Source organism: Merops nubicus, unplaced genomic scaffold (assembly GCF_000691845.1).
Source record: "Merops nubicus isolate BGI_N331 unplaced genomic scaffold, ASM69184v1 scaffold6164, whole genome shotgun sequence".
In the NCBI taxonomy this organism is placed as follows: Eukaryota; Metazoa; Chordata; class Aves; order Coraciiformes; family Meropidae; genus Merops; species Merops nubicus.
Window position 1 is genome coordinate 293 of NW_008603497.1, and position 68,429 is coordinate 68,721.

General features: G+C 40.3%; 2 protein-coding genes across 3 annotated transcripts; one reads left to right on the forward strand and one right to left on the reverse strand.

Moving 5' to 3' along the window:
• Window positions 1–507: 507 nt before the first annotated feature.
• On the forward strand, window positions 508–17,141 carry LOC103771384 (chromosome unknown open reading frame, human C1orf27). Of its 2 annotated transcripts, XM_008938678.1 has the most exons (14): window positions 536–634; window positions 1,061–1,192; window positions 1,584–1,679; window positions 2,043–2,149; window positions 2,868–2,904; window positions 3,035–3,175; window positions 4,626–4,721; window positions 5,230–5,295; window positions 7,579–7,707; window positions 8,315–8,405; window positions 9,791–9,976; window positions 12,881–12,898; window positions 15,584–15,676; window positions 16,898–16,965. In XM_008938678.1, the coding sequence occupies exons 1-14, from the start codon at window positions 536–538 to the stop codon at window positions 16,963–16,965; spliced, it is 1,359 nt and encodes a 452-aa protein (XP_008936926.1). The 2 variants fall into 2 exon arrangements, with proteins under 2 accessions (XP_008936927.1, XP_008936926.1); XM_008938679.1 differs by lacking the exon at window positions 12,881–12,898 and having other exon boundaries at window positions 508–634; window positions 16,898–17,141.
• Window positions 17,142–19,587: 2,446 nt separating this feature from the next.
• Window positions 19,588–22,986, reverse strand: PDC (phosducin). The gene is made up of 3 exons (XM_008938680.1): window positions 22,898–22,986; window positions 20,768–20,928; window positions 19,588–20,115 (listed from the first exon to the last, which is right to left on the reverse strand). The coding sequence occupies exons 1-3, from the start codon at window positions 22,956–22,958 to the stop codon at window positions 19,588–19,590; spliced, it is 750 nt and encodes a 249-aa protein (XP_008936928.1). The 5' UTR covers window positions 22,959–22,986.
• Window positions 22,987–68,429: the final 45,443 nt, after the last annotated feature.

Here is a 68,429-nt window from a genome sequence, read left to right on the forward strand (position 1 = left end):
TGCCCCGGGTTCATATGGCTGCTGACGCTGTGAAGATGCCTTTTGAATAGTCTGCAGACGCTGTACTTCTAATGCATTCGGAATTGGAATGAAAATTGTGCATGGCATGATTGCAAGTGTAGAATTTAGCAAGACCCTCAAAGAATAACGTAAATGCACAAATGCACACTTTGCATTCTGGCCTCTGAAACATGATGCAGCAAGAAATTGTTGCTTGAAGATGTGTTTTTACTAGCTTTTAGTTGCATAACTTGCCATGTCATTTCAGTGGCAGGTATTTAAAATACTTTTCTTTCAAATAAGGGTCACATACGTCTTTCTCTAGTATAGAGATTTATAGTTTTCATTTATAAAAACAAACCCGTAGATCATAAAGCTTCTTCACTAGCCTGTGTTGCCAGATAAAGTATTAATCTATTCAGGATCTTTGTATGACACTTATTTTCATTTAAAGGGTGTAGTGTATATACTTTCTTTGGCTTTATACATTGTTTTGTAGATTGAAACTACAGTACTTGGCCTGAAACCTGTGACAATGGGTAGGACTTACTTTGTTGAGGAGGCGATTGGGCAGTATCTTTCAGACCTCAGCACAGAATTAAAGCCTTATGTCACTGGGCTGTTAATAGGGCAGGTAAGCATGCAATATCTGAGTTCTCTTCCATCTATGCATGTTCTAAGGGGAAGAACCCTTTGGCCACAATCATCTGGGATAAGTTTATTAACATCACCTTGAGCTTTTTTAATACAGGAGGGTGGTAATAGGGCCAGAAGGGACTTCTGTATAGAGTTTTTTCAGTGTCAACCAGCTACTCGTGTCTTTTAAAATCATTTTTTATAAGACACAGCACACAGAAAAGAAAATTATAGAGATAAAACTCATCACTGTACAAGGCTTAAAGGCAAAAGAAAATCCTGAAGGGATTATTTTTGTAATAAATAACTACAGAGTTTAGCAATAGCGAGTGTAAAGCAGCCATTACAGCCACTATTATGCAGTATATTCTCAGACTTGGTCCCAGCCTCATGGTACATGGGTTTATTTTGTTGGTTTTGGAAGTGCTCCCCACAAAGAGACTACGTCATTCGGGCTGTTCGGACGCCTCCAAAGGAAGAGCAGAAGGAAGAGAGCACCAGGCCTTCCAAGCTGGTGTCCATTGATGAGGAGTGGATAACTACACACGCCAGTCAGGTAGCACGAGATGAGCTGGTGAAGGGGTGGGAGGAACAGAAGGGAAATAAGATTCACAAAACAATCTAATTAATTGTGTCATGCTAAGCTTTTTCCTCAAAGTAAAAGAACCTTCCTAACCAAGCCAGGAACAGATATTTTAAGCCAAAGTATTGATACTGCTTTCCAATGTGATGAAGGAACAGAGGCTTGATAGGCTTTGCCTGAAGCAAAAAAACTTTCAAGAGGTGTTGCTGCCTTTCAGAATAACTTAAAAAAACCCCAACAGTCTTGCTTATTTCATTTCTGCTCTTGATGTATACATGTCTCATTAGAATTTTTTGATATATCAAGTAGTATGGTTGCTGGATCTCAGATTCCTATTAATAAATGTTTGTTTTTATTTTTTAAGGTTTCTAGAATGCTTCCTGGAGGCTTATTAGTTCTTGGTGTGTTCATTATTACAACTCCAGAACTGTCAAAAGAGAGTCAAAATACTTTGCGCAAGGTGAGCAGAGTTCCTGGGGGAAAGGTGGGAATATCTTTAGTTGTGTAGCTGAGGAATTTTCTATCACTGACTTGAGTACCTGTGGTGGTTTTGTTCCTTGATTTCTAAAAGCACAAATGTTCTGGTTTGATGTATGGCTTTGAGACTGAAACCTCAGGAATCATTGTCCTGTGGGACTGTACGAGGTACTGGGGAATTTAGTGCCACAAGCAGTTTCTGTTCTGTAGATGTAAGTTCATTTTATTGTTTTCATGAGGTAAGCGTGACAAGTGTTTTAAAGATGAGCAGGTTTTGAAGCCTGAGGTGCAAGATTCAGTTTTGGCAGAGCAATGCAATCACTTTTTTTTTTTTTTTAATCTTTAGCTGATCTTCTCAGTGGAGAAGTCCTTGACTAAAAGGCGGCTCTGGAAACCTGCTGAGGAGGAGGTCTCAGACAGAGCAGCTCTTCAGATTTGCTCTTCTACAAAAAAGTATCCTTTAGGGGCAAGCTTTATTGCTTGAGATTGCTGCCCCCAACCTCTTCCCTTAGTTATTTCTGCATAAAGGATAATTTGCGAGGAGGAACTTGTTTAACTTCAGATAGGCATGGATTTGTAAGTTGAAATCATGAAGTTTTCTGGTTAACCATGAGTGAGACTATTTACCCTCTTATTCTTGCAAAATTTCCATCGTTTCTTACCATTTTTCCGTGTGGTGGCATCATATTATGCCTTCCCCAGTCAGTTCTGATTTCCATAAATTGAAGAAAACATATGAAATACTAAAGTTGCTTCTTGTCCTTGCTGTTACTAATGAGACTTGAGTGGAAGTGGGGAAGTAGTGGCCATGTGGGACCTCTGCTAGTACTGCAGAAGAACACTAGGTGTGTTGGTAATGAGATAAGAGAAGGAGAGAAAACAAGGTTTTCCTTAGAGTGGGGAAAGAGATGAGGGCAAATTGCAAGTTGGTGCTTTGGTGATTCTCCCTGTGGATACCTATTGATCTTAATGTGTTTGTAAGAGATGGGACAACACCACTATGGTAGTTGGAGTTTACAGTCAAAAGTTTTATCGATTTTTACACTAATGAAAGGTGAGAACTTTCTTCAGAGCATAAGCTAGCTTAGCAAAATTAAAAGGCAAGTTAATTGTGAATTGTTATTAGTCAGTTCCTGGCTTTTGACTGGATCTTTTTCTTTAAGTAGTAAAGAGTAGTTTGCCGAACCTACGATGTGCAAGACCCAAAGGTAAGCTCATCATCCTCTGTGCCGTGCACAGCTTTTAATGCATGACATGTAGTGTTTGAAAACCCCACACCTCTATCTGAGTTACACAATGTTTTATATGAGTGCTGTGTTGCTGTTTTTCTGCTCTCAGAGTTCAGCTAAACCAGCAGACTGGAAGTATCAGAGCGCTCTGTCTGCGTCCTGGCTTGCTTTGGACTGTACTGTAAATGTTAACATTCACATTCCACTTCTTGCTACTTCACCAAACCATGACTTGGAGAAGAACACCAAGGTAACTGACTGGCTGCACCACTTTTGTAGTTGGTCTTTACACAGCTTTTTCTGTTGAAAAAGAGAGAATTGGACAGCGCGAGTAGAGGATTAGGACTAATCGGTGGAGAACGTTTGGTAGTTACCCCTAGTTAAATATAATTTTAAGTTACAATAAAGCATTCTTAGTATAAAAATTGTGGGTAGCTTTTCTTCTTCTGTGCTTAGTGTTGGTGGTTTCCTTTGTTTAAAATTATTTAGAATCACAGAATGGTTTGTGTTGGAAAGGATCCTAAAGGTTGTCTAGTTCCAACCCCCTGCCATGGGCAGGGACACTTCCCACTGGACCATGTTGCTCAAAGCCCTGTCCAAACTGGTCTTGAGTAGCTCCTGTGAGGAGAATCCACCATGTCCCTGGGCAACCTGTGCCAGTGTTGCACCACCCTCAGAGTGAAGAACTTCTTCATGATTTCTGATCTAAAGGTACTCTCTTTTGAAGCCATTCCCCTTACTTTAATTACAATTTAGCCATTGTCATGAAGTCTTTTCTGCTTTACCTAGTGACAGGCTACATCCAGTTAGAACAGGGTGTGGGGTGCATTTAACAGGCACTGACTTTCAGTAGGCTGTATCCCTCTCTCCAAACAGCTTTTTCTGTTGAAAAAGAGAGAATTGGACAGCGCGAGTAGAGGATTAGGACTAATCGGTGGAGAACGTTTGGTAGTTACCCCTAGTTAAATATAATTTTAAGTTACAATAAAGCATTCTTAGTATAAAAATTGTGGGTAGCTTTTCTTCTTCTGTGCTTAGTGTTGGTGGTTTCCTTTGTTTAAAATTATTTAGAATCACAGAATGGTTTGTGTTGGAAAGCATCCTAAAGGTTGTCTAGTTCCAACCCCCTGCCATGGGCAGGGACACTTCCCACTGGACCATGTTGCTCAAAGCCCTGTCCAAACTGGTCTTGAGTAGCTCCTGTGAGGAGAATCCACCATGTCCCTGGGCAACCTGTGCCAGTGTTGCACCACCCTCAGAGTGAAGAACTTCTTCATGATTTCTGATCTAAAGGTACTCTCTTTTGAAGCCATTCCCCTTACTTTAATTACAATTTAGCCATTGTCATGAAGTCTTTTCTGCTTTACCTAGTGACAGGCTACATCCAGTTAGAACAGGGTGTGGGGTGCATTTAACAGGCACTGACTTTCAGTAGGCTGTATCCCTCTCTCCAAAAATCAAATCCCTAGGGAAGCACTTCAGTGTTTTGTAATGCTTATTTCCTAATGGGTATATTCTGAATGTGTTGGTTTTACAATTTAACTTGAGAAAAACATAGATTTTTCAGAGACTTTTAAACTCGTGGAATAACTGTTGAAATATGTATTTCTATAATTTTTCACCTTGATACTGTCCTCCTCTTTTAGTGAAATTCTTTCTTCGAAATTATGAGATTTTTGTGGTTTCACTTTTTTTTAAAGAATGGGTTGACTCGATGGTCAAAACAGATAGAAGACAGTGTGTTTCTGATCAATGGACAAGTTAAAGATGATGATACAGAGCTACTGGAAGGGCAGGTGAGTACCAAACAACAAGGACCTGAGCTCTGATAAATCTGTAATTAGAACCTGCAGGATGGTAAAGCACTGGCTGAGGTGTTCTGTACAGTGTTTGTTGATCTAATTGGCCTATTTCAGGTAACTAATAAGCAGGGCTGATTGTGTTTCCAGCTTAATTGCTGCACATTCTCTGCTTCCCCCCTGGCAGTGTGAACACAATTATATATGAATTCTGAAAATTTTTCTATATGCTGTCTCCACATTAAAGAACATGAGTAAGGTGTTAATGTAGGTGGTGATATTTCCAAGACCTACTTACATCTAAATGTCTAAGAGTGGAAGCACCTCCTTTGGCTGTTACATTCATCTTTCGTTTAGTTTTGCAAATATTCTCATGGCTGTTTTCTAGGTGCTGTTTTTCTCACTTAAAAATCTATAAACTAGGGCACATTTTCTAACATAGTGAAGAGACTTGGATTTTTTTTTCCTGTTTCATGACACAGATCTTTTTTTTTTTTTTCCTCAGAAAAAGTTAAGAGGAAATACTCAGTCCAGCACTCATTTTTCTGATGTCAAGGTTCTGACACAGCTGGTGAGTAGTTAGTGGTTTGTAAAGTATAACTGTGCTGTTACCTTACAAAACAGAATAAAAAGATTGCATTCTGAATTATCTAGAAATCCAGTTTACTTAATCCTAAGACTTTTTTTTCCCCCCATGTATATTGAATATGAAAATTGTGGACAGATCTGCGTATTTTGTCTCTTTAGATACTTGTTTGGTAACCTCCTTAGATAACCACATTCTCTAAGAACTGCACAGTATAGCTGCAAGGAAAATTTGAAAAACTGATTATAGAAATTAAGTCCAGCAAGCTAATTAATTGCACAGTAGGTTACCTGTGTGTACCTGGATGTGCTGATTTCAAGGTGACTCTGTGATTCTGAAGTACAGAATCACCCCTACACTTTGATTTGCCATGGCTAGCTGTGGACATCTACTTGAATGGTTTCATCAGAAGCTCAGTGGGTGAAGGTATGGATCCTTTGAGCTGAATCATAAGCTGGAGCTGTTGGGTCTGTGTCAGCTGTTTCCTGTCTACCAGAGTTTATGCTGACTTGAACCCTGAATTAGGTGCTCAAGTCTAGGTCCTAAAGTCCATATGTGCCCAGGCTTTGTTTTGTAGGCTTCTTGCACAGCACAGGTCATCCTGTGTTGTCAGGTACTCCCTGGATTCTATAAGTTACATTTAGCAAAACTTGTTGAAATATGTGAAATGCCATTTTAAAGACTTGATGAGTATCTCAGCTTATTTTGTTGTTACTTTGTTCCAATGGATAATTGCCTCAGAGAAAGGAAAACTTTTTATTTAGTCTTTTTATTTGGTAGTTTATGCGCTTCCTGTGGAAGCTGCAGATCCTGTGTTTCCAGGTGTTGTCTTCGAGCCCTTCACACAGCACATTCATTGTTTTGGTCATTAGGGCCAATATCTCTAGGCAACAGTTCAATACTGTTCTAAATGTGATCACATTTATAATTTAGTACTGGCTGACAGAATGACTCTCAGGACACTGTAGGTTATGCTGACTACATACTAAACATGCAAACTTCATTGTTTTTTTTAAAAAAAAATATTAAAAATATTCCTAGTTTGCAAAGTTAACCAAAAACCACTTGCCTGGAAAATTTCACAGACATATATTTAATCTGCAAGAAATGGAACATCTGCAATCACAGAATCACAGCACAGTAGGGGTTGGAAGGGACCTCTGGAGATCACCTTGTCCACCCTCCTGCTAAATCAGGGTCACCCAGAGCAGGTTGCACAAGATCACATCTAGACAGGTTTGGAATCTCTCCAGAGGAGACTCCACAACCTCTGGCCGGCCTGCCTCCAGGGCTCTGGCACCCTCACTACAAACAAGTTTTTCCTCACATTTAGATGGAATTTCCCCTGTTCCAGTTTGTGCCTGTTGCCCCTTGTCCTGTCACTGAGCAGCACAGACTAGCATCTGGCTCCATCCTCTTGAGCAGCCCTTTAGATATTGAGAAGTATTAATGAGATCCCTTCTCAGTCTTCTCTTCTCCAGGCTAAACAGCCCCAGGGCTCTCAGCCTTTGCTCATCACACAGATGCTCCAGTCCCCTCAGCATCCTTGGACCCTCTGCTGGATCTCTCCGCTTGAACTGGGGAGCCCAGAACTGAACACAGTAGTCCAGGTGTGACCTCCCTAGGGCAGAACAGAGGGAGAACAACCTCCTTTGACCTGCTGGCCACAGTTGTCTTCATGCACCCCAGGACCCCATTGGCCTTCTTGGTCACAAGGGCACATTGCTCGCTCATGGTGACCTTGATTTCCCCCAGGTCCTTCTCTGTGAGCTGCTTTCAGGCAGGTCAGACCTTCACCTGTACTGGTGCAGGGGGTTGTTCCTCCTCAGGTGCAGGACTGTATGCTTGCCCTTGTTGAACTTCAGGAGGTTCCCTCTGCCCAACTCTGCAGCGTGTCCAGGTCTCACTGATTTGCAGTGCAGCTCTGATACGTCAGCCACTCCTCCAAGTTCTGCACCATCGGCAAACTTGCTGAGGTTCTGCCATGTCCTTTCATCCATGTCATTGATGAATATTTTGAACAAGACTGGAACCAGCCCTGACCCCTGGAGTACTCCTGGAAGAGTAAATATGTTTTCCATAATGGAAAAGGAGAAAGTTTTTCTGTCTCAACTAACACAACAAAAAAAAAAGTTATAAATTATGAGGGAAAACAGGTTAAATGTAAACATCCCTAAGTATGCTATTAATTTCCTAGTTCTGTTTTTTGTTTCTCCTGCTGCAAGTGCCTTGGTAACGAGATAAAACTGAAACATGTTTGTTCTTCAGTCCCAGGGTCCAAGTCGTCGATCAACAGCTACAGTCCAGGTCTGCAGCGGTTCCATAAATCTCAGAGGAGCTGTGAATTGCAGAGCCTACGTACATAACAACAAGCCAAAAGTTAAAGAAGCCATTCAGGTAGTGAAAAGGTGGTTAGTTCATCAGGAACGCCGTCCTGAAATATGTGAAAATTGTCATAGTGGTTTTTCGTTGCCAAAAAGACGTGGTCTGAACTGGGGTTCAGGTGTTCATCCCTTGAACTTGGGGATTGTGTGTGTGTGGTGAATTTGGTTCCTGCTTCACTTCCAGCAGGTGTCTCCAGTTCCTAAGGCTGTTCTCTGGTGAAACTTTGCACTAATTGTCAAGGTGATTAGGCTTTGAAGAATTTTCTTAAGAGAAAAATACAGATTTATTTAGTTGGGTATTATTTTTGTCCCCTCATACTGAATCAGTGCCATGTGATTATTTTGGGGTTTGATGGTAACATCTAGATTTTGTCCATTCTTATTCTAACAATGCTAACATTTTCCTCAGCTTTTCATTTTTGTTTTGTTTTCTTTTTCTGATTTTAATTCTTGTGATATTGGCTTCTCTTTATTGGACTTTTAAAATGTCTTTATTTTCTGGGAAAACTAGTCTTTCAACATGGATTAAACCTGTTGGAGACTTCTTTTCTTCTGTTTTGCTAGTCAGAAGCTTTGCAAATGGCTTTTATATTACTGATGTTTTTGCTTTCTCCTTGCAGGCTTTGAAAAGAGACATAATAAACACATTGAGTGATCGGTGTGAAATACTGTTTGAAGATCTGATTATAAATGAAGGACCTCACAAAAAAAGTAGGAATTGAAAGAATCCAACAGCTTACATTTGCAAGAATTTTGTTTGTTGTAGAAAATGGTGCTGGTGTATTGAAGTTCCACTCTGGATAGAGCAGAATGAAAAGCAAAGGGTGGAGGTTGCTTGCCAGCCATGACTTTTTCTTAAATCCAGAGAATTTTTGTCAAGTTCAGATGTATTCTGTGGCATTGCAGTTTTCACACGAAGCTTGTATTCAGTTCTCATGACTGCAGAATGCAATTTTAGCTCTTCTCACTGATCGGAAATTTTGTAAATTTAAAAAATTCTCCAGTTGCACTCTCCTTTGCAAGTCTGAACTGTAACTTGGATATTTCAAATGTTTATTATTTCTTTTTAAATCACTGTGGTATTCATGTTAATATTTAAGTAGCTGGGAACTTGGTAGGGTTAAAAAAACCAGCTGGACGTGGCCTTCTGTGTTCTGATGCCACCTGTGTTACAAAATCTGCTGGACATGAACTCTGCAGTTCAACAGTTCATGTCCATTGAAGTGCTACCTCCACTATGGCATTGTGTGTGGCGATTATTGTATGAAGAAGTATCCTGATGATTTTTTTAATCTAATTGTACAGATAGATTGTGATTATATTAGGTACTAAGGGGGTGTATGCTGAGACCAGATCCCCTAGATCATGCTGGGTGATTCTTAAGTCAATGGTATCAAGTTATCTTGTGTTCTTGTGGAAGTTTTTTTTAAATCAAATATTGTTAGTTAATTGAAATACCAATTTGAAGGCCTTACATAAAGGAAAGCCTTTCAGAAGATACTATATTTGGTAGTCATTTTAGACAGAAAAGAAATGGAAACAAGATGATTGTGTTAGGAAAAATTATTCATGTTCCAAATTAGCATTTAGTTTCAGATAACGTGCTTTATTTTGGAGTTAGCCAACTTTACCCAGCCTCCAGGATTTAAATTTGTTTTCAAGTGCATGCAGTTTTCAGTTCACTCTTCAGGTGGCACCCGTACTTCATGGCTTTATGGCACAAAGCAGCCCAGGGTTTGCAGTGCTTTGTGGTGCTGAAATCCTGTGCTGTTCTGTGGACACTCTTATCTGCAGTCTTTCCCGGAGTTCTTTTGCTAGTCATTCTAAACATGTAAAAAAGTATGCTTAATGTTGTTATAGTCTGTTTTGGAGGTCACTTGGGTATTTCTGGAGAGACTAATCTAAGGACATAAATCAATATAATAACAGCCAAAACTTTTATAAAACAGCAACAATTTAAACCATGTCTGAAAGAAGGAGTTTTGCATGGAAACCTTGAGCAGTTCTTTTGCAAGAGCCTTATCTTATGGACAGAGATTAATGAGGAATTTTATCATAACTGGCAAGGTTTTTATTTTTCCCCCCTTTTCTTTCAGATTTTGAGAGGGAATATCATGTTTTACCTCAAAGACTGTTTGTCCCTGTTGCTGGATCTAGTGTGATGCTCAGTGATTATAAGTTTGGTGATGAAGGCACTGGAGAAATCCAGGAACGTTTTGTCGAGATGTTGGATCAATCTGTGCAAGCTGAAGATATCCATATAGCAGAGGAAATAAACACAGGTAAATACAGCATCCGAGAGCCAGGACAGACTGCATCATGGGGTGCAAAAATGTTGCCTAATGGCAGAGGTCAGTCTTGCCCAGATATGGATGTGCTTCAGGTTGGCTTACTCCACTTAAGGGTCTCAGGATCTGCATTGATCACATTACAGTGTAAATACATTTGTGCAAAGTTGTAAGAGTTCCTGCAGGTTTTGTATTGAACTTGTAACAGGCCTCTCTCTCTTTTCTCAAGTATTTTGCTCTTGCTGCATTATTTGTGCAACCATGGTTGCAGTTCAGGAGCTACAGCAGACACATAAATATGTGGTTGAACGAGGTTTGCATCCATTACTATGCACGTGAATTAAGGGTGATTCTATATTGGCAAATAAAACATAAGAAACACCTGTAAAGCTTTATATTCTGGTCACTTTTATAGTAGTTCAAGTTCTCTGCAGTAAGAGTGGAGTAGTTCTGATTCTGCTTAGAAATAAGAACTTGAGAGCTTTGGTCAAACATTGGGGTTTTTTTCACTAAGTATTAAATACATATGTAGTCTAATGTGTTTTTCTAAAAGTCCCCTTTGGAGAAATTCCACACCTACCTGGGCTTGATCCTGGGCAACCTGCTCTGGGTGACCCTGCTTTAGCAGGGGGCTTGGATGAGATGATCTACAGAGGTCCCTTCAAACCCCCACCATGCTGGGATTCTGTGATCTCATGCTAAAACCTGACTCTTTCAAAAATATAATTTATGTATCCAAGGCAGCACCCAGAACTGTAGCTGAGTGAAGCACCTGAAATTGAAAGAAAATTTAGAGAGATTTTTATTTTCTATGGAGTGTCTTATAAGTTTATGGTCTGATTATGAGACTGTAAGATTCCTTTTAATACAGCTATTTTGTTATATTTAAGTTACTGACTTTCTTTTTCTGAATATTTCTGGTTTACATAATTTCCTATTGTGTATTTTTTTTTCTTCCATACAACTTTGATTTCAATGTAGGAATCAAATCTGTAGCTCAAATGCATCTAATAATACTTCCTGTGATCTTCTGGAAGAGATGTCTTTACTTCATTTTTTTTTCCCACCATCAATGTGAATGTGAGCTGCAGATTAGAGTTTTATAATATAAATGTAAAAAACAAACAAACCAACCAAACAAACAAAAAAACACACAAAAACCCCCCATCATCACCAAAAAAAACCCTCAAACCATACCCAACAACAAAACCAGACTAATTCTCAAATAAGAACTTTGGTCACTGTTTTATGTTGGGTTTAGGGACAAAAAGTGGAAAAAGTAGCTGTGAGCTTGCTGTGTAGGTTGAACTGTGATTACTGATGCTCTACTTGACTGTTTACCTTGATTTTTTGAGTTTATTAATTTCAGAGCTAACCATAAATTCTTATGTCTTTCTAAATGAAGCAGTTTTCCTAGGTTTTAACTAAACCTATTAGCAGTGAGTCTGACTCATTATTTTGAGGAGTGAAGGATATACACAGCTCAAGAAAAACAGGAAAGCCAGTAAAATTCTCTCTTGCACTATAAGAGTATGTTTAATAACATTAAAGCTAATTATTGCTGAGCTTTATAGAATTAGTATAACTTAGGTAAGCAAATTAATATTGTTGTAGTAGTGGAGATAGGCGTGGGAGGGAGAGAGATGAATCAGTTTAGCTTTACTGTGTATGTAAGGATGTATGATCTGGAGGTAGGAGGAAGGCATGATGAGACTAACAACAATGCATCACAAAGATTTGATACCATTAATTAGTGTAAAATGATGTCCAGGGAGCCCACAAAACGAGTTTGTGTATTCTTGTAGCTTGCTGGTTATAGAATCGGCTGTGTGGGACTTATTTTCTTTTTTAACAAGTAAATTAAAGTAGGTGCATAGCAGCAGAAAGGGAAAAAAAAAAAAAACAAACAAAAAACAAAACCCCATACAAAGGAAAGAGTTCAGAAAAAAAATAAGAGACCGGCCTTGTTCCAGAGAACAATATTATAAAGTCCATAGAATGGGTTCTGTTAATAGGGATGAAAGGAATAATCCTATCAGCACACCACCATTCAGTCCTGATAGTTATTGTTATGGCATTATTAACTTGTGATTGATTTATATGCTTTTATTAACACCAGGGATATGGTTTTAGAAATTAGACTTGTGAAACTGTCCTGTGTTTTAGAGAAGAGTGTTAATTTTGCAATTTGGTTTTTATTGGCCCTTTGGCATGAAGAGTCTGGATAGCGTTGTGAACATGATTTTGTGACACTGAGATTTTGGAGGTTCCTTGTGGAAGGGCTTTTTCAGTGCCTCAGTCCAGTTTGGTAATGTTTGTTGTTTCTCAAAGCCTAGTGCTGTCTCTTTTAGTGATAGTCAATATTCAGTCATCATGGGAGAGCTGGTTTGTAGTGAATTTAGACAGCAGCCTTTCTGTTTGTATCAGGATTCCTGTGGTCTTGGGTACCAACCTTGAATTAATTGGGAATGCTATCCATAGTGAAGTTCTGGGGAAAGTGCTGATAAAATAGTTTGTTTGAAATTCAAGAACATGAGCAGACTTTTGAAGTGATTTTTTTTTGTTGTGGATCTCTAAAATATGTGCTTAAGAAGAAGAGAATCTAATCAGTATATCCAGAAGAATTTTTTTAAGCAGCTTTTAGTCAAAACATATGAAGCAAAGGTATTTTGAGAAGGTCAGTTTTATGTGCTTACTTGATTTGGCCTCTGCTGCTGTCTCCTACAGTTTTATTCTCTTGATTCCTTGTACAGCTCTCCAGTGGGGTCACTTAGTACTGGGTCTTGCTTTAAAATTGTTGCATGGAGAATAGAAAGTAAAAACTGATCTATTTGTCCAGGTATTTGCTTTCTTTTGGTTCTGCAGAAACAGGTGCTGGGGAATAAATCACAACTCCAGCCCCCGTGAGCTCCAACAGCACCAGTTCAGATACAGTGCAAATAACAGAGAAATCAGATGTGATTGGTTATGTGATTTTACATCTTTGTACACATGCCCCATCCATTGCTCATTCATTGTGCTATTATGTAATTCATTCTACTAAGGTGCTCCTACATTTACATTTCAGTTCTCCTCCTAGGGGTGTAGGTTTTAGTATTAAAACCATCACAGGCTATGTTGGGGACACCTTGTATTTTGATCGTTGTCCAAATTTGTTTCTGGTTTGTGTAGAGAAGACAGAATGAGGCATTGTCTACAAGAGTGGACAGAATTTTACTGTCTTTAGAGTAATTCTTGTCTTTTTTTTTGTGGTTGTTTTAGCCTTTAAGATCATTCTGCCCTTTAATGCTAGGGCCCTTCCAGTCTTGTTACCCTGGTTTTAGACCAGTTTATTGTGTGCTTATTCAGCCTAAAAGTTTTTAACTTCATGCTTCTGACATAAATATAATTGGTATTAGAAAGCATCTGCTTTTGAAAACTTTGTGCAATTTATACTACAGCTGCTTCATGTGCAAGTCTTCCATAAGGTAATGGCATAAATGCCTTTGGTAACTAAACAGCTCCAGGGTTTTTATTCTTTCTGTTTTTTTCTTTCCCCCTGAGCCCGCGAGCATTGCTGCCTTGATGTGCAGCTTCAAAAGTTACCTTTGGAAAAGTGCAACAGTTCTTAGGGAGGTGCAAAGAAATATCAAGTTAGAGGGAGCAAACCATCCAACTTGCTCATCAGAACAAAAGCAGTAAGAAACCTCCTGGATCTAGACTTCAAAAGTGACCCAGGAAATGTGGTCTACACCTCTAAAAGTAATGTGTTATTTTAAGGAACTGAAAAATATTGTAGTTCAGAGAGAATGTGGTGTTTTTACTGTGCTAGTTAAGGTACTTTCTTTAAAAGTTATCTTACAACAGCTAATCATTCATTTACTCTAGTTGAAGATTTCTGCTTGTATTTTAGGTGTGTTCTCTGCACAGAAAAAATGATGGAACTCATTGTGGCCTTGCTGTGGACCAGTGGGCCAGAGATATTTGATAACTTCTCTTCAGGAAGGCACCCCTTGCATTGAAATACATCCTTATTTTTGTTTTACATGTGCGTGCAGATTGCAGAGAGCTCTCAAAGCAATGTTTGTCCTTAATGACTGCATAGGGAGGTGCATGTATATATCTTGCTATCCTGGTAATTTTCACGTTGGACAGTTATTAATTGCTGTGCTGTAATACTTACTACAGAAAGTCAGTAGGTTCAGGGATAAAACCAGGAAGAGATGGGTCTTAGATAATCTAGTTTGTGTGCTTTTGACTGACAACAGGTCTCACGCAAGTTTAACTTAAGATTTTGAAGATAATCGTGCACATGACTCATGTTAGATGACAGAGGCAACCTTTCTGATCACAATCTGGATCATGCATTTTCCCCCATCGCTAATGATACGATAGAGAAAGTAGTTTTCCATGAATCATTTTCATATGAATCATACAGCGGATGTGGATAATTACTCAACTATATAACTTGTAATTTATAGGTGATTGAGAACCTCACTGGAAATGCGAGATCTAGTTTTATTTAGATCAGTATTCCATGGAACTGCTAAGATTTGATACCTGGTACTGCTGTGAATTTTCCTTCATCTTCTGAAGAAGAACAACCTGGCTTTTTTCCATATCTCAGTATGCTTATTCTGTTCTTTCTGAAGACATCCAGATTTCTCTGCAATAGCACAACCCTTTTCTCTTACCGCTTATTTGTTCAGAAGACATCTGCAGCTAATGAATTGTAATTAGAGCTTTTGACAAGTGATGACTTTAGGAAATTATTCTGGGGAAAGGAATGCAATTTGACAACTTTTGGCCCACCACCACCAAGTAAGCATATCACTGAACTGCATAGTCCAAAGCATGCTTTGGACAAACAGACAAGTGCAGATGGAGGACTCAAGATTAATCCCCTTCTTTGTCTCCTCCTCTCACAAGCTGGATATAGCCAAGTGATTAGGGAAATCTTTGGGAAGGAAATAGAAATGGATTTGAATCCCATCAGACTGGAAATAGAGTCAAGCTCTCTCGCATCCTGTCTGAGCAGCCTAAGGATTTAATAGTTCTTCCGAAGGGGAATGTGTCCTCCAGGCCTGCTCTGAAAGTGTATTTTTTAGGGGATCTTGAAAAAGGAGTTTCTGTGCTTTGAAAAAAACAAAAGTCTATGGCTGCTGGGTAGGGAAGTGGTGCTGGGCTTGTTCTTTCAGCAGCAGTGGGATTTGCACATAGTCTGAACTCTGGACAACTGACTTTGAAGGGAACACTTGGATCTTGGAAGGTGGTTAATGGCTCATTTTGGTGATTTCCCTCTGAGTAGTCGGATTCTCCCCAGGTTACGAGAAGGAGGTTGGATATTTTACTCTGGAAGCAGGGTGCAGAAAGGGAGTTTCGGAGAAAGAACTTCCCAAATGTGTTTTTATTTTCACTCTTCCAGCCATATAAAATAGTTTAGTTCTATGCTGTTAGTACTGTACCATTTCTGCTGCAATAAACTGTTTTTGTTTTTTTTCTACTCTAAATGTATTTTATAAAGTTGATACAGAGTTCTTGGCCTCTTGTATTAATCCGACTATGAAACAGAATCGTTAACTCTTCACCTGGTATTTACTTCTCCACTTGATTTCCATGCAGTTGATATTTGTCCAGTTACTGACAGCACGGACGACACACAACAGAAACAACTGACAAAAGCAATGTTGCTGTTGAAACTTCGACAAAACATGGGTATGTTACTCCCCTGATGTTTTGCTATTATTATTATTTAGCCATACTGGGCCCTTTTGGTGCTTTTAGCTTCCATGGCTTTATTAATAAACTGGTGAGATTAATACAATACTTTCTTAAATGAGTCCCCATTTCAATAGTGTAGGTGCAGGGTGTTTCTGGGGAAGAAACAACCAGAGCCTGCTGTTGGCACAAAGCAAACATTCACATTTGTTCAGCCTACAAGTCAGTACAAAAGACTCATGTAGCTTTAGTTCTTTTTTGGAGAGCCACTGCTTCTGTAATGCTGTACTTTTTTTTTTTTTTTTTTTAATTTTTAAAACACCACCAAACTAAACAGCTGAATGCCTTTGTCAACCAGGCACCCATAAATTGGCTAGTGACTCACTAATCTTGCTTCCAAAGCTGACAAATACATATGGGCTTGGTTGCTCATTGTAAGCCTCAGTAATTCAGGGAACACCAGCCACGACTCTTCTTTCAAATACAACTTCTTCATGATACTCCTTCGTCCAGCTCTCTGATATCTCTCTGCACTTAGTACAGTTCTCTTTGCTGTGGCTGTCTTTTCAGTATACTTTGGTCAACAAAACAGTAACTTGTGTTTTCTGTTAATTCTTAGAAGTAGAACACAATAGCTGGAAGATTAAAGAGTAGTAGCAGTAAATACATGTTTGCTGTGGATGTAACAATGTTTTCCCTTGAATCATCGCTCTGGTGTTTTGGATTTTTTCTGTCACCTTCTCAACTACATCAGTAACAAGCATATTAATTAATGGGAAAATTATTGTTGTGCTCCAAAAGAGACTTAAAGTAGAGGTAGTACCACACGGAAAAGAAAAAAAACGTCATGGCTTTTGTTTCTTAAAGCTTAAAATTGTTGTTAATTTTCCTAGTCTGTTTACACAGTGATGCAGAATCTGTGTGTTATTTTATGAGCAGGTACATGGCCAAGGTACTACAAAATACAGAGTCAACTGGGTTCCTGGAAGGATCCTGCTCTGGGTCGAAAAGTTATGTGGAACTCTTATAACTAACTTAGTTATCAGGCACGGTGGCTTTAGATTTAGGCTTAGCAGGGGTCTGGGGTTGTTGGGGTGACTCTCTCAGGGTTTCCCCTCCTGTGTGTTGCTCACCTTGCCCCTGCCCTCCACACCCTGGAGCTGCTGGGGACTGGGCTGCCCTTGCCACTGACGGAATGTGTTTCCTTTGTTGCTGTAGGTGTGGTAATAGCAGCTGCTGTCGCGGTGTTCGCATCCATCTTCTCCTTCAATTACTTCAGCGATTAAACTCAAGCGACCGGAGCTTCGTGGAGGTGTTGGCCAGTTACAAGATGGAAACATCTGGGTGTACTATATTATTTATTCAGAACTGTTGCCTAAATACCACCAGTTAGATGTGCAATATAAATTGTAATGATAGGTTCAGTTACCTTGTTCCAGCATGGACTTATTATATCAAGTAGGATCATGCAGTTACAGTGTCAAATAGAAGGTGAATCAAGTTTATGAGAAACTAACCCTGTCGCTCTGTATAAATGAATGGTAGTATTATTTTCCAGAAGGATCTCTCAAACCAATGTAGAACCTTTGTTTTCTTCCTACTTGCTCTTTTAATGCAAACTGCTACTCCTGATGTTTTTCAGACTATGGATAAGACTAGCATAATTACCTGGTATAACAATTCTTGCTTTAAGGGTTCCTTTGCTAAGAGAAATCTCATCTCATTGAAGTTAATTGGGGGAAAAATTAGATTTAATGAAGCCATTGTTTCACCATACACATTTTAGATAATATTGATTAACTAGCATAAGTATACAAAGTAGACTAGTTTCTAATAGTTTCAAGACTAGACCAATTCAGCCTGTAAATACCTCAGATAACTGGAGAACTCAGAAATCTTCAAAATGTGTAGAGCTTTTGAGATGTATCTGCTGCCTTTTACTCAGTGACTTGGGTGAGAATTTCTCTGTCCAGCTCCGATTCAGTCATCGTTCTCTTGGAATATGAACTATGGCAGCAATAGCTGCAGCTAGGCAGCCCCTGTGATACATGCAAATTGCCCAAATTGTTTGCTAATCAGGATTTTTAGATGATAAACAGGTGTCTGTCCAGTGTGAGATACTCTCTTGGGTATGTAAAGTGATAACATTATTGTTCAGTCACTGTGAGGAGAGCGTAAGGATGGAAGAATTCTAGTAAGGTTAATAAAGGTAATTATTATATGAAATCTGATGTTTACCTGAATCTGAGCTACAGTAGAAGAGAATTCCAGATTTTGGGGCATTTTAATACTGCTGCAAATTTCTTCTTTGTATAAGGCACTGGAACACTAAGAGAAAGGGTACAAAGACTTCAGTTCTAAAGCATAACCAAGGGTGTACAGGGATGCTTTTAATAAAAGGCAACAATGAGGAAAGTGTCATAATTACTACTGGCTCATCTGTGTATTCTGTTTTTACATGCTTGGAAAAAGAGCTGATTTTTCTATTGTAACAGTATTTTGGAACAGAGCATTGACCTTTTGTGTTCAGCATTGCACAGGTAGGGCCTCTCAGAGGAAAGAAAATGTGATGGAGGCACTGCGTCCAACTGCTGGGTGTTTTGTGGGTGCATGTTGTTCTGTGCAAGTGGGTGGGATCAGTAGGCAAGGTGGCATTATGCTGGTGCATTTGGTTCCAGGGGAGGTTGAGTGCTATCTAGAAAATGAGATTATTTTTGTAGTGTACTTCAAAGTACTGCACTTTAAGGGGGGGTTGGAGCAGGGGGGAAGGAAGTATATGTGCTTTCAGAGAAAAAATACAAAACTATTCTGTAGTTTGGAAGTTTTGCTTGAAACTCAGCCACAGAAGTACACATTTGAGATGCTAAATGTCTTACACTAGAATCATTGAAATGCTTCTAATGTTTTGTTGTGTTGTACCACAACTGGAGTAGGTAGATTTTTTTTAGACTTAAAGATAGAGGAAGGTTTATAGTGAGCTCACTATAAATGCTGTGTCTTCCTCTCACAGAGATTGCTATCTTGTAGTTCTCAGCAGCATCCCTTTAGCAAAACTTAAAGCTTTGAGTTCAGCAAATGTCTGTGTGCTTACTAATATTTCACATCTTCTCAAGGTTAAGGTTATGTGCTACCAATATATTTCACACTTCCAGTGGCAGGTTTTGGAAGCTATTGAGCTTTATTCAGAGTTATTACATAAGCACAATATCCTTTTTCAGTAACTTGCAGACATTTCAAATATCACTATTTAAAATATGGAGCAACAATGAACTGAAAGTAGCTGATAACCTGTCTGTGTTAGCTGTTGGGATGACAAACGTACAGAAGCGCTGAGCTAACATCTGTATTTTCATGAATATTGAAATTTCAATGCAGAAGCATAAAATGTCCTAGATACCTAAGCCTTTTAGGAATGCAAGGACTTTGGGCTGTTTCTTTGTCCTTAAAACTGCTGGACAGGCTCTTGTTCCTACTGAGTTCAGCAGAAGTGAATCTGGAGAGCCAGGACTCGCTGTAATTCCAGAGCATGGAGATGGCTTTTTGTGTATGCAGAGGGGTAGATCAGTCCTGTTCCTGCTGCAGTTCTTGTGCTTTGTGGAGCCAGATCTGAGCCCCCCATTTTCCATTTTTTTTTTTTTCCTCCTTAGTTTCTTAACGATCACCAGTATTGTCTCATGTTTTTCCTATTACTTGTGGCTGGCATAGAAATAGTTATGTACAAGGCTGCCAGCTGTATATGCTTTAAGTAAAATTCACATACTAGCAGTTAAGCTGTTATTATATATGTGAATCTTACAAATAAGTTAGTAAAGACAATCTTCTCTAAATGAGATGGGTGTTACTGAGGTTGATTTACAACATACTGAAGAAAGAAAGGGAGACAGTGAGGACTATAGCTCTACATCTTATTATTCAACATCTTGCTCATCCGTGTTGCCATTTCCCAGTGCTGGAAGCTCCCTTTCAGGTAGCAGCCCATACTCATTTAGGAAAGACTCCACATCCACAGCAAAAAACTCCTCATTGAATTGTTCAGAAACACTGATGAAATTGCTCAGCAGCTCCCCACCCTTATAGACAAGCAGAGTGGGAAGCACCTCGTTTGAGAAGCGGTCTCCAGCCCCCGTGTCGGAGGCCTTGATCTTGCAGAACTTCACGGTGGCATACTCGGCTGCCAGGCAGGTCAAGCTGTTGTTGAGAGCCTCGCAGCCCTTGATGCCATCTTCATAAATGTGGACAATGACTGTGGTAGTTTTACGTTCTTTCTCGATAGCCTCCAGGAACTGTTCCCCATTCTGCAGCTCACACAAATAACCATATTTTGGCCCAAAACTCAGCCTCTGGTGCATATCCTGCATGCAGCGTTTGCGGTATTTTTGTAGGCAAGTTTCATCTTCTTGCTCATCATGGATTAATTCATACTCTTGCATGCTCATCTGTGAATATTGAGAGAATGTGATATTAATAAGTAACCTGTTGGTATCGAAAACAGGAAGAGTTTAAGTTGTCTAAAGAACATTGCATCAAAAGCTTAGCCTGGAGAGCAGTTGCCCTACAGTGGCTCTGGAAGGGCTCTTCAAGAGATAGGTCAAGATCCTTTCTCAACACTTGCCTATCAACTTGATGGTATTGAAGATGGTTGCTGCATTTGGCAAAAACTTTTGGATCTTCTAGAGTCGGTGGGAATGTTGTCAATGACTGTAGCAGTGTCAAAGTTTAATTCCTGTATTTTTATGGGGTTTGGGTTAGGGCTGGTAAATGGCGATGAGTGAAGTTCAGGCACAGAGCTCTATCCTGACTTTTTAAACATGTCAAAAAACTTTCCATTCCTATAAACCAAATAGAGATTATTGAGGCAGGGGAGGGTGAAAGAAAGGTCAGACCCTGGTGTTTTGTGCTGCATTGTTGTGAAATATACTGCTTATTTTACTTTCCTTGAGAGGCTAGATGGTTGCATGTGCATTTGTTCTCTATATTGTGAGAGCTCTGCTAAGCTGTATAGGAACCGAGTGAAAAATTCAGGATTTTCTAGCTTATAACCAGTATGTTTTATATAGAATCAAAATTAATTTATCTTGCTTTTTTTACCTTGCGGCAGAATCTCTCTCTGGTGTCTTTGTCATCTTTACTGGAACATCTGTGTGGTGATGACATTTGTCTAAGAATTTCTTTCTTGCTCATGGATAAGGAGTCTCTGTCTTCGCTTTCTAATTTAAACTTCCTCCAGTCATTGATCACGCCTTTGGGCCCTAAGAGAAACAGAGTTAGGTGAGAAGCTTGCTGCAACCAGAAGCTATCTTAAGAAGTTTCTGCTCTTTGCTGATTCAACCTGTGCCACAGTTTGTCTGCCCCTTTTCTGTCCAGAGCACTCTGCAGGACTGCTGAGAACCAGAGCTTTGGGACCAATGGGTTATAGTAGTCTACAAAAGATAGAGGTTTTTGTCTAACCTGGATTGATTCAGTGGTCTGGTTCTTATCGGGATCCCATAAGAGAATTTTTGTGAATTACACGAGCAGTTAACAAGGATGAGGATGTTGAAACCTGTTAAAAGTGATATGTTGGCCAAAACTAGTCTTTTGTAGAAGTATATCTACATTTCTCTATAGATACTGTATTTGCATACGGAACATGTGTTAGGACTTACAGTAAAGCTAACAATGCAGGACACTTGAGGGTTTTTGTTGGTTGGTTGGTTTCTTTTGGTTTGGTGGTTTGATTTTTTTTTTTTTTTTAATCCATACCTGTTGTACTGGAAGAGTAACCTGTAAGGCACATGCTCTGCTAGTTCTGATTGTAATGCAGATCTTGGTCTTTGCAGCTGGGTGATTAAAGCAGTTAAACTTTGAAACAGGAGAAAAAAAAAAATTCAAAATTCCAGTGGTGTTTCTCAAAATGCAACATTTTCATCTGCGTCTTAGATTAAAAAGCAAAACCAAGGGATATTTTAGTGTTTTAAAAGGTGAGGTTTATTTCTGTGGAAAATTTACAAAAGGCTTGGTAAGCAGCTCTCCCTGTCGTAAGAGAGATGTGGTGTTGCCTGTTGCCAAGACTCTGTTTTGGATTAAATTTCCACATCTTGAAATGGTGGCTAAAGGGACTGTACACTACTCAGTGGACAGGGAAGATGACCTGATCTTTTTTAAGCAAGATTCCAAAACGGGGATTAGCCTGGACTTCTTGGCATGGTGATAGCAGTACAGTAGCCCGGTTTCCAAAATTACTTTGAAGCCTGGGGTGTGGATGTAGTGCCCTACATTTGGGTCTCTGAAATATATGTATTATATATATAATAATCTGGGCCAACAGGAGCAATGGTGGTTGGGAAAGAACCCCAGGAAGAGTCATTGCAAGAGCTGCATTTATGATAGCACAAAGAAAAAGAAGCCCTCGGAGCACAGGGAGGGAACGATTGCCTGCTGGCAGCGTGGGATGAAGTGATACCTGTCTGCAGAGCTGAATACAATGCCAGGACTCATAAAAATCATGGTGATTGAGTGCTGGATTAAAAAGAATCGTGATTCTAAGCAAGGATGCTTTTAAATGCCATGCTGTTTGCCAAAAGGATTTATAGGTTCACTTATAGCCTTGGATGTTCCTTCTATCCGAAGAAAAAAAAAATCATTCAACCTTTATAGTGAAATCTTATAACCTAATTCTAGCATGTAAGTGTGGGTTTTGCTGCAGTTTTGTTTTCTTTTCCCCAGGAGAAGAAAGCCTATTGTTCATGACTGAAGCAATAAACCAACTAGATCTACGCTGGGCCATGGCTGTTGGTGGCTTCTTCAACTGCCTTCTGTGTTTTGCCATTTGCTTTGGGTATGAGGAGGATTGGCATAAAGATCAGTTTGGTATTACCTGCCCTTCCCTGAGGGGTGTTCATAGAATCATAGAATGTCTGGGCTGGAAGGCACCTCCAAAAGTCATCTAGTCCAACCCCCCTGCCATAAGCAGGGACATCTCCAACTAGATCAAGCTACTTAAAGCTTCATCCAGCCTGATCTTGAATGTCCCCAGAGATAGGGCCTCCACCACCTGTTTGGGCAAAGTGTCTGGGCAAGTGTTGCCTACTCCAAAATATGTTCTCAGTGGCTCTGGAACCCGTGTTTCTGTCTAAGGGTTTTGGCAAACCAATTGGATCTACTTGATTTCTGGGCTTCCCCAGTGATCAGGGACCGTTTAGCTTATTTCCAGAAAAAAAATTCAGATAGTTTTCTTGCCTGTGTGTGTTGCCTGTCCCTCAAAATCTTCTTCAAAGCTGGTGTTGGCATTTTCTTCCATTTCGGTAGCTGGAGTAGGAGATGCTGCAAGTTCAAAGAGGAGAACAGTTAATGCTGGGATAGAAAAGGGATAAGCTTAGAGCAGGTACAGTGCTGTTCAGTATCAGTGGGGGTCAAAATACACTTGATAGTTGTAGAGCTTCTCATCATCTCATGAAAAGTAATTAAGATGTATGTCAGTCTCTTGAAATAGATGTCTGGCCAGGTTCTTACCAAAAGAGTGCCTAGGTGGAGATTTCTTCATTATACTGTTACCTTCTCAGTCACTGGTGAATATTTGGAACAGGGTGTGAAATACTGGCTCCAAGACTTTCTGCAGTGGAATTGTGTACTGAGTACTTTTCTGTTTGTGCCTTTTTTTTTCTTTTCAGTTTTTTTTAAACCCCTTTGCAATCAGGAACCTATTCATTTTCCATGTGCTGTTAAGTACTTATTTTCAGAGGGTTGCCTGAACTAATCATTTCTCATAGAGAAGATGGAGGCAAGTATTTGAACCTGTTGGTTAAGAGACTTCTGAACATCCTGGAGCTAGGCTACTTGTGCTGGTTGGGCTGTGTTTGTTAAAAAACAGAGGAAAAAAAAAAAAAAGTGGGTTATAAATCAGAATCACTTTCTTGTTCCACCCATCCCATAAATAAGGCAACCCAAGGAGCCAAATAGCAATCACAGGACACTGCAATACCACAGAACTCAAGCAACACCCTTTTTTATCTTTTATGGTGAAAATTTTGAGGGGTAAAGTAGAACCACTGCTGTTCAACTTCAGGGGAGGGGGAGAGGAGAGGTTTCCCCTCCTGTGCTCCCACCAGCAAGGTGAGCCCAGTTGGTTGGTGCCAGAACATGTCAGAGCAGCAGTGTTTGGCCAGACCGTCGAGCTCTTGAGGTACGGCTGATGTTCTCCTGGTTCCCAAAAGTTACAGTAAGTGTTCTTATGGGTCCTGCATCTTTCTCAAGGATCTGCTTCAGGAAGATATACCGGGAGGGAAAAGTACCAATTGTTCACATGAGTTTTGACTATACTGCTGGTAGTCATCTACACAGTCCTCTGCACAAGGTCTCCACCACAGAGTGCTGAGTCTCAAGTTCCACATGAGCCCCAAGTTTCAGTTTTGTTGAAAACTGCAGTTCTAATGTGAAAAATGTCAGTGTCCACAGGACATAAGGCAGATGGTGTGTGTGGTCCCATCTTGGAGCAAGTACTAAGATGTTATCCTGCCATGAGTGCTGTGTTTAAAAGCTGCTGGTGTGTTAGACTAGAGTGACATTGGTGTTGAAGCAACTATGCACAGGAGGAAATGCACCTTCATTTTTACATACCAGCACCAAGGGATAAAGTGGAATAACAGCTGAGCAAGATAGAATCTGATTCTTCCACATATTGGGACTCATTAGCAAATGTCCAAATAAATTGTCCCATATGCATACTTGTGGCAAGTCATCAAAATTTGTGGGAAGCATTGCAGATAAATTTGGAAGAAAAGCAAATAATGAATTATACTTTATCAGTATGAATTGTTTCTGTAGATCAGTCTGTAGATGGATTGTTGTCAGTGCATTGACCCACATTACTGGGCCAACTGCTCTTCAATCAATCCTGAAACAGCAGTATGAAGCTAATCCCTCCTCACACAAGCAAAATCAAAAATCTTTGTTGTGTCAGGGATGGAGAGCTATGTGGATAGGCTGGGTCAAAGCCTTGTAAGTCATTCTTGTGACTTACATGGGCATCTACAAAAGCTCTTCTGCCTGCTGATGCTGAGTTTTTTTTGTTCCATGAGGAAAGAGGGTTTGATTCTCTGTATGTATTGCTGTTTCATAGATTTTAGCCCTGAAAGGCACTAAAAATACAGAATGTGAAGCACAAGCATTGTGTTGCAGGCTCAAACCATAAATCTGACCATGTTTTTGGTGAAATATCAGAGATGGGAACTGATTGCTTAACAAATGAGAGCTCTCTGTAAAGTTTCTGATCTGCTGTACCTAATAAATGGGAAAAGATTAGGTGAATCATAACAGCGTGGAAAGCTGCAGCGTTTCACCATCCTGCTGCAGTGTGGCGTGAGGCAACAACCCTGACGAGGCATGGGCTTGGAAGTGGACCTGGGCATGGGGAACTCCTAAGACTTAATCCCAGCCCTGCAACTGAATCAGGCTGTGAGCCTGGAGCATGGAGAGAAAAAAAATTGCTGTATCAGGTCTGTATCAATGTATTGGACTGTATTTTGCAAAGCATATGGTGACTTCACAGACATACTTTAAGAAACTGATGATTCAGTAATGTCTTTACTTTCCTGTCTTTGTCAGACTTTGAGCGAAGAAACATTCGCTGGAGGTATAAATATTTATTGTTCTTATCTTGATGCTGTGACAATTTGGCTGTTCAAGGGAGGAGTTTCCCAAGCAGGCACCTGAGGGTGAGGGCATATGAGCGTGTAGCTGCAAGGTGATCTGTGGGAAGCTCAGCTGGAGGAGGAGCTGGCTCTCCTGCTCTTCCTTTTAAAAAGCACCATGGAAATGGGTTGCATTTAGTGTGTGGGCAAAAACTGGCAATCACCAGGGAAGGAAATTCTCCCACATCCTTGTGAAGGGATGAGGTGGAGAGGGTTTTTGGGTGGTGAGGTGGTGTTCATTTATATGCTGGGAAAGCAGCATTTAAAAAAAAATTCCTAGTATTTAGTGAAATGTGGGTGCTACCTGATCTGGAGCACATTGTGCAAGGGCCTCCAAGAGGAAATCCCACTGCTGTGTAACACTGGGACAGTAGAGCAGGTTGTGTCACAGAGCACTTGGTAATGACCCATCATCAGGTGGCTTAGCTACACGGTTGCTACCTCCCTGGGTTTACAGGTGTGCCCAGGCACAGGGACAGCTAGAGCCACCCTCTGTGCCATGCTACAGCTCTCGTCAGAGCAGCTGCCCTTGGCAGCCCTCACGTTCTCACAGCCAGCTCTGAGTGGGTCCTATCTAGTTGACTGACAGTGCTGTCTTTAGAAATTTGTGAAGGTCATCTGTTTATACCACCCCCTGAAATGTGATGCAACCTGAGTTATCATGGAGGTCAGAGACAGCACTTCACTGCCTGGGGATGGTTACATTCAGCTTGCAAGCTGGAGAATGTACATCCCTGCGCATTGCAACCGGCTCCTACAGAGAGAACAGAAGTTCAGCAGTCTTTGTAGGGGGACGAAACTGCTGATTTACAAGAGTTATGTCATTTTCATTCCCTTTGCTCGTTGGTTTTGACAACTGGAAGTGACTCCTGATGTTTTTATTTGAAAAGTACTAATGGGGAGAGAAAAAAAAATTGCTGTATCAGGTCTGTATCAATGTATTGGACTGTATTTTGCAAAGCATATGGTGACTTCACAGACATACTTTAAGAAACTGATGATTCAGTAATGTCTTTACTTTCCTGTCTTTGTCAGACTTTGAGCGAAGAAGGCAAAAAATTATGGTTTCGCCACAGAGGAGAGTTGAGACCTTTCCCAAAAGTCACTTCATCAAGAAAAAAAACCCAAACCCTAAGAATATGCCTGAAGCTACTTTTAAATGTCTATGAGCTTTGGCTCTGTTGCAGCTCAAGAACAGCAATTCCCGTTACTGATGCACATCCTTCTGTTATCATTAGACCAGGTGGACCAACCTTACTACAGAATAGAAATGACCATTTCATAAAGTATTTCCTTTTTATCCAACACGAAATAATGCTTTCTACTTGGAAACAAATATTTTGTGCCTTTGGCCTTCTCAGAAAGTTTTCTGTCTACCCAGAATTAAAATTTTTATTTTTTTACTATTTTCTGTTATTCTTATTGAATTCCTGATGTACCTCAGGAGGAAAGCACTGTGCTTGTGTATTTGTAATGAAGGCTTATTTAATCCCTGTAATATATTGCAGCTGTAAATACAGAAATAGTGTCTTCTAGTGGTAAATTAGTTACAGAAGAGAGGGAAATAAAAGAAAAAAATCTAAACAAACTGTAAAGGACAAAGCCAATAAATAAAATTTGCTTTCCAAAGTAAGATTTTGCTGCTAGTCCAAGAAGTAAATATGGGAAATATTTTTCTCAAAATAGAAACATGTTCTAGGCACAAATCTGCTGCACTCCATATGTGCAAATCCCACTGAAAATGCTGTTCTGGATGTCTGGGTTTATGGAAGGATATAAATCAGCAGCATGCTGCCAATCCCCAGCAGTTGGTGGGATGTTGCCTATGAATTGGGAAGTAGGGAATTCTGGGGGTTCATGGAAGCAGTGGAATGAAAAGTAAAGGATGTCCATCACTGAGATGTGGTTGCACAGCTGTGTTTTGAGCTACCTGGGGGTGGTTGATCAGCCAGTGCATGTGCCCAGAGCATCCTCTTGGCTCTTGCCTCTTGGGAGAACTGTCTGAATGTCTGCCTCAGTGCTTGGCTAGAGGGACACAATGTTGAATCTCTCTTCTTTGCATTTTTCCCTTGTTTTCTTTTGCAGAATTCCTTCCCTGTTTATTCTTGTCCCCTCTGTCAAATGGTAATGGCCACCAAGCCTATCTGACAGATTGGGCAGCTTCTGAAGTATGCAAGACAAGAGAAGGAGCAGCTGTGGATTTAAATTATCAGGCTGCAGGAGTTTGAGAGAAAAACAACATGGTAAAATAACATGGAACTGGAACAAGGCATCACTCACCCCTACCTAGACAGTGGAAATGTCCCCATGTAGCAGAATCGAGCGAGTCCTCTCTGTGCAAGGCTCTGCACGTCCCTTGGGAGGGTAGGCATCCTCCTGGCCTGGCAGCAGTGACATGTTTCCAAGGACCCTAAACGAGAGCTCACTGATGTCACTGCAGCCTTCTCAGTTACTTCAGTACTCTACAGGGTATGATCTGGAGCACTGAGCAGAAATGGTTCCACGTGGGTTTGCATGATTAGGATGTGTGTGCTTCAGCCTCAGCCATCATCTGTTTCATAGGCACTGTACAAAGTGAGACCTAGGTTGCCCAGAGAGGTGATAAATGCCCCATTCCTGGAACCATTCCAGGTGAGGCTGGACAGGGGTCTGAGCAACCTGCTCTCCTTGCAGATGTCTCTTGAATGGTCCCTTCCAACTATTTTACAGTTCTGTGATTTCCAACAGACTGCTAATTTTTCTTACCATGTATACCATGTTCTGTAATTCTTCCTGTTAGTCAAAATGCATGTTTTCTGAATAATAATAAAGGGTTTCAACTGTCCCCTTTTAAAACAAAAAAAAAAGGGGGGGAGGGGGGTTAGGGGGGGAGAGAGTAGTAGAAGCAAGAGCACTTTTTGTCCTTGGTCATAGAATCAAAGAATTATTTAGGTTGGATATGACCTTTAAGATCATGTCCAACAGTTAATCCAACGCTACCAAGTCCACTCCTAAACCATATCACCAAGTCATGTGTACAGTTAGATTTGCAAGAGGCATTAGCATCGTTACATAAGCAAAACCAGTGTCAAGGTCAGAGGTGGGAATTTCAGACTGTTGTGGAGGGAGCCGAAAGCCGTAAGCATCTTTAGTGATCTGCTCCCCGTGAGGCCTGTCGGGCACTAAGCCAGGGAGCTGCTACTGGAAAACAAGAGTGCCTGCAGCTCCCTTTGTGTTCAGGGACAATCAGGTCCCTTATGTCTAGGTGGGTGAGCAGCAGATTTCACAGCCAGCCTTCAGAGCTGCAGCCACCTGCTTTGACCACTTGCAGTTGTGTTATTCAGCTGTGCAAAGGCAGGCTTGCTGTGTAGACACATGGAAGCTTCCTGGGCTTGCCTAAAAGAAGAACTTGGTGTATCATGTAGTGATTTTGTCACTGTGTTGGGAGGGAAAACGGTCATTTCAAAACATGAGAAAAGACGTTATTTGCTTGAAAAAGAGTTTGTACAATAGGAAGAAAATATAAAGCAAGCTGGGTTGATGCAGAAAGCTGTCAGCTTTGCTGCAGGTCGCTGTGGCTGATGGGAGGGTCATGGGATTGGATTATTTGCTCTATCCGCTTTAGGAGAGTTACTCTGTTCTTTATCTGTGAGCTGGAAGCATCTGAAATAGATGCAGACCAATGCTTCATTTACCCTTAAGGCTTCGCCAGTTCAGAAATTCCCTATGTCACTATCTCTGGCTTCAGCATTGTGTTAGGTTAAAAACCATAGGATTAAAAAAATAGCACTTTCTCTTTTTTTTTTATTTTTCTTTTCAGTCTTTCAAAATTTGGCCTATAGCTATTCACCAGCAATTATTCAGCTTTTACGGCTTGTAAATTTATTTCTGGGCTTCACTCTGAAATGGGAAATTAGCTCAATGTCTTCCACATTAATCAGCTTTGTTCTTACCACAGCACCACTATGGTTTGTATGGAAAGGAGGAATGAAAATATTTAGAAACAGGGACTTGTTTTATTATTTCAGAAAAAAATATTAGCTGACATTAATAATGTCAAATTTCAACTACCATTAGCCAAAACATTTGATTTGAAAAAGCTTAATTTTGTATATTAAATGGTGAATGTCTTTTGGAACTCAGGATTCAAATTTTTGGAGCGTGTTGCAGTTGTTGTAGCGGTTACACAGTTATTACTATTATGATGAATTAATTTTTTTTTTAATTTTTAACAATCGGGAAACCTTCATTTATCTTTTAAAGAAACCCTTGGCTGTATCAAGTGGGATGGAAGAGGGTGTTGGCTGGATGCTGAGAAAATACCTATTTCAAGCCAAAGCAGAACCGACAGCACTTTCAAATGTAGGTATTTAAGGGCACAAACCTCAATCCCTGTTTTACCTCAATGCCTGGCTCGATTTGTTGGGTGGGTTGAGAACTTCACGACAGTACTCTGAAAGTCAGGACAGTGTTCAGCTGATGTTTAAATACATATTTAACTTTTGAGCTCTTAAACACCTGTATGCCTGCTAGAATTGCCATGCCCTTCAGTTTCAGTTGGAATTTATTGCCTTTATTAACAAAGGCATGATGAATAGCAGAGGCCTCGGGGAGAGGTTTTGTACACCTTTCTTTTCCAAACTCAACAGATGTTTGGCAGTGTGTATAATCCCTGTAATTTGTCAAAAATCTCTCATGTCAGAACTGTAACTCTAGCAGTGACGGGAGACAGGCGCTTAAAGAGGTTGATGGACAGCATTTTATGGGAAAAGGAAGAAACTTAAATTTGTTGTGAAGTTAATTATAGGGTCTAGAAGAAGGAGTACCCTGCAGGGACTTTGAACAGACTCTTGCTGCTCCTTTCCATTAAAAAAAAAACCCAACCCAACAAAACAGTGCCTGCAGGAGAGGGCTGAGAGGAATCCAAACTTGTGAAGCTGGGAGAACATCCACTGTTTGTTTTGAGATTGGGCTTGACCAAGGATACCTCCTAAGGCTCTGGATATGCAGAAAAATTGCCCATAGAAAGCAGTCAGCAAAATAATTTTGTTTCAGAAGTGACAATATTACTTCTGGTGTGGGTTGTTTGGTTTGTTTTTTTTTTTTTTCCTTAGATTGGTTGAAGTTGTTTTTTTGTTTTTTTTTTTTTAGATGTGTATTTGTGGCTGTAAAGGTAATTCAGCAGAAATTCTTGCTTTTGCTTTCTTCATATCTACTCTTTGTTATCATTACCTGCAAAAGGCAGGCTTGATCTAGCCAACAGGCTCCATAGAAAGGCAGGGTCTACCTAAGCCATCTTTCTCTCAAATTTGAGAGAATTAAGCAGTTTAAAAGAAGAGGTTGTTCATGACAGTGTTCAAATTCCTGTGTTTGCTTCATTCCTGGCTTTCTCTGAGCATTAACATGCGTTCTCTGAGAAGCGTCAAGATCTTGTTTGCTGCTTTCTAATCCCTTAAAAAGTTGTACCATCATCCAGTTGTGATACTCCAACACTGAATTTGTGCCTTTCTCTGCAGCTGGACTTGTTGAGTACAGAATCTGATGCTTTGGGTGAGGTAGAGCAGTTAACTCATGACAGGGCGTATTTATTAACTTCTTGGCAGTTTAATTAGATTTACCTGTGTCTTGCTGTGATGATTCAAGAGTAAGGTCAGAGCAGACCAAGTAAGACTGTGCTATGGTAAGGAAAGGGACATCAGTGAAGGAAGTATCTTCAGGGGTGTGGGGTGGTGTTGGATCTTTAAAGGTCCCTTCTAAGCCATTCTATGATTCAGCCTGTGCTCCTGGGAATTTCTGGTGGCTCCCAGCCCGCTGCCTTGGAGCTGTTCCTGTAGGACTGGCAGAGCCAGGCAGACAGGGCTCACTTGTGACTGCCAGGCACTTGCTGTTCTTCCATTCTCTTTCTTACCCTTCTGGTAGTCCTGAAGCTCCACCAAGTTCATCTCCATGTTTTAGAAGAGTTGACAGTCAGTTGTTCACCTCATCTTATTACAGTCATTTAACTTAAGGCACCAGCAATGGGAAGCTGTTTTTTCTCAACTTTAATCTAGTCAGTGTGTGGTGTCTTTGCAGAATGTGAGTCTCTGTTGCCTTTTACAGCTGGAGAGACTGGCTTTGTAACATTGATGATTGGGTTAGGCTGGTGTGAATCTCACATCCTCCTGGCTCTCATGCTATCAAATGGATATTCATTTGATATTAACAGAATTGTGGAATTGTTTAGGCTGGAAAAGACCTTTAAGGTCATCAAGTCCCCCTGTTAACCCAGCACTGCCAAATCCACCACTAAATCATGTGGCTTTCAGCCTCTATTAGTGTGGGGAGAGCCACTATCTAAAGGTGGGATGGTTCTACAGTTCTCTGGTCTCTCCTCCAAACCATCCACTGACAGTTCTTATGTGTGCAGAAATATGAATAAAACCAAGTTCTTCTCTCCTGACACACTAATGCAATAGCTACATGTATGGGATGCAAAATGGTTTTCCCTTTTACAGAGCAGAAAGTGAAACTTGCTGGTCTGGGAGATTAGTCTATATTTATCCTAAATGGGAAGAGCCATGTGAAAGAGGCTTATTGGTATTTGTCAAAAGGCAGCAAAGACACTGTGGGTAGGGCAGAGGAAATCCTGTGTTGGGTCAGTATATCCAAATTAGAAGAAAAAGAATTCCTCTGTTCAGCTGAAGCTGTTGCCAGCTGGAAGTGTTACAATTGAATGTTTCAGTTTTTTGCTTGACGATTTACCAAAAAATGCAGTAACTGTTTATAAACTAATTGATTAAATGATGGACGTCCAAGTCCTGTTCCAACCAGCTGCAACTCGATAGGGTGCTACAGGGTTGCCTGGTGGCCCTGTTGTTTGTAATATCAGGAATAATGTCTCCAGTTTATAATCCTGACATCCCTGTGGCAACTATAACTGCATGCGGCCAAAGCAGTAGTAGGAAAGTATTCCTCATGTTACCTTTATTATTATTAGTTACCTTATATTATGATTTATCAGAAGATAGAAGCAAAAGTGAACAATATTTTGTGACCACAGAGAGCCCTGTAACTCCTGCAGAAGTTACATCAGGTCCATGGCTTCTTGCTTTATCTCTTCCCTGCACACATATTTTATAGCATTGGTGTCATTCCAGAGGCCTTATAGTTTTCTTTGGATCCTGTGGTTGACTCCTAATTATAAAAGCTGAACTTTTGCCAGCTAAATTGTAAACAGCTTTACACGTGGCTTGTTGTCCTGGTTCCGTGTAAAAAGGGGTTCAGGGCAGGACCCGCACGGAACAGAACTATGTACTCGCCTCTCCCCCCCCCGAGAGAGAGAGAGAGACACTTTGGAAAAAAAAATGAAGTATATTGTTCAACAAGGAACAGAAAACGAAAAAGGGAGGTAAGGAAAATAATATATATAAAGATTAGGGGAATAATACAAAAGATAAAATATACAAAACCCTCAGAAATGGTTCCAGGGTCCCACGAAGTGAAAGGAGAACTTTCCTCTCCGAGCTCCAAGGCAGGAGTGAAACAAGAAACCACTCCCTGCCTCTTATCAGAGTGTGTGTGGGAAGGGGAGGGAATACAATGGTTTCACCCCCACCCGGGGTCCTCCCAGTTGCTGGAAGGTCACGCCCCCATTCCAAGCCTCAAACCACAACACTTGTAAAACTGCATAAAATTAGAATTAATGTTTTCACTTCCTTTGCAGACCCAAACTAGGCAAACTGGGGCTGCAGTTATGCAGCAACTAAGGCATTTACACAAATTTCTCTGAACAGGTAAATAAATGTCACAGTTTGGAGAAAAGGCTGATGGCTTAAAACATGTGCTTTTCCTATCCTGCCCCAAAACTGAGCTCAGATAAACAGCATAGGAAATCCCTGCTGTTATTTATGTAGAAAACAGAGCACAAATTCTGTGCCAGTTTTTCTGTGTGCATTTAGTTGTTTCTAAGATTCCTTCACAGGGACTGCAATGGCTCTATCCTGAAATTAATCCCAAATATTCCTTCCCCATGGCCAGGCTACGGTTGTATCATCTCATGAGAAGTCTGCCTGGCTGCAGCCATCTAACAATGATCTTTTCTTGAAGGCTTTAGCATCATCATCAGAAGAAAAGGGCTTGTTGGAACAAGCAGCAGAGGTACCAGGAAGCTTGTTGCCTTTGGGGAGAGTGGGGGAAAAGAAAGGAAAGGGAAAAAGAAAAATGAAGAGAACAAAATTATCCTCTTGGAAAAGCTCTTACTTTAAATGCCTCTGAGTCATTTCATCTGCTTCATATGTGCACACCAGCATGATGTGCACACCGATACAGTGCTCAAGTGCCAATTTACCTCCTAGGGACAGAATCTGGAGCAAAGCCCAGGTGAAGCTTTACTATCACCTGCACAAGGTGAAAATACTTATGCAAAACCCAAGAAGTAACAGTATCACAGATACTGAAGCCCTAGCTATGGGCACAGATACCTGAATTCCTTTGGTTTCTCAGTGCTAATCTTCACGGCAAATAGAAAATACACTCAACAGCATGAGTTTCTAGTGAACGAAATAGCACAGGAGTGCCAAGTGTCTGAACACGATGTTCTTCGTGTTGAAAGAAGCTGCTGCAGGATTTAGGTACCTTCTGCAAAGTGCCAGAGCAGCCCTGTCTCATTGCTGTTGTGGCTGACGTGACAAGGTAAGCCAGGTCCTGACCTATTCTGCTTGTGACAGCTGGCCACAGGATCAAGAGAAGTAAGAACAAGGGATACTGAAGGTCTTCTGATGGTGCTTTTTCTCCTCATTTCAATTTGTTTATGCAGCAGAGTGTAACATTTGGCTAAACCTGAGCTGCTGTAGGAACCTGAGCGTTGCTGGGGCATTAGCTGGGGTGGATATGGGAGGTGGACGGAGTAGCAGCCATGTGCAGTGTGCTGTGCTCAGGAAAGCAGAGTAATTCTGTAAGCATTACAAGTAATGAAATATGAATTTTCTAGGATTTTTTTTTAACTAATGATTTTGGTGTCTCAAAGCTTTTTGCTGTGATTTCAGCACTTAAAGGGGCTCTATTTGTGCGTTCTCCAGTGTTAATAAGATGTGAGTGAGTGCTCTTGCATGCTCGCTTTGGGAGAGTTCGAGTCAGATAGAAAACCAGACACTACCATAAATCAGAGGGAAAACATGCTATTTCAGATTACCCTCGTGTCAGTTATTTGGACTTACATGATAAATGACTGTTACAGCATTAACTGTCCCAGTAGAACAGTTCAAATGTGAATCAGTTTGTGAGCACCTCATTTATTGATGTGTTCCAACAAGCTCTTTGAAACAAAATCCAATTCTAATTCATTTAACTATTTAACAGTCAATAAACACTAAGTTGGTCTGTATGAGAGCATGTCTATATTCATCCCTCTACTTTAAATAATGTAGCAGAGTCTTGGATGACACGTTAGTATGCATGCTAAGCAGAAGAGTATACTAAAATTCTGAAGTTTTAAAATGATTGCTACTCTATTTTAAATAGCCTCTTTCTAAAACAACGTATTAAATTATCTAAGTAATATCCGAACAAATAAATTTCTAGTGTGTTATTTACCATAGGTTGTGGTTGTCATCTCTGAGACAACTTGGTTTAGTGGCCTGAAACCATTTTTGGATGAACTACAGAACTTAACTAATCTTGAGAGAATGCAGGTATGGATATTGGGAACAAAAGTTTGCATTCATCAGGAAATACTGATGAATGAAAAACAAAGAATGCCTAGAGGTGGCTGTAGCGTGGGCACCAAGGTAGTCCCCAGGTCTGAAGACACTATAATTGGAGCTCAGACAGTCAATGGTTGGCATATTTCCTCATCTAATAGATCCTGGCTTCTCCTAACCCTTTCTGAGGGTTTACTTCATCCTGTTTGGCTTAAGGCTTAGCAAGGTTACTTTTAGCTACGCTCTATTTTCAAATGTGGCTCCTGTCTGCAACTCAATATAACAAAATAAACCTGAACAGCATCCAACACGTGAGAGCATGAAGGTGAGCACTCGCCAAATGCTGCCTTTTGGAGTCTCTTCTCAAGAGAGAAATGTCTTGCCATGACTGGTTTTTGCCTGTCCTTGAGGGTTAAAAGGCTAACACCACTGAACTTAGTGGTCAAACAGCATTGATAAGCTTGGATTTAACTTAAAATTGTCAGGGAAGGCATTTCATCATTGTGTGCTCTCAGAGAGGTGGGATCCAAAGCTTTACTCATAATGTCTTTCAAAAGAGTCCTGGTTTGCTTTGTTTAAACATTTCAAAGACCAAGGAAAGGAGTAGCTCAAGTCTTTACTGCTTTCAGCGTCGGCAGCATCCCTACTCTAAGGAGGAATGGGAATGTGTGGCTGTCTTTGGGTACTGCTGGAGGCAGCTTTTTAACTGAATTCCAGCAATTATGAGGGAGAGGACTCAGCACCACAATTATTTCATTTGATACTTTGTGTCAAAATGACAAGACTTTATTATAACATGCTTTCATCTCAAATTAAGTATTTAATTCCATGCAAAGCAACTGTCCTTAAGATAGTACCTAAACAGAATAATTTAACTGTATTTTAACTATGATGTTCTATTATGAATGCTGTTATACCTCTGAAATGGCAAGGGTGTGCAAATGGAAACAAATTTAATTTCAAGATGCAATTTGAATTTATTACTCTGTCTTCAAAACAAGAATATTGCTTCTGTGTAAGCTCTCATCAAAACTGAAATGCTATTTTAAAAAAAAAATTAGAAATCAGTGAAATAGTTTTTGTTAAGAACCACTTTGATAAGATTTTCACCTGGCTGTGTGCAAGATCTGCAAGCAGCAGCCTGCATGAGGCTGAGAAAGACCAAGAGCTGACCCACGGCTGGGTTTAGGCTAAAGTCGCTGGTGCTGCTGCAGCTCACAGAGCCTTAGGTGGATGGCTGGCTTAGCTAGCAGCAGTGGCAACTTGGAAATTTCTTCGAGGGGCTTTGACCATGTGGAGTTCTGGACTGCAGCAGGTACTTTGCTGGGAGCAGGTGAGATGGCTCACTGGAGCCCAGCTTGGCTCTCTCTGCAGGAATCCCTGTTTCCACAACGCTGCCGTCGCTTCCCCTGATTGAATGCGGTGAGAGAAACTACATGGCATTTGCTCACTGTGATTTCTTGCATTTTCCTTCTTTCTCTCCTATTATCTGTGCCTGTTAGAGTGGAAAGGGTTCTGAGTCATCAAGAACAGTTTCTTCTTTTGACAAGCAAATATATGGAGTTATTTTTCAAGCTTATCACACTTCCTCTGCTTGTTGCCTTTATCTTGCATGTCTGGCCAGAATGAGAATGCCAATGAAAAACTGAAATGTTTCATTTCAGCTTAAAACAAAAACAAGAGGTGACAGGAATTCACAAAGTCTTTCACTTGAAACCATTGGAAGCATTTTTTTTTTTTGCTTTGTTTTGATTTTTGTTCTTTTACACAGAAAGTGCTATTTCCCTAATATTGGCCAACTCTGCTCATACCTGGTATTGGGTGCACCCCTACTTCTCTCTTTCATTTTATGTTCTTCTACTCGTAGTTCCTGAATATCTTCCTTTCAGTAAGAGGCAGAATAAGATTTGCTCTGTGTTTGGATACTGATTGTGAAATTTACCCTACAGCATTCACTTGAACGCTGTAGGCATTGAACATTAAAGACAAAAACTGTGGTGTATGCTCAATGCAATGTACCAGAGTTCTCTGTTGATTTATAGCATGTTCCAGGCTGCATTTAAATCAATGAGAAACATTTCACTGCATTAGGACCCAGGCTAAACATTTGTGCTCATTCAAGGAGTTCATAATTAAGATTATAATTCAGTCTGTGTCTAGCCACATGCCTTAAAATGAAGCCTGTTTAAGATGGGACAGCACTGAAGGCTAGTTACCAGACTCTCTAGCTGAGTTCCTTGAACGCTTTTGCCATGTTAGACTAAATCATGCAGGCAATCTGATGTTTCTTTCTTCTCCTTGCTTGCCAGTGTCTAACTGGAGAGCTTACAATCTCTGAAAGGTTTGCTGTCCATAGGTGGCTTGTAGAATACGGATTTGTTATTCTGCTTTTCCATCACTGGGTATCTGAAAGTAGTCTAATAAGGCAACAGGCCTAAATCTCCTGGGTGGAAATTTAAGGGTGGTATAGATTTTTCATGAGTTCTTATGTCTTCTGCATTGAAGAGTATTCAGTAGTAGCTCAGCTTTTGCATGTAGTGAGAATCGCAGTCTCCTATAGCTGCAGTTAGTTGCACAACTGAGCTGCCCTGTAATCCAGTCTAATTAAAATTAAAAAATTAAAATATGTTGAAAATTATTTCCCTACTTAGGTGGAACTACTGATTGTATCATTCAGTCCCTTTTTTTTTTTCCCTTTCCTTTGGAGGGCTGGCAAGGGGCAGAGTTGTCCTTTAGTAGTGTAATTCACCCAGGAGAAAACTTTGGAGTTGAAATGAGGAGATGAACAGATGGCATCATGAGTATTTTCAAGATGTAAAATACCTGTAGGATTTTTGCATTTTGTAAATTAGGAATAGGGGAGCCCTGTGATGACTTCAAGATGCATCGCTGCTAGTAATGAATTCCTTTTATCACTGGAAACCAGTAGTTGCATATCCTGGCATACAGCAATCATCTTTAGCTATGCAATTTGCTCTCAAGCTGTATTAATTTCATTATTATCTTTCATTCCGTAATGCATTTCCCCATGATTTTAGCTGTGCTGTAATTAGAATTGCTAGGATTAAAAATTAATATTTATAACAGAGATCAGCTTAAAATCCCATTCTGAAATAGGGTGAAGTGTTCACATGTAATTCTAGCAATCTTCTGTACATCAGCTGCAGAAGAGTGACTTCATGTTCAAACTGTTCCCTTCTGTCAAAAATTAAAATTTTTCCAGTAAACTTGTGCAGCTGTTGATTGTGGAGATATTTGTGTCAGCAGTTTGGAAGCAAGACTCCAAAATGTAATTTTGCTCTGAGGTTTTCTGACTGCTTAGACCTCTACAATTCAGAACATGCTCATCTTCCAGGGACCTCAGCTGTAGAAAGTAATCTCTCAATATCAAAAAAAAAGGAGGTTTAGTGGACTTATATATGCTACCTTTTCCTTTTTTGCTCATGTTATGCTCAGCTTTTAAGGGCTGACATACAGATATAAAAAAATAGCTGCTTTTATGCCCACTGCCAAATCCAAGTCTGAGTGCAAATGGCAAAGATGTGCCGCTGAGAACAGCAAAGTACTGGTGGGGAAGTAAAGCAGTCTCTGCATCTCCACTCAGCTGTGGACCTGGTGATTTTTTTCCATTGCTACCAATAGTAGATTGCCCTCAAAGTAGTTCACCAGCTGGACGGGGACATTTTCTCCATCTCTTCAGGTAACAACACATCATTTATACCTTTAGTTACATATTTGCAACCTGCCTAAAATTAATGCTGTCACACCAGCTACATACAAAATTTCTTGTCTGGTATGGTTTATTATCCTTTCACACCAATATTTTTCCTTACCAAAAATTTCTTTTGCAAGAAAACCATTCTCAGCATGAAATTAGATACGTGGCTAAGAAGGATGTGTTCTAAAGTTAAGATTTAGGGTTTTGTGTAGGGTCTGAAAACAGTGGCCCCAGACATGAAAATTTTCTGGGGATTATCCCAGATATTTGAGCCTTTCACCAGAGCACAGAACGCCACCCCAGTGCAAGCAGAAGAAATGGCACATTTGTGTTGTCTAGCAAACTCTTATAGTATTCAAAGACAGGTTACAAAAGAGCAAGAATCCCATTTTGAATGAAATCAATGACAAAAGTGACTAAAGAGAGAGGGGATTCCATGCAAGGAATACAAAAGCTCTGTTAAGTTGGACATAGGTGTTCTGATAGTCTGGGCACATACTCTCAGCAGCTCAGGGGGAAAGTTTCTGATAGATTTCCTCTTTCCCAAAATGATTCCATCTGCAGTGAAGCACCATTTACTGTCCATTCCAGAGCAAAACCTCTCTGTATTTAAAGCATGAATAATGACAGCTCTCGTAGCTTGTTATTCTCAGCTTAATCAAAACAGCCTGCCAAATTCAGATCTGGCATTAATTTTGATCTCAACAGCTACATTTCAGCCTGATGTCAAAAGTGAGGTTCTCCTCAGAGACCATATCAGTTAAATTTATCTATTAGAACACTTAAGACACCACTAATAAATTTTAGCAGCTGTGACCATCTTTGAAACACCACATTTCATTCCCCTACTACAATAAAACTCGAAAGGCAATGGACATTACAAATGACTCTACCTGAGAGGCTCAGTTGCTCAGCTCTGCGTTGTCCAAGCGCTGACAAATGTCCTTGGCGGTTTCCAGGAGAGAAACTGGATTACAACTGACCACAGATAGACCTGGTCTCAGATTTGCATCTCTGTGTGATGATGACCCTTGCAGAAATAGCTTTTTGCAGGTAATAGGATTATCTTAAGGGAATTAGAAAATTCTGTTCATTAGTTTGAACCAATGAAGTCACAGGCTGAATAGAGGTTTAAAGGATTTAGTGCATAGATATAATTGGGAAGGGAGAAAAACAACTGAGCCTGAAGAAGAGACACAGATGGCACCTTGATGTTGCAGAGTGAGGTTTATTAAAAATGTTGAAGATATATAGCTGGATTATAAGCTTTTCCTATGCACAGGAAATCTACCCTTACAACCCTGCCACAAGCTTTTTTAAATGTTTCTGACTTGTGGTAGAACTGCTGTTTATAAAAAGGATAAAACTATTAATGGAAATGATGCTAGTATTTAAAGAAATCGCTCAGTTACACCTACCTGCTCATTAATCTAAAGACTGAAGTACTTACAGAGTGCCAACGAAAAAAAAGAGAGAGAATTTTATTCTATGGAAAACTATAAGTGTCTTATTTGACATTAAGATTAACATTAAATTCAGAGCAGCTCTAAACGTAAAACTTGTATTTAAACATCTGCAGCTGCAGCCTTTAGACACAGTTGGATGCTTGGCAGCCAAGAACATCCCACCTCTCACCCACACTGTTACTCAGACAAGCTTAAGGAGGGTGGCTCTGTGGAAACACTGACAATGGACGCCAACAGAGGTGAGGAAGTACGAGGACACCAGTTTCCGTGTCTATGCCCACACTTCTTCTGTTAAGGCAGTGTTGAAATGACCCAAATGCAGGAAGGTACCTTAACCCAGAGTCCTCGTTCCCTTGACCTTGTGTCTCAATTTGGTTGTGCAGTGAAGGAGAACTGGGAAATGCTGCCACTAACATCCCATGGGATGGTGGGAACTGCTCTGCTTGAAGCTGTTTGCTCTCTCAGGGCATATTTCTCTTGGAATTCTTCCTCTTTACTCAGACCTTGAATAAGCTGGTGGGTTTATCCCACTATAAATTTCATAATGACTACTGGGATAAAGCTAATAAAAAAAATCAGTGTGAAACTTCATTCCTTTTATGGTCCACACTGTTTCACTCCATCATTGGCTTTCAGCTCATTCAAAGTGCTAATGTAGCAGTAATGGAGATAGAGTCAAAATCAGCAGTTTTGAACCAGTTAAATAAAAACATATGGAGAGGGAGAACATGCTACTTAAGTGCAACGTTAGGGTCACTGCCCCGTGCCTACACTGAGCAAAACCTGCAGGGTACCAAGAGCTTTTGGAAAGCTAGCTCTGAAGGTGTTGCTGGAGAGGCCATCCGGTATCTTAGATTAACCGAGGTCTGATGTGTTTTGTGACTAATGTTAATGATAAAGTAATGACCAGCTTTCAGTCAACTGCTAGTCCTGGTCTTATCCACCCAGCAGTGCCTCTTGAAAGCTCACCAGAGGTCTGAGTCCTCCTTAAGACCAGCCTTTATTACACTCCATCCTCCTGAGCCTAGAAAATCTGTCACAAGGAAGACTACTCCTTCTCAGGGAGGAGGAGAAGGATTGGGTTGGGGAACATTTAGACAAATTGGAGGTAATCAAGTCCCCACAAGCACTGAGGGGAGATGGCCCATGTCATTACAAGGCCACTGGTGCTTATCTCAGCAACAGAGAAGCATGTCTGGAATGCTGTGTCCAGTCATATATTCCCCAGTACAGGAGAGGAGGGTTTACTGGATTGACTCCAGGGACCAGGGAAGGGCCACAAAGATGATTAAGGGATTGGTGCATCTGTTGTAGGAGGAGAGGCCAGAAGAGCTGGACATGCTCAGCTTGGAGAGGAGAAGGCTCAAGGAGGGTATCATCAAGGGGGTTGAACTTGGACCATCTCCAGAGGTGCCTCCAACCTCAGGTATTCTGTGATTAATTATTTAAGTTGTTAACTGTGCAACAGTTGTTAACAGAAATGTTTTCCCCTGTAGCAATAAACTCAATTTCTTATTAAAGGCTGGTTCATCCCTAGAAATAAATGTGTTGGGGACCTGCCAAAATTTTTTACTGAGATTATTGCCATGGAAGACAAAGGTATGTGTTATTGCAGAGTTTTCTATGTCTCAAAATTTAAATTACAGACAGCAGATACAGTGGCTGTGTACCTGGTGCAGATGCCAAGTGGAGAATGCAGGAACATTGCCCAGGAGGGAATGCCCTCATGCTGGGGCTCCTAACCTGGGTATGATGGGACAGCATCCTCGTAACAGCAGCACTGCAAGTAATGGGCACGGCTCTCAAGCACTGTGCTCCAATTTTTAAAAAATAATAATTTTGATAAGCTGAAATGACTCTATTTCCTCTTCAAATTAGACATTCCAGTTCAGTGATGTTTTCTCCCCAGCTTCTAGCATTTCTGTAGAAGTTTATATACAATTGTTGTTTGCTTGTTTCCTTGGCTTTGCTTCCTGCTTGATTATGTCTCTATTTCCTAAGTCTGCCCTGAGCTATTTCCTACCTGACATACACTAGCTGTCATAGATTTCAGAGGTTTCATTCCTTTCATATCCTTATGTAATATTTAAATGTCTTTTATGAGAAAGTTGATAATTTTTGATTCAAGGTCCCATTAAATTGGGAAACTCATTTAGCTCTCTTCCAAAGGGCAAATCAAGACATTTCATACCCTATGAAAACACCTAGCATCACTGTTTTCAGACAGCACCATCTAGGCAGAATTCAATTTTGCAATGAAGTAGCTGATGGGGCTTTTCCAGGGTCCAACAGGAGAAGGACATGTGTGTAAGAAAGAGGGCACACAGGGGCTTCGTAAACATAAACTTGTGAAATTCCAGTTCTTTGGAGACAGGGAAATTTGAGACTGCTTTGTATTTCAGCATGATATTGAATATCACTGTTTTTAAACATTTAACCTTCTACTTTTATCTGTTTCATCCATTTTTATGGAGTTACTGTGGGCATTAATTTCCTTATCTGTAACAGCATTGATTTAATGTGAGGCCCAGATATCACTTAACTCCATCACTCAATCTTAACTCCATCACCCTCTAGCTTTTCCCTACTGCAAGTCGTAGGAACATAAAAAAACACTTAAAAATTCCAAATATGCCTTGGGGAGGTAGCCTTTTAAATCAGCATGGCCAAAAAGCTTGCTGAGATCTAAAAATGTGGTTTGGAAACAGTTCACAGTCTTCTGCAACTGATAAGTTGTCTTAGATTTTCAGGTTTTTCTTTTTTTATTCCCCTTTTTTGTTTTCTATCTGATTATTTTTAAATTCCTTTTACTTCTACAGTTTTAGGTTAAAATATGCCCTTAATACCTTTTATTTAAAATAACATATTCTCTGCTAGCGAGCTGTAGTGTACATGCTGTGATTTCAGAAAAATATCTATTTGAGAAATAGATTACTAGTGTTATTTCATGATAGTTTTATATCTAATGATCACAGAATCACAGAATGTTAGGGGTTGGAAGGGATCTCTGGAGGTTGAGTTCACCTCCTCTGCCAGAGCAGGACCATGCAAGAAAAGATGAAGAATTTGAAGTAAATTTTTAAAGAAAAGAAAAAGATGAAGAATTTGTACTTGCAAGGATATTTATAAAATTACAGTTGTTCATCATTGACTTAAAAAGCCCTTTGTTGCAAAAAGGTGGATTAAATCCTGGCATGGAAACTGATCCTAAACCAATTAGGAAAACTCTGCTTGTTTGCATCCTTGTCATTAACTTAAGGGAGATTAAAATAAAGAGCTGGAAGAGAAGCAATTTGTTTCCTGTGTCCCAGTTGTCACCAAGCTGCAGTGTCTTGCCTTGTTGCATTTCTGAGCCATAGCAAACCTTAAAATTTTGGTCTGTTTAGTTATTTTTTCACTGATGAGGTCAGAACAGCCTCCTGCAACTGGGTGATTGTACTGAAGGTGCAGGGGGATAGCCCACATCTGTCTGTCTCATGCTATCATGATGAGACTTGTCCCATCTTCCCAATGCCCAGCCCTGAGCTGCCAGTTTGTGTTTTTACACTTTGTGTCATAGTCTGTGGCTTGTTTTTCCTCCTGGTGTGACCCGAATCTCCATCACACAGAGAGCAATGGTTCTGCACCTGCTGGCAGTGCAACATCATTGAATAGGGACAAGGAGAAGCCGTATTTCCAGCTGGCCATCCTCTGACACTATGACATCTGCTCCCTCATCCTGGTTGCCCTTCCTTACATACTTCATGCAAGGCTGGGGCCAGGGCTGGACCACTGTCACAGCCTTGACAAGGAGGACGTCATACGCTGGTGTGCTGTCAAGATGCCCGTGTTTCCCTGTCACCCTGGGGGCCCAGGACCACCCGCGGTGCTTGTGGTGCTCTGAAGTGGTTCAGGCACTGAGGGGCTGCTTTTGGGAGTCATTCCCATGGTATTAGTAGTATGCTGAATTAAACCTGTGTACAGGCAAAATCCATTCCACTGAAGGACAACACCAAACTGATGAAAGCCATTTTGATGAGGGGTGTAACTGCTGCTGAAGTTAATCGCTGCAGCCAGAGAGGATCCTTATCTTCATCCGTGTCCATACCCTACTTCAGCGTAATGACTTTGTCTTACAGCGAGGTGCACGAAACTTTTTGAATTTTTTTTTTTCCCTTTTAGAGCTCTGTTCTGCACCATTCTCTGTTGCCCATAGAGGTCGGTGTTTGCCTTTGGAAAGGAAAGCCGTTTGCGGGAAGCTCTGTAGGATCTGTCACATAACTCCCAGTTGACTTTTCTATCTGCCTCTACACATTTCCCTAGGTTAATAATGTTACATTGATCGCTTTTGACATTCTAAAGATGTAACTGAGAAGGAAAATATTAGTATGTATTTTGGTGCATCGTTAGATTTTGCTATCTTTAACATATTTTAAAAGATCAAACATGGTATTAAAAAAGCCCAACAACTTGGCATTTCAGGAAATATTTGCATAGCTAAAGGAGGAATAGAAGGTGATTCAGAGTGAAAAATGTATCTGTAGTTGTCATCTTATATATATTTTATGTAGTCATTTACTGGCTGAAAACATGAAATGTTTTCAGTGATGTGCTTTTAGAATGAAACCCTCCCTCTTCATCTTGAGGCCCATTTACCATTAGATGTCAAAGGCAGTAACAGTTGTGGCTGTGTGAGAATAAATGTATGAACTAGTTGCCTGAGATTACAGAAGACACTTTGGGAAATAAGGTCTGTAGAGTGGGTTTGAGTGAGCAAGGACTGGGTAAGGAAATTGTAGAAGCAGTCACTCAAAACCCAGTGACTGCAGGTTGTATCTTGTACAGACTGTCTTCTCAAATGTTCTTTACATGAACTGCAGCTAATGTTATCTAAACATTTTTTAAAAATAATACTTATGATTTCACATGGAAACTCGAGTAAGAATCATGTGAATTGCACCACATGTTGTTATCACCTCAGCTGTACTTACAAACCATCCCTGGGCTGTGTGCATTGCAGTTTTCTTAACTGTCCAAATGCTTTGCAAGCCAAACTGCTAAGTGAACTTACTGACTAAATACAAATCGTAGATTATCCTATCAAGACATAGAAACTTTGTTCACTAAAATACTCATTCCTTAGCTTCATCGGGAAGTTATTTTGAGTAGCATGCCCAGCTGCAAATAGTCTGTATTCTTCTGTTCCACGCCTGTTGTTAAAGCTACCATTAAGAGTGCTGTGTGTGCCTTTAATTAAGTTGGCATAATCCCTCTTTGAAGAGTGACTATTTTTCTACACAAATCTAAACAACTGATTTCGTTTGACAGTACTTAGTATTCCATTCATTGTGAAGCTTATATCAATGTTAGATTATTAATGAAGTGTTTGCAGAAAGCCTGGTGTAACTGGTGCTTTTGGAAATGAATTGGTGGAAACACTCAGCTGAAAGTGCTCATACGCCCATTCTGATATTCTTTTTAACAGGTGTTCACCCCTTAAGTGCCTTGGCAGTGGGCTGAGGGGCTCTGATACTGTTGAAATACTCTGTCTACATCCAGGGGTGTGTGTCCAAATTTTTTTTTTAATCAAGTTCATAGGACAATGTGATGCATGACTTTCTCAATTTATATCTAGGCAAGTGCTGTTTCTTTTCAGATTTTCTTCTTTCAGAACTGTAGCCAGAAGGGAGCACTCTTACCTAAGGCACGATGATGTTCCCCTCACCCCTTAGTTTCTGCTGGCTCCATGTATGTAGGAAACAAATTCTTTCACCAGAACAATGGGTAAAGGGCGAGGCTGGGAACTGCTCAACAACGCTGTTGCAGTCTCTATACTAATTTGTTGCCACATAATAAAAAATTTTATATCTCTCTTTTACTGGTTGTAGCCTTTGCTTGCTAAAATCAAATGTCAATTCAGAGTAAGATGAAGCAATTCTCCTATTTTCTTCTTGCAGGGATTTGCCATATATGCTTATCCAAAACAGTGGTATGTGTCCCTCATTTTGCCATTCCTCAATATTATCATAGAGTGGTTTGGGTTTGCAAGAGACATTAAAGATCATCTAGTTCCACTCTTCCTGCCATGGGCAGGAACATCTGTCACTAGATCAGGTTGCTCAAAGCCCCATCCAACCTGACCTTGAACACTTCCAAAGATGAAACATATAGAACAGTTCTAAGGATAGGACAAGTTCAGCTTCTCTGGGTGACCTATTCCAGTGTCCCACCACCCTCACAGTGAAGAATTTCTTCCTAACATCTAACCTAAATCTACCTTCTGTCAGTTTAAAACCATTACCCCTTGTCCTGCCACTGCAGGCCCTGGTAAAAATCCCTCTCTTTCATCTAAGCACCCTCTAATTATTGAAAGGCTGCAATGAGGTCTACCCAGAGTTGTCTCTAGGCTAAACCACCCCAACTTTGTCAACCTTTCTTTATGTTCCAGCCCTCTTACAATTTTTGTGGTCTACTCTGTTTTGTCTGTAACAGATCAATGTCCTTCGTGTGCTGGGGACTCCAGAGCTGGATGCAATACTGCAGGTGGGGTCTCACCCAAGCAGAGCAGAGATGCAAAATCCTCTCCCTTGACCTGCTGCTCATACTGCTTTAGATACAGCCCAGGATGTGCCCAGCTTCTGGGCTGTGAGCACACATTGTCAGCTCATGTCCAGCTTTTTGTCCACCAGCACCCTCAGCTCCTTCTCTGCAAGGCTGCTCTCAATCCCATCATCCCCCAGCCTGGATTGTTACCAGAGGTTTCCCTGACCTAGATGCAGGACCTTGCACTTGGCCTTGCTGAACCTCATGAAGTTCATATGGACCCACTCAACAAAGCCTGTTGAGGTCCCTCTGGATGGATCCCATCCCTCAAGCAAATTGTCTGCACCACTCAGCTTGGTGTCACCCATAAACTTGCTGAGAGTGCACTCAGTCCCACTGTCTATGTCATTGATGAAGATATTAAATCGTACTTGTCCCCCTGGGAATCCTTGAAGGACACCACTTGTTACTGGTTTCCATTTGGACATTGAGCCGTTGACAGCAACTCTATGAATGTGGCTATCCAGCCAGTTATTTATCCATTGAATAATTCAGCCATCAAACCCATCTCTTTCCAATTTAGAGAGAAGGTTGTTGTGTGGGCCCTTGTCAAAGGCCTTGCAGATATGTCACACTAGTTTGTTTTCCCTTATCCAGCAGCTCAGTAGTTCCATTGTAAAAGGCCACCAGGTTCATCAGGCACAATTTGCCCTCGAAGAAGCCCTGCTGGCTGTCTCGAATGACCTCTCTGCCTTCCATATGCCTTGACATAGCTTCCAGGAGAATCTGTTTGGTGATCTTACCAGGTGCAGCGGTGAGGCTGAATGGCCAGTGATTGCCAGAGTCCTCCTTTTTACCCTTTTTAAAAATGAGTGTCATGTTTCTGTTTTTCCAGTGCCTGGATATTTTTCAAATATGACGGAAAATGGCTTAGAAACTACATCTGCCAGTTCCTTTGGGATGCGTCTCATTGGGTCACATGGACTGTGTATATCCAGATTCCTCAGTCGGTCTTGAACCTGATCACTATGATTATACAGGATGTTACCAACTTGGGAGTCTGCATTTGCCATGGGCTAGATGTAAACGATGCATTACAGAAATCTGTTGTGAATGTGTGTAACGTTTAAAATATTTAGACGGAGAAAGGGGTCAGGTTCAAAACTGAATGGAGTAAACTGACCCATTAGTCACCCCGTTATTCAACAGCTTTCAGCAGTCAAGTGCAAACAGCTTGTGCAAGTTTGTTTGCCTTCCCAGGAATTAACCAGAGCTACATGCATGCTTTAGTGAAGTCTTTAAAAGCAAATAGGAAGTTTTCCCCCAGTAGTGCCCAGACAACACTGCTAATCTCATGCAGCTATTGATTTAGCATGTAGACAATTGTTAAGGTGACAGCTAACTGCAGACAGGCAGTAACTGGACGTCTGAATACAGGATGTCACAGTTCCTGGTCCAAAAGAGCTTGCAGCTGAAAAAGTTGTTTCCTAGTGCCAGGCTACCTGGCTCCTCTTGCTTTGGATAATGTCTCTGAGAATGAGGATATGCATAGGTCATATGGTAGGAGACACACTGGCTGTACGGTAAGCCACCCACTGAGCAATGTCACTGAGAGCCCAGAAATGGTCTTTTGGTCCTCTCTCCTGTTTGCCTGTTTTGAAACCAAACAAACCATTTCTAACAGTGAGAGAAGTGCAGTGTTTGCTGCTCTCCTTAAGCTCCTTCTCAGATTTTTCTCCAATGACCAACTGTTCCTCCAAAGTTTATTTAAAGTTGAATGTCATGGGCAGCAGTGAAACTCTAATTGCCTGTGATAATGTTGTGGGGGTTTTGCAGTTTATCAAGGGCATCTTTTTTGGCAAGTCTTTGAAGAATATGCCACAGGAATGTTGGGCTGGTTGTCCTGGCTCTCTGCGTGCAGGGGCTGGGTGGGAGGTCTGTGTATGAGGGCTGTGGTTATAACATGGAGAGAACAAATTATTATAAACCAGGAGGAAGGGGGGGTGGAAGAAGGCAAAGCAGAAATGACCCAGGCAGACACACAAAGGAGATGGCTGTTATTCATAAGTCCTGATATAATACTGGATGTCATAAAGTGATGCAGATCCAAGCCTGCCCAACAAATTTGGAGCAAAGTAGGGAAATGAGCTGGCAATACACACAGGTATTTAATCAGCATATAATCACAGAAAGATACTTGGAACCCTTTGTTGGTCATCGGGTCTACTGATGCGTCATGGAAGACACTAATTACACTAAGCCACTCCTCCTCAGATGGAGGCCAAGGAGTCAGTATGTCCAGGGAAGAAGTTTCTTGGCAGCTTGCTGCATTGTCCATGTCTTAGAAACAAAAGTGCTGCAACGTAATACTGTTAAACCCTGGGAAATGACAGTAACAAATGGCATAATTTTGGCTCTATGGTTACGGCTTCTCAGTAACTTCCACCTAAGTATTTTCAGTGGATAAGTAAACTTGTAATTTTGTTTTCTGAACAGGAGTCCTGGAAAATGTCCTCTGAAAGCTGAAATTCTGTGTTTTTTTTTCTGTCTGATCTTTTTATTAAAGAATCTCTGTCTCAGATGCATATGTTATCCTATATAGGACAACATAAACTATATATGTCACCTATAAACCTATGTCACCTGCATATGTTCACGTTCCACACATTTAGACACAGCAGATAAACTCTGTCCCTGAATCATACTTTCCAAATGATGTTTCTCTATATCTTTTCAAGATGATATTGATCAATTGATCTATTACATTCAACAAAACCATTTTAAGCCTTTTTTCCACAGTACGGTCAAAATGGAAGCCTTAGAGCATAAAGCCCTTAAAAATGAATCCTTGGTTGGTGACAACCTTCCTGCTAAAACATGATTTGTGACACCAGAAAATCAGTTTTAAAATATGTAACATTAAAAATATGTTATATAAAATACATTTTTAAAAATGTAATGAATGATGTAGTAAACATGAGGAAAAAAATCTTTTGCTCTGTGTAAAACCTGAGGAAGAAGAGGTTTTTCACAGATATGTTATTGAACTGGAGCAGTGTTGTAAACTAGGAGTTACTGACCTTGACTTGCACCTACTCATCCTATGCTAAACTGAATTCAAGTCTTCCATCTTGAAGCTGCAGGTGGATTAGTGCTGTGCTGTGGTATTATGGGATGTCTATAGCTCTCTCAACTAGACACTTGCATGAGAGGCTCACCTACCATGAGGACTGAGCAAGTCATTCATTGTAATCTTGGTAATGTGCTAATGATAATCTTCTGCTTACATCTGTCAATCAGCTCTTATCTTGTGCTTAAGTAACCTTTCCTTCCTTGCAACAGGAATTATTTTTTTTTTTTATTCTTAGCTATCATCTCTGGCTTTTGATTTTTAGTTATCATCTCTGGCTGAAGCCTGATGCTTAAGCCCTTCTGTAGGTGTTGAGGTCGACCATACCAGACTCTCTTGCAAGGCTGAAGTTTAAAAGTACTTGTGACTCCAGACATGATGATACAAAGACAGTGTGGAGTAAGATGATGTGCTACCTTTGCTTTCTAGGGGTAAAGGACAGATCACGAGATTCTGTGCTAGAAACTTAAACTTCAAGCATGTTTACTACATTTATGTTCTGTTTTCTCTTCCTGTAGCATATTGGTGTCCAAATTCCCATTCATGTACCATCCAAGGGAGCTCAGTATCTATTTTTTTGATATGATGACAGAACTGAAGATGGAGGAGAGACTTGGCTGGTTGCCTTTACAATAACATCCATTCATCTGTAGCCTTTTTGAGGACTTGTTTTGATGTTACTTTGGTGGCAGCTCCTGCGTTCTTGGTTTGATCTCCCTATCTGCCTGGATACTGTACCTTGTCAGCCCAGTAATTCTGCTCTAGGCAGCAGAACCCAGCCATTGCCACTTTGTGCAGCTGATAAAACTACTTTCATGTTCTAGTTGCTGCACTGTGGCTCTGCTATTTCCTGAGTGAAAACTTCTTATGGGCTTTTTTGGGGTAAATTGTTTCTCATCAGAGTGGCTGTCTTCTGGGTGGTTTTTCTGCCCTTTCACAAGGGTCTTGAATATTTCTTTTACTAATCCCTTTTCACAGACATGCAATATTTCCTTTTTCCATAATAGCAAACACTATAGGGAAAATTCACGTTGGGACAAGAGAATTTTGGGAATTTATTCATAAACTGTTGGAGCACTAGAGGTTGTTTCTATTAGAATGAGAAACTGGCACAACAATCAGATGTGCTGGCTGTTTTCTTGTGTAAATACACTGTTTTTAATCTAAGAGAAAAGGAGGCGAGATATAATTAAGTTCTGCTTTGGGAATTCAGAGTGTGTGATTCTTGATAGAGAGCACAATAATTGATCAAGAGGGAACACTAGGATTTTGATCAGTCCAAGCCATCTCAACATAGTCATTGGCTTTGCTCAGGTACTGCTAAGTGACTTCATTTGGCTCAGTGGTATGTCAGATTCACAAACTTAAAAATATAGGAGTTGGCTATAAATAGTCCCTTGGCCTTTTCTGATTTCTTTGAGTATTTATATTACCTCATTTGGCTTTTGAAAGAGTTCCTTTGTTGAACCTGCCAGTCATTGCCTGAGGAGAAGGATTCTTGCCTAGTCTGGTATGGTGTTAATGGCACCAAGCCCAACAGTGCTATAATCTGTCAGATTCCAAATTTTAAGGGAAAGAAATTGCTTTCTCTGTGTCCTGGGGCTTCCACTTTCTCTGTTATTTGAACTAACACATTTGTTAACTCATACTTGTGTTGGCCTCCAGTCTTGCCTGATTTATGTGATGTTAACATGTCTGTGCTGAAGGCTCTTTCCTTTTTCCATAAGCCTCCAAAGGTTTAGTTTGGATCTTTTCTATACCAGCATTGCAGTGTAATCAAAATTATGTCTTACAATATTGCAATTCTAAAAACTTTTATGTAAAATGATACAAACCCAGCTACTTTATTTTCACTGCCTGTGGAGGATGCTTACAGCAGCTCGCTTTTCTGTGTGAGAATTAATGTTTGTGAACGTCTCTTACAAAGTTTTATATCCTGAACAGCAGAGACAGTGGGAGTGGAGTGTTCCTCTGCTCAAAAATCCTCCCCTGAGCCATTGCAGCATCGTGCGTTCAGCCGTGGAATGGATTAAGACATTTTATTTAGATAAATGGTTACTGATCCATGCTGGATCCAAGGAAAGAGAATGAAGTGAATTTCTGAACATATCCTTAATTACCTAACTTATTTAAAAACCTAAGTTCATGCATATGAAGAACATTTAACAGATTTTTATAAAGGGCTCTATCACTATCTGACAGGTATCCTTCTAACACAACTTTCTGAAGAGTCTGTAGAAATGCATCTTGGAATCGGTCTTGGCACTATTTCTTCTGTCATCAATTGCATTACAATGCATCCAGAGAAATGCTGAGAAATATTGCTGTGGTCATTGTCCTTTTATCAATAATTATTGCTTGGCTAATCACAAAGTATCTTAGTCTTACTTTCTCTTCTACAAAAAACCAACAAGATGCTCACTATACAGCGGGAGGGAAGGGTCTGGAGGGCTTGACTTTTCATACGTACTTCTGTACTTTTTGCTTATGTTTCTGTGGATCCAGTCTTGCTGGGTTGGATCAGATCTCCAGATCTTTTGCCCAAAAAGCTTAAAATAAAAATAGATGAAACAGAAAGACATACATGGTCAAGACGCTCGTTTAGCTTGGTGTAGGATCCCCAAGTGTGATGGCATCATCTATTTTGGCAACCTTTCGTCTGACATGGCTTGCTCAGGAAAAGTTGGACCCCTGCCCACCTCAAGATTTAAATATTAAGAGGAATTGCCTTCTTAAATTTTTGTGCTGTGTATGATCTATGTGGCTGTCGTGTGTTGTTTATACATCAAGAACCTGAAGCCTGTGTCATAAGTGATAGGAATTTGCTTGTAAAAAGGCAGTCTGGTTAGGACATACCAAACAATATAAGCTGTGTGTGTAATTCTGGTGCTGACTGCCCATTGAAATCCCCTCATTTCCTCAACTAACTCCCTTAGCTTCTTTTGAGAAATCCCAGTCAACGTACTTGAATAGATGAATTAAACGTTCATTGTCATCAGCTGCTAGATGGGAGAGGAACATGCTTAATGTTTCACATCATCAACCTCTTACAATAACTAGTGATGCATGAGGTACTGCTGACCTCCAGAATATCCTAAGTAAAGTAAGTACATTCAGAGGAGTCTCACCAGGATATGCACATGCATTTTTGTGTGTGAATGAGAAACTGAATATGTAAGATATTGTACAGCCATGCTGGGATGCTCTGGAGGAGTACAGGGAGGTGTGGGTTTAATGTTGCACCGTTCCTTTATTGTGCTTCTAACAGGACCAAAAGAAAAGTTTCAAGTCAGATTTCAGCTACTTTCAGAGGTACAAAGGACTTCCGAAGTGTCTATCAGCTGAACAGGAGGTATCAACATGCCCTTGGATTGCTTGTGCCGAGGGCATGCAAATGATTTACTGAAGAAACTACATAGACAGAGAAAAGTGTGTAAGATTTTGGTTTATATGAAGCAGTGATCACTTTTATCTCAAGACAAATATCAATGACATTATGCTGTGGAGACATAGCCCTTGGAAGTAATGGGACTTCTAAGCAGCATGTGAAAGGCAGCTAATGAGGAAATACTGTGCAGATGATGCAAGTACCTCAGAGGAGGATGAAAGGGAAATGAAGGCTTAAGGTGAAACGCATCTATCTTGCTCTTTCCAGCTGTAATGAAGAATCACAGTTTTACAAGCAATGGAGAATAGAGTAAAAGCTTTAAAAAGACATCACCTTACTCCTCCATTCTTTTTCCATCTTGACAGCAGATAGAAAGAGTGGTGCTGCAAGGGAACACCTGCAGCTTGCAATGATCTCCAGCAGCCCCTGGGATCATCAGTGAGTGGCTTAAATTATAGCAGGATGCTGTGAGTAATGTTACACGACTGAACAGGCACATCTGGCCTGGGTTTATGGGACCACAAAGGTGGCTTAAAGCTTATTCTACATCGTTACCCCTCTCAAGTGAAATATGTCCCACAGCTGTTGCTGAAGACGGTGGTCATTATCTTTCCTGTATTTTTTCTGTCTTCAGCGTTTGTTGTGTTGTTTCATAAAATGAAGTAGTTGAAGCAGAGGCTTTTGGAAGGAGGCTTTCTCTCATTGTTATTGACCTTCTCCTAACCTCTCACTGGTAGGGTTTGAGAATCTTTTCCAAATTGATAGACAAAGCTCTACCTTGTAATGGAAATAACTCATTACCATGTTCCAGTGGTTTAAGTCTGAACTCCTTCCAGCCCTGTATTTTGGCTCCTCTCTACTGCAGCAAGAAAACAAATAGATGAAGGAAGTAGAACTGGCTGTCTTCTCCAGTTTCAAGGCTTTTTCTGTATACACTTCCATATTTCAACAGGTTGTTCCAATATAAATATTTAAGGAAACGGGACAGAAACCCCAAACTGGAGCAGACAGCAGTTTCCAGAGCCGCTTCAGAGAACATCTGTGTCAGGAAAGCTTTTGACTGTGAAGGAGGAGGGTACAGAATGTTATCAAAAGATAGAAGATAATTGCTAGGCAAAATCATAAACCAGTCTTGGCACTCATCGTCCCGATATCCAGACGGTAGGAAAACAGGCTTGGTGTCAGACACGGGGGGGCTGATGGAGAAAGGCTGGGAGGAAACCCACGAAACCGCAGTCCTTCCTCCCCGCTCCTCAAAATGTCAGGCGCCAGAAGGGTTTTCCCTTGCCTTCCCCTGCCACACGCACGCAGCTCTGCAGGAGTGTGAGTACCTTGGAGCGCATCACGGTACAGTCATGCCTGCGTGGCCCCTCCGCCTGGCCGTGATGCAGCAGGCTGCAATTAGTAATGAGAAGCGTTGGGATGAGGAGGGGGATGGCCAAATCTGCAGCGTCTTCCCCCAGCCAGCCCTCCCGGCCGAGCCTGTCCAGAGGCTCAAAACTGCCTGAACTAGTCTAAACTGGGTGGGGAAGAGCTACTTTCCAGATAAGAAAACAGTCCGGCGATCCTTGTATGTGAACATTGGAGCAGATGTTGCCAATGATCAATAAAGGATGATGGTGTGACTTTATACTTACAGCTGAGGAGTTCACCAAGAAAGAAGCTTTCTCCTTTGCTTGCTTGTGAAGCCTCGGCACAGTGGTTCAGGAATCCAGTGCAAGGAAAAATAGAGATTTCTATTTTTGTTTCCCTTCTTACTGACCTACTATGACTTCAGTCTCTGAAATAAAAGAAACATTTGTGTTCTGAAAGCATATTTTGTTTAGGGTCTTTTTTTTTCTTTGTCAGGAAAAAGTACTTTCATCTCCTGGGTTAACTGTAAAATTGAGTATCTTCAGAAAATTCAGTGCAACTATCTTAGCTCTGAATCCAGTCTTGCGTGCCAGATAGATTCTTGAAGAGATATTATATAATTTTTTAAAATAAGGAGTTTTAATTATCTTTTCTCTTCCCCTTGTAGTAGGCTAGTTATGGACTTGTGAAATTGAAATAACACTTTCTTTTTTTCCTGCTGTGAAACCCCTGATCCAATCCATGCTTGCTACATTATTTTCTCCAATCTACATGCTCTATGGACTTTACAGGTTCTGTTTCCATAGAGCTGAGCAGAAGAGAGATGTGGCTGAGCAAGGTAACCAAAAGTTAAAAAAAGAGCATTTTTTTGCGGGGGGATGAATAACATCTTCAATGTTTTTGTTGAAATGGTAACATTAAAAAGTGATTTTGGCTTAACTGTGCCACATGAAGATGTCCTACTTAATTTTGAAATCACTGATGCCTTTGAATAACTTTTTATTTTTCATTTTAGCTACTTCAAAACAATTCTTCAATATTTTGCTGTGCTTGAAGTGAAATTTCTCAGTTCATGTCCAAATGGCTTTGAACTTGCTAGCTCCTTTCCACCACCAAGGGCAAATAATTGACAGATTCTGGACATTTTTAAATCCTTGCAGCCCTCTAAAGTTATTTTAGGTTTTGTTTCTTGGGGGAAACTGAGGAGGGTGTAATTCATGTTGCTGTGTGTACTGTCTAAGAATGTTTTTTTGGCCCAACCCTGTTCCGTATTGACTTTAATTCGGGCTGACATTTGAGGTCTGACGTCCAAGAAGAGCTGCTGGCTGCTGTGCCCAAGAGGCACTGGGAAGCAGGAGGGACACGTGGGACACGTAGGTGTGTGTTGTGTGCTCAGAAGGCAGACCTTCTGGATGGCTGATGGTTCTACTGTGAGTACCACATCTCCCTGCACTGCATGAGCCTGATTGCAGGTCCAATTCAGCCCAAAATAGGTGGAATTTTGACAAGACCTGGGAAATTATGGAGATTTGCAGGAAATGTGACTGTAGTCCATAGAATAAGAGACACTGACAAAACTCATAAACTCATGACAGTTGTCAGACCATACTACCACCAACCATGAACTTGTTTATATGGAGCCAGTGACTGATGCAATTACCTTGGATGTTTGCAAGAGCTGGCTGCTGACTCTTGTTAACTTACAGCGTGTAGTAATGTATTTGTATATTTCTGTATTTTCATGTCATCCAGCCCCTGTTGCACAAGCAGGCACTTTAAAATATGCGGGTTCAAAACGGTATCAGCAAAACATGTTTAGAGGGATTGGATGTCTTCAACAACAACAATTCCCTAAATTCTCCTTTCCCACTATATCACTGCTATTAATGGGGAAAATGGTAAATCCTTTCACCTCAGACGTAGGTGCCATTAGTTGGCTATGCCATCCCTACAGCCGACATGCCTCTTCACTTCCCTGTGTCTTGCTGGCCAGCATAGTTTCTCCACAGTGACAAGTCAATGTCTACCCGTACTCTGTTCCAGGCTGAAAATGGAAGGGTTTACCATTTTCAGTGCCAAGTGGTGCTTACAAAAATTCACTGTTTAGTATTTACCAAATCCATGAGGAGTAAAATGTTGCCTAATGGTTCGGGAGAGATTCCTGCAGTGAAAAGATGACTTCTTCAGCTATTCTTTCTTCCTTTGTCTCCTTATTTTCCTACCAGACTCATCATTATGGTGTCAAAGCACCTCTTCAGCGATGGAGCTCTGAAACCTGGTGGATGTGTCACACTCACTGCCGATGCTAGTTTTGGTTTTCTCTCCTTGCTAGCTATAGTGCACGTCTTTACAGTGTGTCCTTTAACATGGTATGAATGCACGTAGCCACTTAACAGTGAAAAAATGAATCACAACCTATTGTAGTATTTTTTCACTCATTTTGGTTTTTTTCCAGGTTACTGATTCACTCATGCAGAACAAATTTCCATGGTAAAATTTAAGGTGTCAAAACATCCACCCTAAGAACTCAATGCTTGATTATCTTGGCTGCTGTAATTTCCTTTTTCAAATGTTTTGACTGGAAACAATGATGATGGACCAAAACCTGATGATACATTTTCAAAGAATAGGGACTTCTTTGAATTCTTGGAATTAATAGGGTGATATGTAAAATTTTCAAAGAGTCTAGTGTGAGCAAGCTGGGTGGTGACCATCAAGAAGTTTAGAAGAGGATACCTTGGAGTCCTGGTGGAAAAAGCTCACCATGAGCCAGCGATGTGCCTTCATGACCAAGAAGGCCAATGGTCTCCTGGGGCATATGAAGAGGAGTGTGACCAAAGTCAAGGGACTTTCCTCCACTCTACTCTGCCCTAGAGAGGCCACATCTGAAGCATTGTGTCGAGTTCTGGGCTCTGCAGTTCAAGAGAGACAAGGAATTGGAGAGTCCAGCAGAGGCTTTAAAGATCATGAGGGACCGGAGCATCTCTCTGATGAGAAAAGGCTGAGAAACCTGGGGTTGTTTAGCCTGGAAAAGAGAAAACTGAGAGGGGATCTCATTAATGCTTCTCAATATCTAAAGGATGGAGGTCTAGAGGATGGGGCCAGACTATTTTCGTTGGTGCCAAATGACAGGACCTTGGGCAACAGGCACAAAGAGGAGCCCAGGAGGTTCCATCTGAACATGAGGAAAAATGTCTTTGCTGTAAGGATGATGGAGCCCTGGTCAGGCTGCCCAGAGAGGTTGTGGAGTCTCCTTCTCTGGAGGGATTCCAAACTCACCTGGATGCAATCCTGGGCATCCTACTCTAGGTGACCCTGCTATAGAAGGGGGTTTTGATGAGGTGATCTCCAGAGGTCCCTTCCAACCCCTACCATGCTGTGATACGTCTCAAATTAAACAAAATAGTAATTCTTCATTGCTGCTGGGGTGTCTGTACCTGACTTAAAAAACATTATGCAGGCATAGCTGTAACCTCTTCTAGCTTTCAGCTGTAAGGCTGAAAGATCCCTGAATTACATGAACTGAATTACACAGCTGATGTGCAAATATCCTGCGGGTGTACTGCTGCCTCTCCCTGCATGCGGGGCAAAGGAAACTGATAATGTGGTGCCATCTTCAGGGGTCTTCTATTGATATAAAACTATGCATCAGCTTTCCGGAACACGTTGGCCCCCTGATGCTTCACCCAAGGTGAGTAAGCGCATGGGGTTGTGTTTCCAAGCTGAGTGGCCCATGCCTGGAAATCCTTGTGCTGCACTCCTGATTGAATGGGTCCTACTCACACGGGAAGCCTGCACTTCATCACTCATTTTTTCCAAAGTATGTCTCAAATTCTAAGCAGTCTGAGACTATGGGTTGAATTTTCTGAAATGTCAGCCAGAGGGCTGTTTGTTATTATGCAAATAAGATGAAGATAAATCTTTTTCTCCCAATAATTTTGGTCTGCATCAGATTTAATTTCTTGAAATTCCTCTAATCTCCACTTGACTTCACTCAAGAAAACTAGTAAAATAGCTTTATTGCTGGTTTTAAGATTGGTTCCCAGTCTAAACTTCAGCCAGTTTAGCAAATGCACTTTTAATTGTTCATAAAATCCTAACGCAACTTTGGTAACTGCGATAAGGGAGTTTTCTAGGTGTCTGTACAGGCACCTTGAACAACACCCATAAAAAAGGAAGTTCCTGTTTGGACTAGCCTGTTGAAGCTGAATAGTAACAAAGATAAATAATCCAAGATTATAAGAGTTCACCCTAATTGCTTGCAGAAATTTATTTGATTTTGAACAATCCTTCTCATTTTAATCCTTGTTTAAAGACAGACTATGTCCTGCCAAACCATGCTGTGGTGAGTTTTTTTTTTTCTTTTCCTCACCCTCTGATTGAATTGTTCCATAATTGCAGCTCTTTGAAACTGAAACTCAGATTGGAAGATCAAGATGAGAGGAAATGTGGGAGAAGACACGAATAAAGCAGTGTGATGAATTCAGCGTTCATCTCCCTGTCTAAATTGTAAGGATTTATACTCTAATCCCTTCTCTGAAATATAGCAAATTCCATCCTAGTACAAGACCAAACGGGCTGCAATTATATTTTTCAGTGAGGAAAGGTTTAAAGTGAATTTATGCTACTTTGGCTGTAAACCCTTTTCCCCAGCTATTCATTTTTATGCCTGTCTTTCTACAGATTTTTAACATCATAGTCACAAATATTTTTTCAGATGTTAAGAGAACTGCTGTCCCAGCTGCTGTTACTCTGTCTGCTCCTGTTTGTGGTAGGTATTTTGTTTTGTACCTGTACCTGGTGGGTTCCCTGTGCAGGGCTGGTAAACCTGCCATGTCCTTAAGATCTGGCAACAGAGAGATACCAGCTCACCTGAGCAGAAACGTCCTCCTGTCATAATCCACATATATTTACTCTTGTCTCAGTTTCCTGGAGATATCACTTAAATGAACTTCACTTCTCTATATTGCATCAGCCATTGCTCCCTGACTCTTTACACGTAGATAAGGTAAAGATCTCACAGCCCAGAAGCAGCTGCTCACGAAGCCAACTTGAGCATTTTTACTTTGTCTAGAAACACCACTGAGGAAAACAACATGGAGAAGTATTTTATTTATTTTTATGAGTTCCTGATAAAATTTCAGAGGGAGATTATTTATTTGCTGTCTACAGACATGCAGAAATTGATTTTGGAGGAGGTTAGATTGGAGGAATTGATTAGAAAGAAATGAGGAGACAATTTTCTTCTCAAAACTCTGACCCAAGGCTGTCCATGGGCCTCACTGAGAGCAACAGTTTCAATATAGCTGCCTTTATTCCTCCTTTTATTTCAGTCCAAATTCTTTAATGCCAAGTGTTATTCACATTCATAAAGCATAAAAACGGGGATGAAATTTAGATTTGATGCTGCTAATCTTTTTTTGTTGTCTCAAATTATAGAACGCTTTCAACAGTAGAACTTCATTTAATGTATGCTTCTGCCATTGCTATATGATGTCTTTATAAAGTATCAGGAACATCTTGACCATATAACAAGTAAAATTTTCAAATTTGTTTTTTTTCATAGTATCTTTCTTGTCTGCTTCATTGAAATTCATGGAAATTTGTTGGCAGTAATTACCTGAAGGCTGGATTGTTATTAACGGCCTCACTATTAGATGGAGATTGAAAGTCTTTAATAGAAGAAATTAAGAATCAGCTTACTTTATCAATAGTAATTCTAAAATTGCCTAAAGGACTATTGCTATGTTTTTTATATACAGATATATGTGTATAAAGGACTATTGATAAGATATATGATATATTGGTATGATATATTGGCATGGCATTTCCTAACACAATCTGCTGTAACAATTCCTTTATTTCATTGTTTTACCCAGTGAGGGAAGAGAATGATATTTTCTTTTTTAACTCTTGTAAGCTGAGATCTTTTTTCTTGAATCAACCTTCTGGCCAGTTTTCCATGGTAGGGACCCCAGTGGTTTGAGTTTGTGTGAATTCACACACCGAGTATGGATTATACTCGACAGTCAGCAGAAACAAATGTTTTCTCTTTATTTTTATTTTATATTTTGCCTTTGATTGCTTCAGTATTTTGGATGGACTCTCTGTGAATTTATTGACTGGAGGAGGTTAATCCTGACCAAGTGCTTCTGGAGCACTGTGCTGTGGTCGTGCTAATTCCTAACTCCATAGTTAAGGCAGTTCTTTGTGGGAAATAGGACAAGAAAACCTCATTTTCTTTAAATAAGACAGTGTATTGTGATCAGAATTACAGCATTTTGTTTCTCAGAGTTTACTCAGTTTTCCACATGCTCATAGCAAAGCTCATGTTTCTTTGTTTTAATTTATTAAAAAGAAAGTCCTCTGTGAAATTCAGTTCCTGGTATTTGACCAATTTTTTTTTTTTTTTTTTTTGGTGGAGTGAAGATTAATGTTCAAATTTCCTGTTCGGTTTATGGCAATCCTTTGCCTAGCTTAAGTTTATAAACATTTTTAAAATTATTATTATTTTCTCACCATAATTCTTCATAAATCAAACCCTCTTTTCTGTCATCTACAAAATTCTTAGAGAAGTTTTCTTCTTTATGTCTTGTTTCCAAGGAGAGTGAAGTCTGCACACCAGCACAACCCAAAGCTGCTTTGGAAGGATATAGTAAGGAGGGAAAATGTGGAAAAATGCCTCGTATATATCTGTGAGATTTGGGACTGAAGTTTTGTGTCTCAAACACAGATATGAGTATAATTGCTAAGTACATGTATTCTGGTTTTATACCTTAACGTATGAATTTTGTGTTGAAATGGACTTTTGTGTTTGAAATTTTTTTTCAATCAAAAAAGTAAATGTAGTTAGTTTGTTTGTACTGATTTTATTTTTCTTACTCTTGGGGTAGCATCTTTCACACCAAGTTCTAGTTTTGGAATTTCAGCCTGAACTCCATTTCAACCTAATTTTTATCAGATGTGGAAAGTTTTGTATTTTATGACTTTCTCTTTTCATTTGTGCAGAGTTATATTTCTGTTATGCATTTCTATCTAGTATTTGCAGATGGAAACAGGTTCTGCTTTGTTAACAATGTATTGGTATATTGACTTGAAATTGGCTGGAAATCTTTTAATAAAAAGGAAAAGAAAAATAAAGTCTTTATTGGAACAGGCTGAAATTTTTAGAAGAATTCAACAAAAAATAAAATAATGTACCAAATAAACAATTATGTAATTGCTACACATAAAAGAAATAGATTATGAAAAAAAGAAACTCTTCAGAATCATGTAAAAGCTTAGACACTTTAAAACAAAATATTTATGTGGGCATGTGATTTCCCCACTAATAAAACAATTCTTGTTAACTTATAAATTTGAAAATGGTTGGAAGAGTTAAATGCAAACAGAGAAATTAAAAGATATGGTGATAAAGCTTGAACAGTGGTATCCTTGTGCTAACTCAACGTCTAAAAATGCTCCTATTAAAAAAAACCAAACTTGACTGCATTGAATTCCAAGGATTTTAATTACAAACCTATTTTCTATTGGCTCCTTCCCTATAAAAAGAAGAGGGGTAGAGCAAAGGCATTTTATGTGCTGAATAAAAATCTGAAGCTGTTTATACTTCACAGGCAATACTTGCCCCAAAGGTTTTTCCTTTTGCTATTTTTAGTTGCTTGCAGTTCATTTCAGGAGACACACATTGCATTACAAAAGCAGTATTAATAGAAATACTCTTTCATTTCTTAATTAATGTGTGGTTTGAGCTCGCATCAATTATAACAATGTTATGAGTTTTTTCTCATGAAACAGAACTAATTGTAATAGACTGAGATTAAATCTTGGGTAGGTCGTTTTGCAAAGAAGTTACTTTCAGTGGTTTCCCCTGAAGAACTTTTAAGTTCCATTGGGATGAACTTCTGCTTTGAAAATGCAGAGAAGTTGTTTGATAATGATGAAATAAAGTCAGTAAGTGAAAGGCAGAATGCTGTTTCCAAGTGGATATCTGGAGGATAAATACAAGGTAAGACCTTTCAGAGGACAAGTTCACGTGAATGGCAATAGGAGCTGGTACTCTTGGAGTTTCTGCAGGGAGAAAGGGTTAGAAATTATAATCTACAGAAATATATCAGGACTTGTGTGTCAGCTTTGGTATTTTCTCTGCAGTGTGGCCTTTGCTGTGCTCCAGGATAACAGATTGCCATGACCAGAGAGCAGCAAAGAGTCTGGTGCTCTCCTCTATATCTCAGGAGCAAGAGACAAGTGTCATATACGGAAATGGATATTCTGGAAAAAAAATAAGAACATCTATAAAATTATAGAATGGTTTTGGTTGGAAGGGACCTTTAAAAGTCACCTAGTTTAGCCCTGCTACAGTAAACAGAGACATCTCCAACTGGATCAGGTTGCTAAAAGCCCTGTACAACCTGACCTTAAATGGTTCCAGTGGTGGGGCTTCTTCCACCTCTAATTTGGTTTACCAAGCACTTTTAACCAGCTGCAGCCAGGACTTCCTTTTTTTCTTCAAGTACTTTCGTTTATCTGGTGTTTATCTAGAAAATCTCTAGATTATCAGTTTACAAGGTACCTAATACTATTATTAGAATTCCGAATCATACTGAAAGCTAATTTAGTCAGCATCATTGCTGGGGACTGGACATGACAACGGATGTGCAATTAGTATGCAGCCTGATTTTGTCTGATCTTCTTTCTGTGGCAATAAATAATAAATGCAGCTTCAATCCATAAAATACAATCTCAGTGGAATAGCTCTTTTTAAAACATCCTGTTATAACCAGTCCGTGACTCTGTCAGCCTGTATGTCTCTTAATTCCCTGAGACTAATCGTCCTGATGTTTTCCTAGGGAAGTCCAAGGAAATGACCTACTGGTTTTCTGTGGAGCTCAATTTTATTCACAGCAGCTGCCCCATCCTTGGGCAAAACACTTGATGTCTTTGAAAAATATCTTAGGGGTAGGGATACTTATTTCTCTGAATTTTCCCAAAGCTTAATAGAAATTCACTGTGGTTACTGAACACAATGGATGGCTAAAGTTCTTGGATCATTGAATGTTCCATCATCAATACAGTGGCACTGGACTTTTACAGTTTCTACCTAGTTGTCTTAAATATTTTGGTTTGTCACTTTTGGGCTTCGGGAAAATCTTACCTCTTATGCTTCTGTTCTCTGTTTTCCACCTTTATAAAACAGGAGTAAAATATTGGCCAATGAGAAACTTTGAATTTTCACTTGTCAAAGGTGTTGAGCCACACTTTTCCCAAAAGTTTATTTTTAATTAATTCATTAAAATTCCTGTTTCATTTGAAAAAGACTTTAAAAATCCAAGCAAACAGAGAACACTAGAAGATAACTAAGTGTTCTATTTAGCTTCTTATAAATGCCTCAAATGAACCTGTTTCCTGATTTCCCCAGGTAAAGAACTGGAAAGAAAATCTGCATTTTTCCCAGATTTCCTGCAGGAGCCACTTTTGCTCAGCACAGCAGCTACTTTTCCCTTTCTGTACACTGAAAAATGTCTCTGGCTCCACTAATCTACATCTGTGTTCCATTTATATATTAAATCTGGAGTTGTATCTCTTCAGGCAAATGTTTGTTTGGAAGCATCACCATTGGCTGTAAATACTCAACTGACAGCCATCCTTTCCTCTTCTCCCTCAGACCAAAACGCAATTCGGTTTGATGGTAAAGGTTTTGATCAATCTGAAGAATTACAGAAGTAGTTGCTGAGATGAACAGGTATTCCCTCAGTGTGATGTCTTCCATTCTTGGCTTTTATGTTGGTTTTTAAATTTCATTTAAATATTTCTTACACCCGTAGATGAGGCTGGAAGCTTATTGCATTTCACCAAAAGCAAATATTTGCATGCCTATGAAATACAGCCCAATTTGCAATCAGTAGCATATACTCTGTGCAAATCCGTGTTTAAAGGTAAAAGCTATTTCATGGTAAAATAAAGACCATAAAGAAACTGTCAGTCATGTAGGATAATGAATCACACAGGAAAAGCTGCAGTGTGAGAGAAAGTCCCTGAGTGCAAACATGGTGTTAATTAACAAATTGAGCTATGACCTGAGGGTGGAAACACTAAGTTTTTATTCTCTCAGGCTTGTTGTTTATATATGTTGTATTTCAGATGAAGGATACAATGGAAGAATCTTTATAGTTGTCTGTGTTGGGTTGTAAAGATTCAGCAGAGGTATCTATTTGCCCATCTCTTGAAAATTTTTGCATTTCAGAAATTTCATCCTCCATCTAGGAATGCAACAAACATTTTTGAAGTTTTCCTACATTATGTAGGCATGGGTTTGTATGCCAAATCTCTGTATCCTAAACATGTGCTCTAACTTTTGGGTCATTTCTACTTCTAATGTGGCTCTGCCTGTGGAGAAATGGCTGGATTAAAAAATAGTGGAGTGTGCAGTCTATTGGTTACAGTCATGGAATACAGTCACACGAAGTATGGCAAGTATTAATTTGTGGTATAAAAGGTATACATTCTTGCTTCACAGAATGCTTAATTCTTGAAAACTTTTGGAACATCTCCTGCAGAAAGCTTGGGACTAACAGGAGAATACCTAAGAGCTGGCTGCTGCTAGGAGAAATAATCCTGGTGGGGAAGGTATTTTGAGCAAAAATGCTAACCTAGAATAGAATTTTTTTTTCCTAATAAGGTTCACACATCTTGGTGAAAAGACTCCTTTTGATAAGTTGCTTTCCTGGTTGAACTGCTCGGAAATTTTAAACATGTTCCAATTATCTGTATGGTCATATTTATGAATTTTTGTTGAAACATTTGTCAAATTCATACAATGGTTGTGGTTTAAGATTAAGTTGTGCATGTTAGCAAGGGTGTCAGAGATTGTAAGCACTCTTCTCTTCTTTACACTTTTGCACCAAATCTTGAAAATTTAAAAGTGTTGCCATGCTATGGCATCATCCTCCCTGTCACGCTTCCTGGCTTGAGGTCAATATTATGAAATAAAAAGTGAACTTGAGGTGAACTTGAATTTTCAGACCAAGGAAAGGAACTCCAAAAGGCAGAAGAGAAACCAGAGAGGGGATATATTTCTAAGTACGGCTAAAAAATTGCACAAGAAATCTTGTTGTTGTTGAGGAGCTGGTGACAGCCTAGTTCATCAGGCTCCTCCGTTGCGGGCCTTGCAAAATGAGAGGAGGTAATGACATGTCTGGGTGCAGTCATGTGTTTCTTCAGGTGAACAGTTGTCTACAAAAGCCACCATATGAGAAGAAATGTTACTTTCACCATCCATTAATTAGGTAGGCCCTCACCCATGTTTTCTCTTCCAAAGGTTTGGGAACCTATTCTTGGTTGCTGAGAAAAGGCTCTGGAAAAGCCTCCAAAGAGGAACACTTAAAAAAGAAACCAAATATGCACCAAAGAAAGCAGAAAGGAAGCCCCTTCCCCTAGCTACTTTTCCCAGTGTAACTGCCCAGATAATTGTTATAAGTCAGCCAGCCAAGAGGCAGCAGCACGTTAAGGTTAGGCTTCCCGTGTTACACCACCTAATATCTATTTCATCTCAATTAATACCTATTTAATCTTCTTTCTTTAATCTTTTTCCTCCAAAAATGCCATTGACACAAGCTGCTCACTGGAAGGAAACTGGTAAAAATTACTCTTTCAACTGCATTTTTAATGTCTGGGGACTAAAGTAATTTTTTTTTCCTGAAAAGCTCTTTTCTTGCCTTTAAAGGAAACAGAAATGTTGGAAAATTCCAAGGCTTTTTATGTTGTGACTTTGCTGCATTGTCAGAAAGTGAGAGAAAGAGGCCAGTGAAGACTCCCCTCTCTGGTGTGAGGAAAAGTTTCCTCATCCAGCTCCTAACACTTAATTATAGTGATTTTCTGCCAGAGGAACTGAAGAACACACAAAGCAGTCAACTATGGTTAGACATGGTGAGTTGTGGCTGGGACCCCTTCTCCTCTCCTGACCTTGCTTCTCAAAGTAAAAGGGCCGGATTGATGCCAGGGACTTTAAATCCCTGACTTATAGATAAAAAGCGAATCTCTAAGCAAGATGAATTGGGAAATAACCATTCTTCCTGGAGGCTGGTTGCAAGGCCCAGCACAGGGGCGTTGTAGGTGGACAAAGGCCTGCAGGAGTTGGTGAATATTTGGGGAACTTCAGTGTAGACAAACCAAACCCATGCCATTTCTGTTCTCAGAAGAGGTTGGGAACATGAAGCAGAGCTCCATCACAATCCCAACAAGACAAAAACTGTAGAAAGTGTGGTGAGGTTTTACCACCATTTCTGTTATATAGTCCAAGGCCAGTGTTCATTTGAGCTATGGACAATAAAACATTGTCTGAAACATGTTTTCACATTCATGCATTTTAATGCATTGGCTTGATCCAGTGGCTTGGACCAAAGTTTTTAGTGGGGAAATACTTTCTGGGCTAGCCATCTGAGAAGACTCCATGTCTTAACTTGCTACAGGAGAAAAGTGAGATGATGATGACGATGAACATTTTATGCAGTGCTGAAGCCTTGTGGAGAAATATATCCAAATATTTTTCTCTTTTTAGTCAAAGTGAAAAGCAAATAGTATTTTCCAAATTGAAATTTCAAACAGTTCTACCAAATTACTGTTGCCATATTCACCCCTTTAAATGAAAGGTTTTAAGTTTTCAGATATTAAACATCAATTTTTTTTCAGCTAGTTTGTGAGGCCATGCACATAGCCTGCAGTCCATGTGTTTCTGTCTGTGGTTGTACACGTATTAAAACAGGTTTTCTTCTTCAAGTGGTACTAGAAAATTTGTTCTTCATGTTTCTTTTTTAAGCTGTTACATCACAAGAGCTTCATTTAACTTTGTTATGCATTGCAGGCTTCAGTAGGATGGTTGAGTTGTAAAGGGTATCATGGAAGATCTAGAGGACTTCTCCTGTGATTGCTTAATGCAAGAAGGAGGAAAACTTTAAGGCAGGCTTTGTGAATTACAAATACAGCTCATCTGCTTAGAACTAAGTTCTCATTTTAGTGAGTTTTCTGACATCTCATGTGGATACGTAGTACTACGCTGTGCCGTGCTGCAGTGCACTCTGGGATCTTTTCTGAGGGAAACTATAAACACTGGCTTTGGCATAATAGATGAGTGGGCTGCGTTTCAAGGGTTGTGTGCCAGACTGTATTTTTCCTTTCTCAAATTAGAGGCTAAGTGTGCTGCTGGAAACTCAGCAGAGACAGGGAGATGCTGCATCCCAAACAGGTAAGATGCTTCCAGGCACTTCATGGGCAGCACCTGGCATCGGAGTGAGACAATATCTCTGCAGCCTTGCTTCTCACAGATCCTGTATCAAGAGGAAAACCACACTGCTCCTGGCTTTAACTGAGCTCTGCCATGCAATACACTCTATTTTGGGCAGTTTGTATTGGGGGTGCTGCCTCTGCTCTGGTAGTCTGTGTGTGATGCCTGCGAGAAACCGGGTGCATGGATGTGGAATGAGCAGCTTTGAGAAGAGACTTTCACTCCTCACACTCGATGCAGTGATGCTATCTCTGTAAGTGGATCTGCTCACTTGGCTGGGTGAGATGTGTGCAAGCAATGTACGCCACTTAGGAAAAGAAAAAAAGGATTTATTCAGTTTTCTGCAAGGAGAGAAGAAAAGGCTGTTAAAGTGGTGACCCAGTTAAGTTGATGTTGGTGTGGCTGTATGCAATCAAGTGTTATGGATGCACGAAGTGCCTGTGTTTCTGATGTGAACCAGCCATGGCCATTCCTTAGAGTTGCTCTGTAAGCTGGAGAGATCCGTGTTGACGATCAGCTGCACACAGCCTTTGTGTGGCTGGAGAGAGTAAATGTTCAGGAGGAAATAAG

Bases quoted from the DNA above. Each gene is read 5' to 3' on its own strand.
- LOC103771384 (XM_008938678.1), top strand. From the start codon at position 536: ATGGGTAGGACTTACTTTGTTGAGGAGGCGATTGGGCAGTATCTTTCA. The intron at 2,150-2,867 runs GTATCCTTTAGG...TAAGTAGTAAAG, and splicing joins ATTTGCTCTTCTACAAAAAA to AGTAGTTTGCCGAACCTACG. The intron at 5,296-7,578 runs GTGAGTAGTTAG...TTTGTTCTTCAG, and splicing joins TCAAGGTTCTGACACAGCTG to TCCCAGGGTCCAAGTCGTCG.
- PDC (XM_008938680.1), bottom strand. From the start codon at position 22,958: ATGGAAGAAAATGCCAACACCAGCTTTGAAGAAGATTTTGAGGGACAG. The intron at 20,929-22,897 runs GCAAGAAAACTA...TGTTTCTCTTAG, and splicing joins GGGACAGGCAACACACACAG to GGCCCAAAGGCGTGATCAAT. The intron at 20,116-20,767 runs GTAAAAAAAGCA...CAATATTCACAG, and splicing joins GAGAGAGATTCTGCCGCAAG to ATGAGCATGCAAGAGTATGA.